The sequence below is a fragment of the Marmota marmota genome, unplaced genomic scaffold (assembly GCF_001458135.2).
Source record: "Marmota marmota marmota unplaced genomic scaffold, marMar, whole genome shotgun sequence".
NCBI classification, from domain to species: domain Eukaryota; kingdom Metazoa; phylum Chordata; class Mammalia; order Rodentia; family Sciuridae; genus Marmota; species Marmota marmota.
The window spans coordinates 12,154,237-12,225,010 of NW_026000206.1; the positions used below are offsets into that span (position 1 = coordinate 12,154,237).

General features: G+C 49.4%; 2 protein-coding genes across 3 annotated transcripts in view; one reads left to right on the plus strand and one right to left on the minus strand.

Moving 5' to 3' along the window:
* Positions 1–17,138: 17,138 nt before the first annotated feature.
* Ppp2r2d (protein phosphatase 2 regulatory subunit Bdelta) lies at positions 17,139–55,937 on the plus strand. The gene is made up of 9 exons (XM_048791455.1): positions 17,139–17,186; positions 20,540–20,693; positions 38,723–38,820; positions 42,279–42,444; positions 42,832–42,944; positions 45,556–45,733; positions 47,295–47,459; positions 49,204–49,465; positions 54,290–55,937. The coding sequence occupies exons 1-9, from the start codon at positions 17,139–17,141 to the stop codon at positions 54,567–54,569; spliced, it is 1,464 nt and encodes a 487-aa protein (XP_048647412.1). The 3' UTR covers positions 54,570–55,937.
* Positions 55,938–62,402: 6,465 nt separating this feature from the next.
* Bnip3 (BCL2 interacting protein 3) overlaps positions 62,403–70,774 on the minus strand; it is an 8,821-nt gene continuing 449 nt past the window's right edge. Inside the window, exons 1-6 of one of the 2 annotated variants that reach the window (XM_048791404.1) lie at positions 70,370–70,457; positions 67,637–67,784; positions 66,644–66,728; positions 65,207–65,313; positions 64,986–65,135; positions 62,403–63,203 (exon numbers count right to left, since the gene is read on the minus strand). In XM_048791404.1, coding sequence (XP_048647361.1) covers positions 63,158–63,203; positions 64,986–65,135; positions 65,207–65,313; positions 66,644–66,728; positions 67,637–67,784; positions 70,370–70,442 — 609 coding nt within the window. In that variant the 5' untranslated portion in view covers positions 70,443–70,457 and the 3' untranslated portion in view covers positions 62,403–63,157. Of the gene's footprint in view, positions 63,204–64,985; positions 65,136–65,206; positions 65,314–66,643; positions 66,729–67,636; positions 67,785–70,369; positions 70,458–70,774 lie in introns of those variants that run through there. The other variant, XM_048791405.1, reaches the window with a different exon arrangement.

Below are 70,774 nucleotides of genomic sequence, written 5' to 3' on the forward strand. Positions count from 1 at the left end.
GTGCCGGAGTACGGCTGCAGCAGAATAATCAGGGGGGGTGACGAATAACTTGTGTACGTTGATACAGCAGGAGTAGGAGCCGTTTATTGCAGGACAGGAGCAGTATTTATACATTCCACACAGCTTATCTAATTAGCATAAACTAGATACATCAGACAACCAATAAGGAATCTCCACACTTAATGGCTTGTTTTTGTTACTTCTCAAACCACTCCCTCTGGCATTTTGCCAGGCACCATCCAGACTTGTTTAGGAACTCTAACATTCCCCTGGCAAAATACCAGGTGTTATTTTGACTTGTTTAAAGACTCTAACACAGGAGGGCAACAAATTTACCGTGCTTTAGATTTCAAAACAGTGAAGCAATTAAAAGAAGCTATGACAACCTATGGTCCCCAAGCACCCTTCACTGTAAGCATGGTTGAATCCATTACCAACTTGGACATGACGCCAGCAGATTGGACTAGTATGTGCAAAGCTGTGCTAAATGGAGGACAATACCTGTTATGGAAGGTTGCCAATGAGGAATTTTGCACAGAAATGGCTAGGCGAAATGCAACAGCCGGTTATCCTCAGAGAAATCTAGATATGTTGTTAGGAAAAGGACCTTATGAGGGTCAGCAGCAACAAATTGCATATAATCCTGCCATATACTCACAAATTGCTGCAGATGTGGTTAGGGCATGGAAGACTTTACAAGGACATGGAGATTTACAAGGACAATTATCTAAGTTAATACAAGGAGCTAATGAACCTTATGCTGAATTTGTAGGTAGGCTTATTCAAACAGCTACCAGAGTTTTGGGGGATACAGAGCAAGCAATGCCATTAATTAAACAGCTAGCCTATGAGCAAGCAAACAAATGGTGCAAGGAGGTCATTAGACCATGGAAACATGAAGATTTAAACACATATATTAAATTATGTAGAGACATTAATGAACAAGGGCAAGTCTTGGCAGCTACAGTACAACAGGATTTAGATGCCAGGCCAAAAACATGCTACAATTGTGAACAAACAGGACATTTTAAAAGGAATTGCCCCATTGGAGGAGGGTTTAACAAAACTAGGTATCAAAGGAGTAGAATACCAGGTATTTGCCCACGATGCCGTAGAGGGAGACATTGGGCTAATGAATGCCGTTCTCAAACCACCATAGAGGGTACTCCATTATCAAAAAACGAACAAGGACCAGGTGTTTATCCACGATATCGTGGAGAAAGGCATCGGGCTCCATTGCCAAAAAATGGACAGGGGGGCCCAATGCTCCGGGGCCCAAAACCACAAATATACGGAGCACTGGAGGAACCCAGCAACCCCATCAGGGTAGTGCCCAGGACACATTGTCCATCAGATCCCTCATCAGACAAACCAGAGGGAGCGCAGGGTTGGACATCTGCGCCTCCGCCAGAGCAGTACTAACTCCAGAGATGGGAGTTCAAATCATTCCCACAGGGGTGAAAGGACCTCTTCCCAAAGGAACAGTAGGCTTATTATTGGGACGCAGCTCTTCTACTCTAAAAGGACTTATGATAAGTCCTGGGGTAATTGATCCCGATTATGAAGGTGAAATAAAAATTATAGCCAGTTCTCCAAAGGGTATATCAGTAATTTCACCAGGAGATAGAATAGCACAGTTACTAATAATACCCAGCCTACATGATAAATTTTCCAGTCGTACTGTAGAAAGAGGTTCCAAGGGATTAGGCTCCACAGGTGTAGATTGGGCTATGCTTTCTTTAAATTTAGATTCTCGCCCCATGCTAAAACTAAATATTCAAGGACATGAATTTAATGGGCTACTGGATACAGGTGCAGACCTTAGCATCATCTCTCGTCAAGAATGGCCAAAACATTGGCCATTACAACAAGCCACTCAAACGCTTCGAGGCCTAGGAGTGGCGACTAATCCCCATAGAAGTGCAATGGTATTAGATTGGAAGGATCCTGAAGGATGTGAAGGAACTATACAGCCATATGTATTGGATCATCTTCCCGTAAATTTATGGGGACGAGATGTCCTAGATCAATTAGGTTTGACATTAACAAATAACATCAACCAAAATGCACCCACTATTATGACTAGACAAGGTTTTAGGAAAGGAAAAAGATTAGAAAAACAAGAACAAGGTATAGCAGCACCAATACAAATAGATCAAGGAACAGACAGACATGGGTTGGATTTTCAGAAAGGGCCACTGAGACAATAAAAATTACTTGGAAATCAGAAAGACCAGTATGGGTTCCTCAGTGGCCCCTGACTAAAGAAAAGATACAAGCAGCCCATGACCTGGTCAAACAACAATTAGCAGAAGGACATATACAACCTTCTGTATCTCCCCATAATACTCCCATTTTTGTCATCAAAAAGAAATCTGGTAAATGGAGATTATTGCAAGATTTAAGAGCCATTAATAATGAGATGGTTATTATGGGACCTGCTCAATCAGGGATTCCTCAATTGTCTGCTTTGCCAAAAACCTGGTATGTTTTAGTTATAGATATTAAAGATTGTTTTTTTTCAATTCCAATTCATCCTGAGGATAGTCCACGTTTTGCATTTACTATCCCTGCACTGAATCATGAAGGTCCTGATCAGAGATATGAATGGAAAGTACTCCCTCAAGGGATGGCTAACAGCCCAACTATGTGTCAAATTTATGTTAACAAAGTAATCCAGCCACTTAGAAATCAAAATCCTGAACTACAAATATTTCACTATATGGATGATGTATTATTAGCACACAAAGATAAAAACACATTGCTAGAATGTTATGCCACACTTACAAACTTATTAAAAAATTATAATCTAGAGATAGCAATAGATAAAGTACAATTAAATTTTCCAATTAATTATTTAGGAGTTCTATTATCCTCAACCATGGTCCGTCCACCAAAAATTCAAATACGAGTAGATCAACTCAAATCACTTAATGACTTTCAAAAGTTATTAGGAGACATAAATTGGATAAGGCCTTATTTAGGTATACCAACAGGAGAGTTGGGACCTTTATTTGATATCCTAAAAGGTCCATCAGATCCAAATTCACCCCGAATGTTAACGCCTGAAGCAAGAAAGGCATTAAAAATCATTGAAACATATATGGAAAATATGCATTTGGATAGAATTGATATAAGTTTGCCTTTATTATTTATTGTAATACCAACAAAAAATATTCCTACAGGAGTATTTTGGCAAGAAGGTCCATTATTGTGGATACATTTATCTTATTGTCCTAACACTATTCTTACTAGGTATCCTGAGGCTATAGGACAATTAATACTCAAAGGAATAAAAGCAGCAAAGGGAGTGTTTAGAATTTCTCCCAATAAAATTATTACTCCATATACTATGGATCAAATTGATGAGTTAGCTAATGAGTTAAATACTTGGGCAATAATCATGTGTAAATCTAATGTTTCATTTGATAATCACTTACCATCTAATCCTTTGTTGTCTTTTTGGTCTTCGCATCCTGTAGTTTTTCCAAAAATGACAAGAAAATCACCTATCATGAATGCTCCAAATATATTCACTGATGGGTCAAATAATGGTACAGCAGCAGTAGTTACCCCTGATCAAACTTTTACATTTTTAGTACCCAAACAATCAGCTCAAAAGGTAGAGCTTAATGCAGTATTACAAGCTTTTGTGATGTTTAAAGATTCTGTATTTAATTTATTTTCTGATAGTCAGTATATAGTTAATGCTATAGTATCCCTTGAAGATGCTGGTAGGATTTCTCCTTCCTCTACTGTTTTCTCTTTGTTTTCCACTATACAAAGTCTAATCTGGGACAGAAAAGATCCATTCTTTATAGGACATTTCAGGGCACATATAGGATTGCCTGGAGCCCTTAGTTTGGGCAATTATTTAGCAGATAAAACTACACATGACATACATATTTTCTCTACACTAGAAGAAGCCACAAATTTTCATAAATCCTTCCATGTCAATGCAAATACTTTAAAAAAGTGTTTTAAAATAACAAAGGAACAAGCTAGACAAATAATAAAACAATGTCAAAATTGTGTGACCTTTTTACTTGATTACTCCAAGATTAACTTGGAGTCAATCCTAGAGGACTTATACCTAACCATATTTGGCAGATGGACATCACACACTTGCCAGAACTTGGAAAATTAAAATATTTCCATGTTACAATTGATACTTCTTCCGGATTTTTGATGGGCTCCCTTCATGCCGGAGAAAAAACTAAAGATATTATAGCTCATTGTTTACAAAATTTTGTCACTGTGGGCATTCCAAAACAGTTAAAAACAGATAATGGCCCTGGTTATACTTCTACCTCTTTTAAACAATTTTGCTCGTCATTTGGCATTACTCATATAACAGGAATCCCATACAATCCACAGGGACAAGGCATAGTTGAAAAAGCTCATCAAACTATTAAAATGTACTTATTAAAGCAAAAAGAGGGAATTGAGAAGGGGTATATATCCCCCAAAGATAAACTTAAAATAACCCTTTTTACTCTAAACTTTTTAAATTTGGATTCATCAGGGCTTAGTGCTGCGGAAAGGCACATGTGTCCAAAAAATGTACACAAGCCCAAGGTACTTTGGAAGGATATTCTAACAAGACAATGGAAAGGTCCTGACCCAGTGATTGTCTGGAGTCGGGGTTCTGTTTGTGTGTTTCCACAGGGAGAACAGCAGCCGATTTGGATTCCAGAGAGACTAACTAAAGCGATTTCTACAGACCAAAAAGAAGATGACTTGGCTCAAATCCATAACAGCTGATATCGTTACATCTGCAACAGTGGTTCTCCCACACCTGGAGGCTAATGAATAATGAACACCATTAAATCCTATTTCAAATGTAAAAAACCTTGGGGCTTGCTTGTGGGAATACCTTCAGACCCATTATGCAAGTTACAGGAAGAAGGGTGGAATATCAAAAGAAGAGTCAAACCCAGGTGGTAACCAGGATGCTTTTTTCAATATCTATTTTATTATTGCCCTTTCCCACATCATGAAGTTCTATTTTATTTTTTGAGCTCATAGAGACCTAGGTTAATGTTTTTCTGATCAGTTCTATTTTTTGACTGTGGAGTTTTTAAACATTGCAATGGAGATGTCACCTGTGAAAAGCTACAAGGCCTTTACTATTGTCTTCTGTGTTGTATGTTTGTTAGAGTCTGTAAACAAGTCTGGATGGCGCCTGGCAAAATGCCAGGGGAGTGGTTTGTGAAGTAACACCAGCGAGCCATTAAGTGTGGAGATTCCTTATTGGTTGACTGCTGTATCTAGTTTATGCTAATTAGATAAGCTGTGTGGAATGTATATATACCCCTCCTGTCCTACAATAAACGGCTCCTACTCCTGCTGTATCAATCTACGCAAGTTGTTCGTCACCCCCTGGTTATTTTGCTGCAGCCGGACTGCGGCAGATGGTGGCCCATATCGGGAGCCCAGGGACACTGGGGGGTAAGTGACAAAAAAAAAAGCTGCCCGTCCATAGATAGGATGGGAGCAAATCTGCTCGTCCCTAGGCAGATAGGGCGAGAGGAAAAATGGCCATTTTGAGAAAATGGAGAAGATTGATTCAGTATGTTTGTGTCTTGTTTTGTCTTGAAATGTTGTATTGTCTTTGTGAGGAAAATATGGAAGGGGTGAGAAGTAAATTACTAAGGGAAGGAGGCACCCCAGTTGAACCAAGAATAGTCAGGGCATGTATTGATAAGAGCCCAGGAACTCTAGTCAGAAAGAAAAAGAAAGTTCAGAAGAAGAAAGATTATCAGGAAAAAAGTTGCAGCAAAAGGCTACTACTAAATACTTTTCATTACCGGAGGGTGCATCAATGGGCGTGGCGGCGGCTGCCATGTGCGCGAGCTGGTCATGGCACAGCAAGGGCTTTCCAAGCAGCGGCAATGGGCTCTTCCCCGCCCCCCGCCCGGGGAGCGGGATGCCACTGCGAGAGCCCAAATCTAAACCTGTGCCCGGAAGCAGTTTGAGACTGGGACTCTCCCCAGGGCCATCTGGGGCTGCCCAGGACACTACAGCTGGCAGAAGACGCTACTGGAGTCCCTGATGTTTGGTCATTNTGTTAGAGTCTGTAAACAAGTCTGGATGGCGCCTGGCAAAATGCCAGAGGGAGTGGTTTGTGAAGTAACGCCATGGAGCCATTAAGTGTGGAGATTCCTTATTGGTTGACTGATGTATCTAGTTTATGCTAATTAAGATAAGCTGTGTGGAATGTATAAATACTGCTCCTGTCCTACAATAAACGGCTTCCACTCCTGCTGTATCAATCTACACAAGTTGCTCGTCACCCCCCGGTTATTTTGCTGCAGCCAGACTGCGGCATATGTTATGTGTGCACACTTGTGTTTTGTGTTGTATGTCTGTATGTGCGTGTGTCCATATATCATATATGAGGAGTGCTCATGAAAAAATGGATCCAAATATTTTTTTATTCACGTGATTTAAATGGTTTAATTTAAATTGGGTAAACAGCTGTTGAGGATTGTTTTAATATGTGAACAAAAAAGGAGGTTAACAGATCTGTTTGTTTACTTTCACCTTTCCTTTTCATTATATTTAATAATTCTGTTCAGGATAATGTAAACTGTTCAGAAAATTGCTTTCTTTTAGTGTCTGCTGGAATGTTACATATTTTTTTTTTTTTAGCCATCATTGCCAGAATTCCTATCTTCATCCCAGTGCCGGTGAAGACAAAGATAAAACCAAACTACAGCTTCTGCGATAGCTATCACAACAAACTGTATAAACTGATGCATCAATGAATAATGTAACTCAACAAGTGATACTCAGTCAAAGAGTCGATTTACTTTGGGAGGAAATGGACATATTAATAGATTCCTCTGCTTTGAACTGCTTGCAGAACTTGCCTGGACTATGTATCACTTGTATGCATTGTGAACTATCTGTTGGTGCAGCGAATTGTGGTAGTGCTGGGGTATCTTTGCTGATGGTGTCATCGGTGGTACAATTTTTCCAAAGGAGCTGTCAATTGGCTTGGTGTCGTGGCATTTTGTATACTCTTCCCTTCTGCTTGTGATGGTTGTTCAGCTAAAATTTGGGGGCCAACAGAGGTGAGGCAAAGAACCTCACCCCCCCACTGGTGCAAAGGCCTATCCACAGGTATGGCTGTATGCTGGACCAGTAGTCAATGACGGGTAAGATCCAATTGCAATGGTACCAACCTAAGACAGGAGGCTGACGCCTTGAGGTCAGCTCATCCGATGACAGGTAAGGACCATATGTAGTATTGGACAACCTAAGACAGGCACGGTCCCTAAGCCACATACTTGTTGTTTAATTAAACAGAAGGGGGAGATGTTGAGAGCCATAGCCGAGTTGGAATGGCCCCTGGCATTTTGCCAGAAGTAATGGTTGACAGGTGAGCCATTAAGATGATGCTGGATGGAAACAGGCTGTGTATTCAATTGTATATAGACCCCTGCTGTCCGCCTCAGGCACCCGCTACTTTGGAGTTCTTGCGGGGATACCTGGGGAGTTCGCATTGGTTGGTGAAGTTCCGGTGGGGGAGTTCCGGTTGGTGTGTGGTGTCGCTGGAAGGACCGCATGGGTGGCGTTGGGGGGAGTTCGGAAATAAAGTTTGTTCCTGCTTGAGTGGCTCGTGATTTGTGCCCAGCCAGACTGCGGCACACGTGCATACACATGCCCCTGCACACATGTGCACATATGGGTGTGGGTGTATGGGGTGGGGTGTGACCACACTTGCACTATTGGCTTTGGCCTGCAGGCTCTGTGGCTCTTCTAATGTGCTCCGGCATCTCCTAACATCATTGATGTCAACTGGCTTTTCCGCTTTCTCCAGCAGGCGAGCTGTGGGAGGCACCAGGTCCTCAGTGGTTCCTAGAGATGTCCGCGGGATTCAGGGGGTCAGCCCATACCTCTGGCTTCCTGGAGGGAGGCCCAGGGGTGGAGGCCTCCCATGGGTCCTGCCTGGGGCAAAGCACTGCCGACCTGGGCTTTGCCCCTGGTGCCAGGGCAACACACCCAAGGAGGCACTGCTGCCTGCCTGACAGGCCTTGCTGGGCTTGTGCTCAGGTCCTCAGGGGAGGGGAAGCTTCTGCCTTCTCTGGATCTAGACTTTGCAAATCAAAACAGAAGTGCAGCACAGGAGCCTACAGAATGTGTTTCCTCCAGGACGTGGATCAGGGTTACAGAGACTTGTTGGGAGTCCCACGGAGGCTGTGGTCAAAGAGCTTTGTCCTGTACCCTGCACGTGGCGCCCAAGGCACCCTGCAAGTCAGGCCCAGAGACTTCAGTAGCACCAGTCTCGAAGGAGAGGGACCTGCTCTGATTTTTGAGGATGACTAAGCGCTGGTCAGCTGTCAGAGGCACACAGAGTAGCTGTCCACCCCCAGGTTTTGCCCCGCCACCAGCAGGTAAGGACCAGGGTCAGGTGCCAGCTGGTGGTTCAGACGCTCCCCAGAAGCCTGGAGAAGGTTTCTGCACAGGTTCTTTTGGGTGCAGAGATGCAGCCAGCATGTGTTGGGAACGTCCTGCTTTGGGCTGCATGGGCTTTGTTTCCTAGATGCTCTTGTGGGCACAAAAGCAAGGACTATCCACCCCGTGGCCTGCTCCCTGGATGTTGGGAGTTGGGCACTGACTGCCTCCTCGAACTAGGCCAGCAGAGGGCAGTGGCGCCCTGACAGAGGCCGCCTCGCAGGCGGCAGACACAGCACCAGATCAGGCTCTGGCTTTAAGGAGGGTCCAGAAAATGACTTCCCACCTCTCAGAAACTCGGTAGTAAAAATAGTTCAGATTGGGACACATGTAACCATTTTCAGAGCACTTGCATTTATTTTCTCTTGACCTCATAACTCCATAAGGCAGAGAGAGCGAGAACAACCATTCTGCTTACCAAGGATAAAGAAGCAAACTCAGGGAAACTGGAAATGCACTAGAGGTCCTCAGATTTGGAGAAGCAGAGGCTGCCCTTGGGGACCTTGCACCTGAATCCCAGGCAGAGGGAGAGGCCCAGCACAGCTCTGCCAGTGGTGTTCACAGGGCTCTCCTCTGGGGCACCAGGCAGATGTGCCTTCTCAGAATAGGTCCGGGAGCCAGTGCCAGGCCTGTGCTCCCCAGCTCTCTGCAGCATGCTTGACTTGCTTTTGGGGCTTGGAAGATGTGACGCACCCCCTGGAGCCAGAAAGAGCTTCACTTAACAGGGGCAGCAGCGGGGTTCTCCTTCTGTTGGTGGCATGCCTCCCAAGACGGCTCCAGGGCAGACAGCAAGGGTTCCTCAGGACAGGGGAGCCCTGCAAAGGGCTCAGGAGCACCGTGCTCAGAGCCGCCCATCCCCTTAGAACAAGCCCAGCATTGGATTCATCTTGTCAATCACACTGACATCCTCCCATGAGAAAATAAGGCAACTGGCGTTTTTAAGGAGCTTTGATGTACAAAGAGCTTTTTCAATGTACAGAATTCCTGGGTTACCAAGATTAATGGGAGAAGATGTGACATTTATTGTGCATAATTTAAATTCAAATAGGCTCCCAGGGAAGGAGAATCACGGGTGCTGCACAGGCCTGTGCCTCCAGAGCCAAGCCCGTCACTGGTGTGCTGCTCTGTGCTGCTTTGGGTCTGTCTTAATTTTTATAATTTGGAGAGTGAAACTGTACTGTGGAATGTTGCAAAGCTTATTCTTATTTTTGAAATGAAGTTATCCCATTTGTGCATCATTTCTTTTTTTAAAAACCACTTAAAATGAACAAGTGTTTTTCTCACTTTAAAATATCTAATTTAAAAACAAGAAATATTGTACAGTTGACTGTATTCCCAAAATATAGAGAAATGCACAGGTGCAGGTATGTGTCAAGCTTAGAGAGGGAAGATTTCCCAGAGGATACATGCTCTAGGCTGGGTCAGCCCCAGTCACTTATGGTAGCAGAGATATGGACGCTGCCCCTGGGAGGCCAGCAGCCTCACTCTGCTCCACAATGCAGAACAGAGAAGCCCCAATATTCCTGTGCACAATCATACAGAGATCCCTTTTGCTGCCTGTGAGCTGGGGTATCCCTCTGTGCTTAGCCCAGGGGCATGGAAGGTCCACATGTCCCCTGGCGATCTCCAGTAGGACCAGGGTTATAGCCCTCTGCTTTTTCCCTCTGCCTTCAAGTCAGAAATGGGAGAGAGAACACTGTGGAGCCAGAGAGAAGGAGAGGGTTAGCACAGTCCTGCAAGGAAACAGGTGGGATTGAGGGGCACCCAGGCTGTCTCTCCTGAACCCATGCACGTCATGTCCTGGAAGAGTTGAGAACCAGCTGAAGCTCACGTGTAACCCTGACCCATGGGACGTGATGAGGTAGAGGGGTTGACAGCGACCTCAGCTCACAGCAGAGGATCACAAAACTCTTGCATCTCTCCAATGACCTGTGACCTGTGAATGACATGCATATCTATGAGGAGCATCTATTAGAGCCAAATGGTACATAACCTATAACACTCCTGCACTTGCTCCTGATGCCCTGACACTGCAGAAATTCCACAAGTATCATTACAGCCTGGCCCAAAAGGGGCTGCACCCCCACCTGCAGCCGTGGCCGTCCCAGGGCTCCACCCACACTCACCTGACCTACCTCGCCGTGCCTGGTTCCCTTCTATTCCCAGAGGTTCAACAGCCTAGGTGGACAGAGCCTGGGGCTTAGGACTGCCCTGGCCGCATAAGCGGTGCAGACACCTACAGAGAGGCCTAGAGCACAGCTGCAATTCACTGCACTGCGTCTCCCAGGAAGAAGCCCTGAAGTTCCCACCAGCTGACCATCAAGGAGCCTGGAGATAGAGCCCCTTGTGAATCGGGCCTCCTGCCTGTGACTCTCCCAGCCTCCCTGCCTGCACCACAGGACCACAGACACGTAGGGACTCGGGATCTGTGTGGGGACAGAGTTCGCTCACACCTGGCCTCCACCCACCCAGCAAGTTGGGGCCATAGCTCTGGCCACACGCAACCCTTGAGCATATGGCACAAAGGACAAGGTTTGTCTGCCCATTCAATGGGTGACGATCTTGTGGGTGTCCTGGGGAGGTCCCAGTCAGGCCTGGACACACTGGGCTTCCAACTGTGGGGAAGTGCCCCCAGGTCGGTTATTTCTCCTCCAGCATTGACTGCAGCACAGGAAGGTAGGGACAGTCACCAGGCCTCAGGAGGAAAGTGCCCTGTTCGGCAATAGGTGGGACAAGATGACCTGTGCTAATTTTGAGTCTCACCCCAATGGAAGTCCTATAGGAACAGCTGGACAACAGGGTCTGCTCTATCTTGGACTCAACCCCAGGTCCAACTGGAGGCTTTAAAGGGTCCCTACAGGTGGCCTTCCTACCCCACACTCCCCATGCATCTTAGTGCTGGAAGGTGCTCCCCACCAGACCCCTCTCCCCTTCAAAGCCACCTTGCTCCTCGTCTCTTGGCTACACACCTGCTTCCTCTCCAGCCCTCCCACACCTTCCCTCCACACCTTCCACAAGTCAGCAGTAGCTGTACTCTCCCCCAGTAGCCTCTGCACCCTCTTTCTGCATCTTTCCCAAGGGCACCTTTTGGGGGGAAGGGGGTGCACTGGGCAGCATTTCATCACTGAGGACCACATACATACTCACACCTGCACACACGCGTGCCTTCCGTTGCCTGCCAAGCCAGGCATGGTGTCCAGATGCAGCAAATGAGCCCTCCCAGAAGAGTCCTAAGTCACAAGAGGGAGAACCAGGCTGGAAAGAGCCCTGAGCTGAATGCAGAGCCCAAGCCTCAGGAGCAGGCAGACGGTGTGAACTCCTGGGGTCGGGAGCACTGGGGTCCAGAAAGCAGGTCCCAGAAACCGAGGCAACGGCAGAGAGAAGTTGTGGGGAATGGAGAGGAGAAGCCAGTCTCCAAGTAAACCAGGCGTGTCACAAGCATGTCACACTATGCAAGACACACAGGAGCACAGGAGGGTAACCAGAGCACAGGGGAAGCCCCAGTGGGGGGCTGGCAATGACATCATAAGGGAGATACAGTCTGCGGAGCTCTGTGACCTCCATAAAAATGGACAGGCAACCCGTGAACAGCATTTACCATAAAACTGGGCGATGGCATCCTGTTATCCCCGGAATAGCTTGAGACATCTATTCCCCCAGAGCCTCCCTGCAGAATCTATCAAAAACAGCGTCCCGCACCAGACCGCTGGAAGGACGTGACCGTGAACACTGAGGTGAGCCTGGAGCAGACAGCCTGACATCCAGGTGCTGCAGAAAGACACAGGGTGGAAGAGCACAGAGAGCAGATGTGTAGCTTCATGAGCAGACAGCGTGGCCATAGGCCACCTCTGAACCCAGGTGGAGCAGGCAGAGAGAGGCCAGTGTTCCTCAGCAGCCCTCACGATGGCAGAGGAGACGGCGGTGTTGGTGCTGCAGATTCCCAGGCACGCAGGTGCAGCAGGGTAAAGTAAACCAGCATAGAGGTCATGGTCTGGCTTGATTGTCCCTGGTCCCAAAGAACCAAGACTGGTGTGGATGAGGAGACCATGTGATCATCTTGTCTGCACTGGGGGTGCAGCGCAGCGGTAGAAGCTTGCCTAGCATGCACAAGACCCTGAGTTCCAATCCCAGCACTTCAGAAGGGCTGCAGGTGCAGGTCAGTGTTGGAGCACCTGCCCGTCATGGGCAAGGCCCAGGTTCCATCCCCAAAACCACAAGTAACCACAGTAAACAAAGCCTTCTTGACTGACACATAAAAATAAATGGCAGAACCTGGCTTTGCACCCCGGGGAAAGAGTGGACCTGGGCCTCCAGCTGCTCACTTCAGATCTAAGGAGCCTCCTGAGGGCTGGTCACCAGGCACCTGGAGTCCTGCTGAAGACAACAGCCACCTCTGATGGAACCTCTGCATGTCCGTCATTGGTTGAGGGGTACAGAGAACATCCCCTACCCCCAGAGTCTGCTTCTGGGGAGCCCACCACACTCTTGACCAGGGGTGATGCAACAAGAGTTTCTGCCCAAATAATCCAGGAAGTTACACATTTGTGCATGGCTGTCTGTGCCTGAATTTTATATAATAGTAACAGGTTAATTTCAAAAAAAAACACAAAACACTTCTGGTGTGTGGGAACACTGGAAGCTTCTGCGGTCCAGCCACCACAGCCCACTGCAGCCCACCACAGACAACCCGGAGCCTCACAGTGACTCTTGCTTCTAGACTCTGACTAAGGGCTGTGCCCCAGGAGGACAAGGGGCAGCCCCAAGGAGAAGTCCTCCACCATAGTGTCCAGGGCCACCCTCTGCACCCAGACCCATCTTCCTTCTCCAATGTCCAGTGGGATAAACACATTTCTATTCTCTGTATCTGATGACCTTGAGGGACAGCTTCCCCAGAGACGGCCAGCTCCAGAGATGCAGAGACTCACCAGTAAGTGGGACTTCCCTATGCAGACCAACCAATCCAATGCCTCTCAACCCGCCTAGGCCACTACTCACTGGCCTGGTCACCCCAAGGCCAGTACTGGATGACTAGGGCAGCCCCTAGGCCTCAGAATCCATCTGATCAGCCAGTCCCGAGCGCCCTGGCCCCGCCCCACCTGTCCCTTCCCATGGGAAGCCACAAGAAAGGCTCTGGCCTCCACTCCCCTCTTTCTCTCTGGCCCCTGTCCACCCTGGTGCTTCCTGTGGACCCTCCAGGGCTCTGCCTCCTGTCTCTGGGGACCTGTCTTCCTACAAGACAGTCCCTCCTGAGCCTGTCTTAAACACAAACCTGATGGAAACAGGTCAAACTCTCAGCAGCAGCCCACACCCAGCACCTGGGCCCTCTTATGGCTCCTGGCAGAGGTGATGGAAATGCTTTCCCATGAGCCTGGCTGAGTGGAACTCACAGGAATCTCCAGGACGCTGAAGTGCAAGCAGGAGGAAAGGACTGTGGAGCTGGCGGTGCTGTGGAGGTCACCTCCTCCTCCTCCCAGCAAGTCTCCTTCTGATCCCCAGACCTGGCCTCTGAGCCTGCCCACGATCACCCGGAAGCCTTTCTTGAGACAGAGACCCCGTCCCACTCTGCCTCCTGATCAGCTCTGAAGGAAGCAAAGCAGGCTGAGGACTGCTGCCCAGCAACTACAACAACCCCCAGCTAGGAACCCCTGCCTCCCTGGACCTCGGCAAGGCTTCCCATGTGGAAGAAGAAAACAAATTCTCTGTGAAAAGAGAAAAATAAAAAGTTAAATACAGGCTCTCAGGGGATAGCTGGCCCTGGTGCCACTGGGCACAGAAAACCCTGCCAGGCTCAGCCACAGCTCCTCTGGCTGCAGTCACCCAGAGCAACTCACCCTCACCAGTAGCTCTCTGAAAACACAGGACGCCTCCCATAGCCCAGAACATTTTTAACCCACCCCCAGATCCAGCCCTTAACGAGCCTGTCATCCCACCAGGAAGGGCTAAGAAGAGCATAGCCTGAGAGACCCTGGAGCCAGGGCCCTGGGGGCTCACCATGGGCTCTGTCCCGGGAGGCTGCCTACTACCTGGGGCCACCACTCAGCGAGGAACCAGTTCCAGGCTCCAAATCAAGGGGCTCCTCCCAGCCACCTAGTGGGATGTGAAGCCTGGATCTTTCCCCCTGTGAGACCCTTCCCAGAGCCTCAGCATTCTCTCTGTGGGCCTCAGGCCCCTGCCCACCCACCTGCTGTACCTCAGCACCTCTGGAAGAAGGGCCTTGCTTCCCTCGGAGGGGCCTTCTGTCAGGGTTTCCCAAGGTGAGTGCGGAACTGTTGGGAGAGAACAGCAAGCAAAAGATGGCCTCACAGCAGACAGCACTGGCCACACCCTCATGTGCCACTGCTGACAGCGTCCACTGGCTCACCTCCCTGGATAAGTCACAGCCACCCGCTAATGTTACACTGCCACGTGATAGGAAGTCACCTAAAAATTGGAGGAGCTTCTTTCCTTGCCCAGTTTTCAATTGTTCCAAATACTGGCTTAGAGTCTGCGTTTTTCGTAGCACACCAACGTGGTCTCTGCTCTAAGGACTGCAGGACATGCAAGACCATGGCTCTGCTCTGGGCTGCAGTGGGCTTGGCCTGCAGGTCTAAGGCCTCCCCTGACAGCAGAGGTGCACAGTGAGGCTCGCAGCTGCAGTGGGAGGACCATGTCAGAGGTGAAAACGCCGAGGTCTCTGAAGTGGTAGGACAGGATCCAGAGTGGCCCCTGCCCTGAGCCTGTGAGCAGGCACAGCACTGGTCCAGGACAGGGCTCGGCTGGGAGGGGATGTTCAGGCCAACAAGGCTCCTGCTTCCCAGGCACCTAGGGGCAGGGGTGCTGCGAGAGCCAAAGGTGGATGGAGCCCACATCTTGAGTTTGGCGGTGGTGGGAAGATTGACACTAGAGGGCGGCGAACACTAAAACCAGGGCTTTTACTTAATTTTATTTTTTGGATAGTTAGAGTTCCAGCACACACTTCTTATAATTATTAGGGGAAGCTATTTACAAAATCATATCCATTCAATTGTGTTTCAGATAAAAACATGTCACTGTGAACTGGACACAATGGTGCATGCCTGTCATCTCAGGAATGCAGGAGGCTGAGGCAGGAGGCTGAGGCTAGCCTCAGCAACTTAGCAAGACCATGTCTCAATATAAAACAAAAAGGGCTGGGGAGAAAGCTCAGTGGTAGAGCACCCTTCGATTTAAATCCCAGTACCCCCATTAAAAAAATTGTGTACACCAAACAGTGGGACGTTGTCTTATTCATAGCTCAATTCCTAAATACTTAAGATATACAGCTACTATTTGGCAGAAAGGAGTACTGAGCAGCCCTGATGTCAGTCAGGCCCCCAAGCTCCATAGAGGTCTGGTGGACCATGGCCAAAACCAGCTCTGTAATCAGTCTTGGTGCTCTCCTCCTATGGCTTCTGAGCCCCGGACCACCTGCTCATCTTCTCAGGGATCCCACAGGGCTCATCAAGGAGCTTTGAGGAATCACCAGCACATTTGCCACCCACTGCCACCTCCATCACCTGCTCATCCTCCTCCACAAGTTTCAATACTCACAGACCCTGAAGCTCATCTTCTCCCCAGAAACCATTTCCTCCTCTGGAAGCAAGCTGGTGTCTGCTGGTCCTCATCACAACAGCACTGCGCGCTTGCTCTTCTCACCTTACAGTCCACGCAACAGCAACCCACTGGTGGTGACCTTGGGATGGATGTGACCAAAGCTGATATGTTCATGAAATCTGATAGGCTCTGAAATTTTCCAAGTCACATTGCAGAGATTGGACAGCTACCCATTAATAGTTCTAGAAGAATCTCAGCCAAGGCCAGAGGACCATGATGCCCTGCAGGACCCTCAGTAGAGGTGGCTCATGGCCTCAGCCCTAACACAGGAGACAACCAGCTGCCTGCACCATGCTAAGCCAGGAACTAAAATCAAAAGCTTCTGACTAGTGACACACAAGCAGGAGAGTCAGCTGCAGGAAAGTGCTGACTCCATGTTCCCTGAAGGAAGGAGGCATGGGATTCCAGAGGGGCCAGAGAAGAGGGAAAAACTGCAAAGTCACTGCCCAAACTCATGCAGCAGACACTGCAAGTGCAGGGGTGGGAAGAGGGGCTTCCAGCTGCCCTGCTACGGGTGGCTGATAAGAATGGAGTCCACAGACCCCACAGGTTCTCGTCGTAGCTGAGTCTCTGATGCTGAAGCACATTCATTGCTCTTTTAAGATGACATTGTGAAATTATAATGACGACATAACTTTGAAGTCTGGGAGGGTTTCAGAGGCTGTATGGTGAGTTACAAAAACAGCCCACATTCCTACAAGGACTAAAACTGCTCTCATAGTCACTCCGTGGAGACCACCACATACACCGGCCAGGGTTTGGGGAACAGGGTCGGTCCCCAAGGCAGGCATTCACCCAGAAGCTCTCTGCCCAACACTAAACCCAGACATGGGTCTGAGGGGCACACATGCTTCTTTCTCTACACCTAGAAGAACAGCTCATGGTTTATTGAGCACAGGACGTTAGCAGAACATTATCAGGGCACAGGATAAATATAATGGACTTGAAGTTCCTGTTTTCCCCTTGTTCTGGGCCTTCAATTTCTGTTCTTGACACTCAACTGACTAAACACAAGGAGCAGGTCTAACGGTCAAGCAGAGGATTGGTGGAGGTCCTCAGGAAAGATGGCTGTTGGTGCCGAAGCCCATGCTCCTGAGAAGAAGAAACCCAGGGTAGGCAGAGCAGCTCGGCTGTGCAGGGCATCACAGTCCCTGGGGGCCAAGGGCGGCAACACAGAGCTGGGAAGACCACAGCTCCTGGGGAGATCTGTACTGATTCTCGTTGATCAGAATGGACAGGGCCCAGCCTGCCCTCAACTTACCCCCTGGTAGAAACAGCTGATAAAACCACGGGGTGAACAGGAACGCACCGGGGCAGAGGGAGCTGTGCAAGTGGTAGAAACAGTCTCCGGTGGCAGTGGGTCTAAAGTCCACCCTCCATCTCAGGGACTGAGGCAATCCACCGTGCGACCAGCACGCTGGTTTCATACAAGAGGTTCATAGCATAGAAGTTAACTAGTGAGATCAAAATAAACACACAAGACTCAGTTACCTTTTTCTTTGACCAGGTCCGAGACGGCCCTCCCTCTAGCTCTCACCTCGAACCACCCGGTGGGGCAGCAAGGCTTACTCAGGGCTAGCAGAAGAGAGAGAGAGAGCACGCCAGGGAATGGCCTTTTATTGGAGAACAAGAAATTCAGGGGAAAATTCCATCCAATGAAGGTCAAGGGGGGCAGCATTCCAAGGTCAGGGTCAGTGATTGGTCTCAGGGTCAATGGTCAGTCACACCCCCACACGGACAGGCTCTCGCACCAGGAGAGGGTGGGGATAAGCTCCGATACAGTTTGGCCAGAACGCCTCACACCCAATCAGGGAGGTGCCCAATCACATGTGAGAATGGCTCCCCACAAGGCAATACTTGACTTCCTTCTCCACCTGGTAAACAAGGACAAAGCAGTCGACTTGAACTCAGTCTGGCTCCCAGTGGCCACAGAACTACGTGGGGACCCTCCCTGGGCTGAGCCCAGACATCTGCCCAGTCATCTGCTCAGCCAAATCTTGACAGGTGAAAAAGTAACTAAGTCAAGGACAGTAGGGCTGGGGATGTGGCTCAAGTGGTAGCGCGCTCGCCTGGCATGCGTGCGGCCCGGGTTCGATCCTCAGCGCCACATACAAACAAAGATGTTGTGTCCGCCAAAAACTGAAAAATAAATATTAAAATTCTCTCTCTCCCTCTCTCTCTCTCCCTCTCTCTTTTAAAAAAAAAAGGATAGTAATTGCCTCAGACTTTCCTTTGTGAACCACACAAGCAAGCTGAGAACAGAGTGAGACATCTACAGTATTGAAAGAAGAAAACCATCCACCAAAGCCAGGTGCAGCAGCACACACATGCAATCCCAGTTGGGAGGCAGAGGCAGGAGGATCACAAGTTCAAGGCCAGCTTCAGCAACTTAGTGAGACTCTGTCTGAAAATTAAAAAAAAAAAAAATTAAAGGTCTGGTGATGTATCTCAGTGGTTAAACACCCCTGGATTCAACCCCTAGTAACAAGCGTGTGCATGCGTGTGCGCACGTGCGCACGCGCACACACACACACACACACACACACAAGAAAGAAAATCATCTACCAACCTAGAATTCTACATCCATCAATACTATGCTTCTGAGGTGGTGAAATAAAGGCTTTTTCAGGGACAGAAAAACAGAGAGAATTTGTTACCAGCACACTTGATTTGCAAAAAAATGATAAAAGGAATCCTTTAGGGAGAAAGAAAACGACATAAATCAGAAAAATCAGACCTACACAAAGAAAGAAATAGTATTAGAAATGGACCAAAAAAAAGTAAAGTAAAAAGGTTATATTTCTTATTTCTAAATGATCTAGAAAAACTACTTGTTCAAAGCACTAACAACAACAATACAGTAGGAGGTTATAATTCATGGGTAAGTGAAATGAAGGACAGGAACATTTCAGGGATGGGAGACAAGGACTGGAAACACTGTTGTAGACACCTGCACTGCTCAGGAGGTGCCAGGAGTGACGAGTTCTAGAGCTATAGCTCAGTGGGTAAAGTGCTTGCCTCACATGCAAGGCCTTGGGTTCAATCCCAGTGCCACACACACACAAAAAAAAAAAAAACTGGTGAGTTCTAAGTGCACATTGCAAATTCAAGGGAAACCACTCAAAAGTAAAAAAGAAGAATGTTTAGAAAGGAGAAAAAGTGGAATCACATAAACTGCCCAATTAAAACCAGAAAGAACAGAACAAGTGAGAGATTTACAATAAACAATGAATAACAGGGCAACAAATAGAAAACAGTAATAAATATGGTAAATATTAATCTATCTCAATAATCACTTTAAACATCAATGGCTCACCTCAATTACAAGGCAGAGACTGATTTGGGATTAATAATTTAAAAAAATAAGACTAACTAGTGTGCTGACATAGAAAAACGTATGTCCAAGTTTTCTTTGTGTGTGTGGTGCTGAGGGCCCTGTGCCTGCCAGTACTCCCAGTCTTCTGATCAGTGTTAACCTGGTGTACTTTTCTCCATCCCTTTACTGGTAATCTGTGTCCTTATAGGTAAAACAGGCTTCTTAGGCTGCGGATGTGGCTCAGTACAGCACTTGCCTAACATACTCAAGGCACCAGAAACAGAAAGGAAAAAGAAAGTGGGAAGAGCTATATTAATTTCAGACTGAGCAGACTTCAAATGAAGAAAAAAGATGAGAAATAAACTGAGCATTACCTAATGATAAAAGAGCCATTTTGCAGGAAGACATAGGATCCTAGAGCAAACACATGGGGCCTCGAGCGTGAAACCTCATGAGACAAGAGCTGACAGACTGCAAGGAGAAGCAGAGGGACCCACTGTTACAGATGAGGACCTCAGCATCCCAGCAGGAACCCACAGATCCACAGGCAGGAAATTAGGAAGCGCTCGGTTGAATTCAACAGTACCATCAAGCAACTGGCTCTAAGGGTCACATACTGAACAGTTCCTTTGTCTCGGGCCTGGAAACGCTTCCTTCCAGGTGTTCAGATCATGCAAGTGCAGTTATTGTGTGCCCCCAACCCCATCTCCTCTGCAAATCCATGGAGACCATGCTTCCAAGTACTCATCTCTGAAATGCATATTCACTGGGTATGCTTCACCATACCCAGTGAGATTCCACCCTGAACCCCTTGTCTGGACACCTGCCGGCCTCTTCACTGGTGTCCTAGCATCCTCCCTTGGATCCCCACTGGCTGTCTTCAGCAGACCAGCCCTGTTAAAGCTCGAGACCGTGGTGATGCTCCTCTCTGTCTTCCCTAGAGTCCTAGTCCTGGAAAGAGCCACCCTGCTTCCACTACTACCCCTTGTCTCCACTCGTTGTGCTTCGGCCAGTCACTTTCCCTACGGCTACTCTGGGACCTTAGAACCCCTGAAGTAACAATTTGGTAGGGTTCCTAGCGCTCTGGGTACCACCAAGGGCCGGGCATTCACAGGAGGGAAGAGTAAGTAAGCCCGACTTCGTGCTAAGGTAGGCCCGGCCCGGCCGCCCCGCCCACTGCCGCTGAGCGCCCTCCATTGGCNNNNGCTGGAGGGACCCGGGGCGCCCCGGACGCCGGCCTCCTGGTGTTGGTGGTCAGGGTCTTGGAGGATCGTGGAGCCTGGACTCGCTGTGTCCGTGGACGGTAAGTCGGGGTGCGGGTGAACACCGGCCCCCGAGTGTCCGCGGAGGGTATCTCGGGGTGTTAGTGGCAGGTCATGTAGCGGCCAGTTCCGAGGAGGGCTGGGACGCGCCCACCGGACCTTTGCCTGTCCCCGGGAGGCAGCTCCGGGCCTCCTCTGCGTAGCCTTCACCCCAGGTGGGCAGCTTGCCCTTAGGCTGTCTTCACTGCGGGTGTTTTCTCCTCCACTATTCGCTTTAAAGTCTCTTATCCAGAATTTAGTCTTGAACCTTGAGGCATCTCTGCTGCCTGATTCTTTCCCTTAATCACAGCTTCGGAGGGTCCAGGGCCTGAAGTTTAGGGTTGTGGACAGGTAGCCAGCAGAGCTCTAAAGGTGGGGTAATGATAATTACGAGACATTTCGTGTTTTTTTGTTGTTCTTGTTCAACCATCTTACTAAGCAGTGAATCTTTGACTTTGACTTAAAAATGATTTGTCTTTGCATCAAGTACCCTTCCCTGTCCCAGATTACTAAGCCTCTGTCTGGTCAGACGTCTGGGCCGAGTTCCTACACCTTGGCGCCTCATGACCTTTTGCTCCCTCCTCCTTCACCTTGTTCCCCTCCCTGGCAGTGTCTGGTTTGACCATGACCCTTGAGGACATCTGGAGATCCTAGCCCCATGGGTAGACTACCCTGGTCATGCAGCAAGGCAAACTGCTCTCAGACACTGCCAAAGAGGTATATGGTTTGGGATAGAAACTAGGTGACTCTTTTATGTAATCTAATACCCTATTGATTTTGTTTCTTTTGTATGGATTTGAAACATGTTAACTCTAGTTTTTTTGTTTCACTTGCCAAGTGGGTCACAGTTCGGCCTCACATGTGAGTCTTTTGAAAGAAGGCAAAGCTTGTTTGTGTAGGGTGGGACACTAAGTGCTGGTCTTAATTTCTGTTTTGTAGTTTATTGATAAGTTGAATGAATTAAAATTTAAATCTAAACTGATGTGTTTTTTATGCTTTTGAAAATAGCATTCTTTCCCTTAAAAGTCTTGGCAGAAATACTCTATTGTCTGAAGTAAACTGATTAGAACTTTTTGCATTGTGAGTGGTTTGCCCAACCTAGTCATGCTGGTGATCAAACCTGGAGCCTTAAGATACTGGGCAAGGGCTGTGTACCCCTGAGATACATCCCAGTTCGTTGGAAAGTTTGGTGTTCAAGTTGTCATTTTTTGGAGGGGGGAGTAACGTTATTTTATGATAGCTAGCTACCCTTTATTATTGTTGTTGTTGCTGTTGCTGTTGTTATTATTATTATTGTATGTATTCAAAGCCAACTATTTTAGTTCCTTTATGCCTTAAATGTAATCTATTGAGATTAACACAATTTATAATCTTATCATTTTTGTCAAATGGTTGTGATGTTGAATTGTGTTATTACTACAGAATGGATGTCAAAATATAATCATTAGCAACTGGGGATTGTTAAAGCAACAAGGCTCAAGAAACTAGTTCTGCCCAAACTCAGTTTTGAAGGAGAAATGTTGTTGAGGAATAGTTAGGAGGAGAAAGGGACTTCAAGGGGATGTTCTTGTACTCTGGTGCTTGGATTGCAGAACTGAAGGCATATGGCAAAGTGTCTTTGTAAACTTGTGATTTGTGAGACTTTTGAAGGTTCTGTTCTGATCTTAGTCCCACTCTGCAGAGTTCATATAACCCTGCACTTTGGACTATCTTTCTTCTGTCCCTGTGATGGGTTGTCAGAAGTACCTCAGAACGATTAAAGATGGGGTTCTCTCCTGACTTCAGTAGGGACGTGGCCCATTAAGCATAGGCTGGTGTACAGGTAGAAGTAGGCAGGCCTGACTTCAAAGGTCATGGAGCAAGTAGCATGGGAAAGGCTCTGGTTTTCATTGACTTTTTTTTTTTTTTTTTTTAACAAATAATTCCTCAGTCATAACCTCTGATGCCAGTATTGGACTGTGTACAATTTATTTGTTTTAAAGCATTGGATTTTGCTTTGGATCAGATCAGCTGTCCTGTTCAGAGCCATGGTTCCATTGTGCCATCAGTGATTCTCATCTCCCTGCAAGTTGGGGTGAGTGGACTCACAGGAGATTAGCAAGAGTTCCCACAGTGGTGACTGGCCTCTCCTGCTTGTGCAGAAAGGTGGACGAGGTGACCAAGGGTCAAAATAGAGAAGTCAGGATGACTTCTAGGGAGAAGAGATGCTGCTAGCTTCTGTCTCCACATGCTTAGGTGCTGAAGTTGGCTGCTCTGGGGGATAGTGAGTGTCTGTGCAGGTTTTCACTGTGCTGTCTGGTCACCCTCACCCAGCCCCTGAGCATGGTTCCTGCTTACGAACCTCACGCCCTTTTACTGTCCTTCATTTGTCTGTCTCAGGTAGACTGGAGTTCCTTCAGCTTGAGTGCCACTGTCCTCCCACCCCAGTGCCTGGTAGAGGACCTAGCTGAGTGGTGGTGATAGTTAACATGTGTTGAATGCTTGCTGTGTGCTAAATACTGTTCCAAGGTCTTTCTTTACCTGTGTCAGTTAATCTAATCTTCATACAACCCAATAGGCGGTTCTTCTCAGTTTCAGATGCAGAAATCAAGGCACAGAGAGCAGCTAACTTGGTCCCACAGCTACTGTGTGGCAGAACAAGGGTTTGAAGCCTTGCTGACTGGCTCGAGAGCCCACGTGTGCTGTACTATTCAGTGACTGTTGGGGGTTCTAGCTGTCCTGAAGCCCCGAAGAGATCACACCTCCAAAAATTGTACTAAAATGCCTTTGAAGGAAGTGTTAATTAAAACAATACAAGATTTGTAAGGGTTCCAAGATGGGGTCATTTTCTGAGAATTTTCAAGCCTTTTGAAGAGGCGGTATCTCAGAAGCAAGGAGTAACTGGAATCCTATGTGTTAAACGCGCGCTGCTTTTGGATGTACTACATTATGCTAGTTGCGGGAAAGATGTGGGTCTTGATCCCTTTATATATTTATTGCTGTTCCCAAGAAATTAGGGAGAGTTTGTCAGAGGTCTTGTCGGAACCTGGTTTTCTAGAGCTTGGCATAGCTTGACAACAGGTGGGTCCTTTCATCTCAGAACTTGTGTCTTGACTTTTTAATTTGGTGATTTCATTTTCTTAATACATGAGTTAATCTGTGGATTTTGCTTTGGATCAGATCAGCTGATCTGATTAAATTAGGAAATAATGGTATTCTAAAGAAATATGAAACAAAGTATGAAATAACCTGGTGCCTGTGTAACTGGGTAGGAAAAGCCTACCTAAGAGGGTTACATGGTGTTTCAAAAGTCAGAAACATTTTAAATTGAGGAAGGTAACAAAAATTAAGGGGACTTGGGCATCAGACAGGAAGATACATTGTTTTATTGACTATATGATACATCTAATTTTTTTTTCTTTTAACTATTTTTCTTTAGTTATAAATGGACACGATAACTTTATTTTTATTTATTTATTTAATTGTTTATTATTTTTTATGTGATGCTGAGGATCACACATGCTGGGCAAGCGTTTTATCACTCAGCTACAGCCCCAGCCCGATACATCTGATTTCGAAGGCATTAACCATGCTAATGGGTCCTTGAGACCTCGAGTTCTCTGTGGGCCTCTCTGCTCTCCACACCCCATTGATCCTTCTGAGTCCACCCAGCTGCCACCTCATCTGTGGCTCTCTGCTGCAGCCTCTCTCCACGTTGGGTGCTCTGTCTCGGACCCTGGACTTCCTCACCTACATAGCATGGCTTCCTGGTTGGTTGTGTCCTGCTTCGTGATCAGACATGTCTCTTCATCTTGATGTCAGTCAGTGCGGAAAGTCACAACAGGTAGAAAGGTTTGGTCCAAAAGGGTTTGGGTAGGCCCCATTTCTACCTGCCTGCAGCTTTGTGTCATTGTGGCCAGGTTCTCACCTTCTGTTTACTCATCCGGAAAATGGGTACTGTTATCCTGTGACCACGACGGAGTTACTGAGGAGATTCCACAGAAGGTTTGGAAAGCTCTGGCAAACAGGAATACAGGAACCGGTAACTGGGCTGTGCCAGGAAAACCTCTCACTCAGAAGAGCCGATGCTGTACCACTCCAGGAGCCCAGCCAACAAAAAGTGTGGTTGATATAGTGCTAGAGAAGGCATAGTGGACAGTAAGATCAGGAGTGTTGGGTGTAAGGAGCTGGGAAACCCAGTTTAGACAGAGACAGACAAGCTGATGGGTTATTGCACCAGAGCATGTGAGGGAACGTGATAGAAGTGCCCATTTCACAGACTTGGGTAGGGATGGAGAGGAAGAAGTCACAAAATAAGAAGAGGGAGGAAGGGAATGGGAGAAGAACGTTCCTGGTGGGGAGTCTTAGAGTGGAGCCTGGAGATGCGTGGTGCATTCTGGGAAGTGAGAGTGTTTGCCTGGCCTCTGTTGACAAGGGAGTCCCTCATGAGGCAAGAGGTGTCCCAGACTGATGGTGATGCATAAAGACCTTGAGTACCATGCTAGGGTTTTGCTTTGGGCTTTGAGTAATAGTGAACCTGGAAGGTCCCGAGGGGAGGAGTGACGTAAACATGATGACTTTAGGAAGGTCACTCTGGCCTTTGGAGAACGGTGACGGAGGTTCCCCTTAGGAAATCACTGTGGTCACAGGCTGGAAACACGGCTTGCTATAAATCAAAGGTCAGCAGGCTTTTTCTAAAGGACCAAGTATTAAGTAGTTCAGACTTCAAAGGCCTGTCCCTGCTGTGACTGTCAAACTCTGCCTTTGTGGCAGGAGGACAGCTACAGACTTAAGGAGAAACCTCAGGTTGTGGTTTGTTGATCTCTGCTCTGAATTACTGGTCTCTAAGCCTCTTAATTCTGGGATACTTTTATACACTAATTGTTGAGGACCCGGAGAGCTTTTCTTTTGTCTTTGTGGGTTATATCTATCCATATATCCTATATTTGAAATTAAAATATTTATTATTTCTCTTTAAAATAATAATAAATCTGCATGTTAACAATTTTAATGACAAACAACTTATTTAAAACTAAGAGATTTAGTGAGAAGGGTGCCATTGTTTATGACTTTGAGAAAGAACTCTTAAAAGCTTAGCAGTATGGACCTATAATGCCAGCGACTTGGGGCGCTGAAGCAGGAGGACGGCAAATCCAGTGCCAGCCTGGGCAACATAGCCAGACCACATCTGAAAGGTTTTTTTAATTAACATCTGAATAGAAGACTGTTGGATTCTCAGGTTTGCTTGCACATTCAGCCTCTTGCAGTTGCTTCATTGAACTGTATAAAGAAAATTTGATGCAATGTTCATGTGTACTATCATCAGATCAGGGAGGGTGGCTGGCAGTCTCTGACCCTACCACAGCTCTAGAGGTGGTGATTTAAGTTTACTTATACTTTAGAATCTGAAACTTAAGAGTGAACTTTTTGCCTTTACATTAGAATCCCTAGTTCTGAGGGCTGGGGATGTAGCCCAGTGGTAGAGTGCTTGGTGTATTATACCTGGAGTGACTCTTGCTCCTGTGCGTGATTGGCGGCACCGCCCTGGTTGTTAGGAAGTGTTGGCACTGAATTACTCTATGCTGAGTGCTGCATACTCATTATATTCGACCAAAGAAAATCTTGCTCGTTATTGTCTCCACAGATCTCATTAGAGAAAGCTGTCATGTTAGCAGTAAAAACAGATTTCCCCACATTCTGATTTGATCTTGAAAGCCTGGATTTTTATCATTGGCAGTGAGTACTGTCAATTATTTTCTGTGAAGTGAGAGCTTCTAATTTTCAAGGAAATTTCTATCTAATTCCAAAGTCTGAGTAAACAAAGCCATTCTGTGAAGAAAAGGAAGATTGAGAGCTCACGCTTGCCAGCGACAGCTCTGAGCAGCAGGCTGCACAGTGGGCTGTTCTGAACATGGCTTGGCCTTCGTGCTCTGAGAGGTTCTTAGGGACCCCAGGGTCCCACAGGCCACCTTGGGAGCTGCTCTAAAGCAAGGTATTGGCAGTGGGATGACAAGGACAGGGTAGATATCAGGATTAACCGCCCCCTTTTATCTTTACTAGGTTTTATTACTAGTAAAGATACATAACTAGTAAAAAAAAAACCTACAGATGCATGAGGAGTGACAGCCCCTTCTCCGCCCTCTTGTCTCTGCTGTCCTGGAGCCCTGAAGGAGGCTCCTCCTCTTAGCTGCAAGTGTTTAGACCATTCATCCCTTCTACTTTATAACTTGGTTTGAATAGAGAAGCAACAGGTTTTACACTCATGGAATCCTATTCTAAATATTATTTTGTGGCTTGTCACTAATAGTTGGGAAATTGAGATCTGGTGGCACACCTGGCTTTCCACTGGGCTATGCATTTAGGTCCTTGGAGCCTGGCCACACCCAATGAGATGCATGTGTTGAGACCTTGCCATCGTTTTATGGGTAGGAAAGTTGAATTCCAGAAAGCCTGAACCCCTGACTGTGCTTCAGCTAGCACATGCTGCAGTGAGGATTTCATTCCAGATGCTCTGCACCCAGGTTCAGCTAGGCTGTTTTCCTGGACAATCCTGTTCATCTTTGATGACAACCACATCATGTTTCAGTGCAGATGACCTCATTTCTACTGGCAATACAGCGGAATCTCGTAATCCATTTGCTTGTGTGCAGGCATCCACCCAGGAGTGGACACACAGAATCTTATCAGAGGCCATGCATGTGGATATTTGGGTGCTGCCAAACAGTCCTAGAACACGACGTCAACTTAAGCTTTAATTCTTGTGGAGAACATCAGCCCCTTTACTTGGAATGATTTTATTTAAATCTGCAGAGGTAATAAACTGCAACTAATACAGAAATGCAGTTGTGTGAAGGCATGGACCGTGTTTATATTCTGCCATGTTGTGCGCCATACCCAGTGCAGCACTGGCACAAAGGAAGTGTCTTAATGACTTGGGAATCTTCGCTGAGTCAGCATACCTGCCCCAAATGTAGCAAATTCCCTAGTAACTAAGAACATTTGGGTGACAAAAACCAGATGTAGTTTAACCAATCTATTCATTTAAAAAGGGAGGTGAGGAGCAAGGTGTGGTGGCACACACCTGTGATCCCAGCTATTTACAGACTGAGACAGGACAATCACAGGTATAAGGCCATCCTGGGCAACTCAGTAAGACCCTGTCTCTAAATAAAATTTTTCAACAATGGGAAGGAGAATAGCTGAATGGTAGAGTGCTTGTCTGACATGTTCAGAGCCTGGGTTTTAGTCCACAGTACTGCAAAAGGGCGGTGGAGACAAGCCAAAGAGTTAAAAACCCTGCAGGGATGGCATTAATAAGCAAAGCCAGGTTAATCAAAGCAATTTTAAAGGTTCAGTTTTTGTTTGACATTTCTTAAAAGAGTGTTTCATGTTTTGGAGGCAATTTGGTATTTCTCTGTCAAATTTTAGGTGAGAATCCACTTCCAGGAACCCTACAGGAGTGTGCCAGCCTTTCATAAAGAAGCACTGTGGCGTTGGCATTGCAGCATAAAATGAGGAAAGCCTAAATGCCTAAACAAAGTGAAGCAGTGAGCTTGTGAGAGCAAAGGTTAGCGGCCTGTGCCTGTTGGAAAGCCGTCTGGGACCCTTGGGTGACAGTGCTTGCGTAACAGGGATCCCTGTAGAGCTCAAGTAGCTGTGAATGCCTGGGCCGAGGAGGTGACCAGAGGTCAGCGTCTGGACACCGGTGGGTGTGAGAAGGGAGGTCTGTGGGGAGGCCTTTTGCTTTCTCCTGCACACCTCTCTGCCCTGATTCACACAAAGGTGCAGCATTTTTGTAGTAGTAGGGAGGAAACGGTCCCTTAGAGGAGGCAGAGTCTGGCTTGACCATAGCTCGGAAGAGGATGGTTTCCTTGCTCCTGCTGTGACCGCCTAGGGATGGTTCATTTGGTTGACCAGTCTACCTTCTGTTTGGTGGCTCTTTTAACTGCTTCAGGCTGCCATTCTTCATGTTCAAAAATACATTAAACTTTTTTTTTTTTCTCAGTTGTACTCGTTTTCCAGGTATCTAGGACGACAAAGTAGATATCCGTAAGTGTTCATTGCAGGTGCTCTAGTGCCACAGCTAGATTTAAAATAGACCCCAGCTGAAAATTGTTACTCAGATGGGGAGATGGATTCCTCTTGTGGGGGGTGCCGTTGTGGACATCCTGATAGGCCCTATAGAATGCCTTAAAATAAGTAAGACCATACACAAGTGTGCATACACACACACACATAATAGTAGCGGTAGAATAATATAAATAAAAATGGACACCCATGTTTTCAGTAGACTGCTGACAGGATGGTCAGGGTTCCTTTAAGTGAAATTACCACTGAAGTCCTCCATTTGCAGTTCCCCAGGCCCACTGTCTGTGCATCTTCCTCTTAGCAGTATCTGCTGTGATGTTCATACACAGCCTATCCCTGCTTTTGAATTGGTGCCCAGGTTACCTGTCATCCAGCAGAGGTGGCATGGGATCCCCTCCCTGAGCCTGCTGGTGTTTCCTCCTCCCTTCTCCCTCGGGGTCTGTTCAGAGGGCACATTATGTGGATGATGCCTCTGTGTGTGGCACCCAAAGGATTGTATCAGTTTTCAGAGGTAATCCTAAAAGTAGTACCAACCAAAATTATTGGTTTCTTCTGCCCTAGGATCCTGGCTAAGTTCGGCTGTGAAAATGGTGTCTTAATTTAAAACAGAGAACAGGAAAAGTTTTACTATTTTGGTTTAGTTCTTGTTCATGGAAGAATATGGACTTAAGTAGTGAAAGCAGTAATGGATTGGCATCTTGGGCTCATCTGTGTAGGGCTGCTCTGTGTTCTTTGTAAAGCACTGTCCCGGGTGAGCTGTGTCTAGGTATTGTTCAGGGTATAAACTGTCACTTTAGAAGGCCATTGAAATTACTGTTCAAATTACAAAAAATGTGCAGGTATAAATATATAGCTATATATAGTGGGTAGAGCCTGTGCCTCCAGCCATTTGCCCTGACCCCCTGTTCCTGGGGGCAGGTCAAGCTGGGAAGTGGGAGGGGAGCATACAGGCCCTACCAGTGGAGGACAGTTGGTCCCTGGGATCCAACATCTGCATCTCGTCCCCTTGACTTGTGATTGTGTGGCCTGCCCTCTTCCCTGACTTGCAAAGAGAAATCTTAACTGCTATACGTGTGTGTGTGTGTGTTTAGGTCTGTGAATTTTTTTAAGTTGTGATGAAATGTGCACAGCACATTTACCATGTGATGTGTTCAGAGTGTGCAGCTCCGTGGTGTTAGAGTATCCAGTGTTGTGTGGCCGTCACTGCTGCCTGTGTTCACAGCTTTTCACCATCCTCCTACAGCATCTACTCACTGAGTTATGACCCTCTTTCTTCTCTCTCCCTTCATCCCTGGCCCCAGTCTACCTTCTCTCTGGGTGAATTGGCTTTTTCCAGGGACTCCATAAGTGGAATTCTACAGTGATTGTCCCTCTTCTGACTTCACCACAATGTTTTCAAGGTCCACCCATGTTATAGCAGGTGTCAGAATTTCATTCCAGTTTTATTGTTTCATGGAAGAATTAGATGTGGATTTTTTAAAGCAAGAGATAATGTTTTCAGCCTACTTTTGTTGTTTATGTTGCTTTTACTCATTTATACTTGTTAAGTCTGTATTAAGTCTCAAACAGTAAGTGTATTCCTGAAAAACTGTTCGGAAATTACACTCACATGCATTGAGTACCTAGCTTATTACTTTTTCCCCCCCTAAACTAAGTGATAATAAGCTGCAAATTGATAATTGTTGCTTAAAGTTTGATAAAACCTTCTTGTTTTACTTTTTGCCTGATAATTTTGTCACATGATCAACTTACCTATTTTAGAGTTTTTGCGATTGAGAACCTTGAGTTCTTAGAGTGTACGTACTTATGCCTAAGTAGTTAGTGTAAGGAAGGATTCAGGGTTGTGTGTGTTCCTGATGAAAACTAAGCAAAGATGGAGTTTAAGAGTCATTATTAGCAGCCTTGGTTTGCTGGTATGATAGACTGGGTTTAAAGATCATTTCCCAGATTGTGAGATTCATTCTTCCCTTTTTGGTACCAGTTCTCAAAGTGATGATCCCCCCATGCATTGAAGAACTGCTGGTCCAGCCTTTCTGCTGGGGAATCCTTCTGCGGTGTCTGGGGGCGTGGCTTGTGTGTGGCTGGTCGGGGTGTGCCGCAGTGAGTGGGCTTGGCTGTCTAGAAGCAGCCAGCTGTGCATCCTCTTACTGCCCAGGTGCCAGCCAGCAAGCGCCAAGACAGAGGGCACTTCAGGGCTTCAGCAGTCCTCCCAGCGGGGCTCGAAGGAGTCCAGGTTGGCCCTGAACCTGTGCTCAGATGTGGGTGAGCATGGCCTGGCAGGGTTAATGGCAGGAGCAGCAGGAGAGATAGAGAATGTGGGAGGGGTTGAAACAGGGTGGAATCAAATGAGGCCTAGGTGCTGGGCCAGAGAAAATCTGGGGACAGGGAACTAAGGGCTTAGGCTTTGATGAGGACACTTGAGAGTTCTTACTCACATAATCAGACTTGTGCCGAAAAGTGAAAATCACTCTGATTGCAGTGTGCCATTGGGGGCTGGAATCACTAGAGGCAAGATGTGGTTCAGTTGGAAAATTGTGCTTTTGATTTCCAAAAAGCCTGAGGAATGCGTCAGTGGTGTTGCAGGGACACTGACCTGCTGTTGATGTGCATCACCCTCAGGTTCTTGTTTTCCAAAGAATCTCCAAGCATGAAATTAAGCATGAAATGATGACATACCCTCTCTGTGATTCAGATCACTTAATGTTTGATGCAGCCAGAAAGCCTTTTGAATCAAGACTTTCTCACTTTTCAGCATAGGATGGAGAGAAATAGTGTGCAGCATTTTGTATAAATCAGGTTTTCCTGGAAAACTGTGGTTAAACCTATGATGGGCTTTAATGGCAGAGGGTAAATCTGGTTTCCTGAATCTTGAAGTCTACTGCATTGGTTGGACGAGACTTCTCATTATGGAATGATGGGAACACTAATTTTCCAAATTAGTTCCCCCACTGCTGCCATCATTTCCTTATGAACACACTTGCACAGTGGCCAGAGGACAAAGCCTGTTTAGGTTTCAAGAGAAAAATAAATTTGAAGTAGTGTTTTGGTGAAAACAGATTTATAGCCAGGGATTTTGTTTAGGAGAAACAAAATAGTTTGGTCAACTTTTAGAATGTGTTTTGAGAAAGGTTATAAGTTCTCAGCCCTTTCAGAACTGATAGCAGCCTCACCAAAAAAATAAAATAAAATTTAGATTCTCTGCTTTGTCATAATATGGAGAAACTTCATTTGGGTGCCTTGAGATTACAGTGATCCTGTGTACAGTTATGCAGTTCCTCTTACCCAGCTGGTTGCTATGTGTGTTTGGTGCAGGCTTTAGAGCAGGTATGTCAGTGTTTGTGGTTTATGAACAAAGATGGTGCTCGTCTTGGGGTGATCTGCCTTAAAAGACATACTTAGATAAGATGCAGAGTTGCATGCCAGTTAACCCAGCAACTCAGGAGGCTGAGGCAGGAGGATCCCAAGTTTGAGGCCAGCCTCAGCAACTTATCGAAACCCTGTCTCAAAATTAAAAATAAAAAGGGCTGGGGGTGTAGCTCAGTGGTAGAGCACCCTGAGTTCAATTCCCTAGTACTGGGGGGAATAAAACATACTTAGAAACTGTTGGTCTGTCTGCTGATGGAACTTTCCCAATTTCCTTCACGTCACTGTATAATATCCAGAGCACTTCATGGTGGCACCCATTGAACACATGGAGGTTCGCCAAGCCTCATGTCTGCAAGCAGAGACACTCCTTGTTCTGGATATGTAGTAAGTTCCTCTTACAGAACTTGTGTGAGCAGGAATTTTCATTCTTTTTTGTTTGTGTGTTAGTTTTTTGGAATTTCGTGAGTCACCCTGTAAGACCCTTCAGTTTACGTACAGTCTGGTACATGCTACAGAGCATAGGTTGGTGGCCTCACCCTTGGTCCACAGAGAAGAGAGAAGGCAGAGTTGGAGTGGCTGAGCTTGCTGGGTGGGCTGGGAGGAGAGGACAGCCCAGGGACTGGGGAATGAGTCTGGAGGGGTTGTTTGATTACTTAAGGTGGGGTGTGGCATTTTCTCCTGGAGATGGGAATGACCTACAAGAGTAGGGGGAGGAGGTGTAGGGTGAGTGCCCTGGGATCATGTCCTTGAGGGGCAGATAGGACTCCCTTGCCACAGAGGTGCGGGACCATGCTGCTGCAGGCCTTGTGTGGTGGTGGAGGATATGGTGGTTCTTTTCTGTACACTTTGATGAAATAAGCAGGAAGTGAGTTGAGTGGCTAGGGTGTAGGGATTAGGGGAGGAAGAAGAAAAGGCTGAGATGCTCATTGGGAGGTGGGGGTGGAGCAGTGCTCCAGGGGCACCCAGAGGCCCCAGGAGAGTCTCAGGGTTGAGCAGGTTGGACAGTGCTTTGAGGAGCCACCGCCTGGACTTGCCAGGCCTCAGAGCAGGGAAGCGCAGGGAGTGTTAGAGGAGAGGAAAGGCTGGGAGCAGACTAGGGTCAGCAGATCCCAGTGGGCACAAGAGTCCAGGTGGAGTGACTAACATGGGAAGGACTAGGGGAGACCTGGCTGCTTATGGAAATATGATGATGTGCGAACGGACATGGTGCCCAGCATGCACCAGTGAGCTTCACGGAGTGCAGGAGCTTTGCCCGCAGAGTGTGAGCCCATTACTTGAAGTGCACCAAGGCCTTAGGCCCCTCCCTCCCAGCTCTTCCCTGTGGACCCCCTTTCCTGGTGCTGAAGGTGATGAAAGTAGAGCTGTTCTGTGCGCACCCTGAGCACTGTCTTCCTGATGGCAAGTGATTGCTGCTGTGTGGGGTTCCACTGTGAGAGTCTGCCACGGCTCTGCACGTCTTTTTACTCCCTGTGAACACCTTGCCTGGTTTCAGTGAGACACATATGCTGATCGGGTGGCTGTGTGTCTGGGTGGGTTTTCCAGGTTCTGGGATAAGCATGTTGGGTTTTAATGGATATTGCCAGAGAGCTTTCAAAAAGGCCGTGCCGATTCCCACTGCCAGGAGCAGTCCAAGGATTTGATGTGGTCTGGTTTCCACCCTTTCTGATGACTGCATGATGTTGTCTCAGCGTGGCTCTTACTTGCCTTTCCCTGGCAGCTGAAGGGGTCGCACACCATTTCACGTGCTTGTTGACCTAAAATGGCCTTGAGGACACCCTGCAGGGAAGTGAGTAGAGGCTGGTAGGAGTGAGGCGATGCAGGACTCAGCCCCCACAGTCCTGCCGAGGGCTGTTTGGGTCCTCAGAGTTGCCTTTGTGTCAGGAACTACTTGGGCACTTGCCAAGATGTGTGTGGAAATAACCACTCAAGCCAGCTAGAGAGGATAAGGAGGAGATGGAACTGACAGAGACTGGTACCTGTCATCTGTCATGGATTCATTTCGGGCTGACAATGACTTGGTGATTAGGTTATCAGCCCTGTACGGTGTCTTTACTGTTTTTGGTAAATAGACTGATGGTGGTAGCAGAATGATGATGTTGCCTTTGTGTTTTTAAACTAAGTCTTCATCTGCTGTGGAGACTGGACTTGAGGGGAGCCCAGAGGCTGCTGCAGTAAAGCAGCCAGATGGGAAGTTGGACTTGGAGTGGTGGCAGGAGAGTCTGAGCCAAGTAGAGAAAAAGAAATATTCACACTTATATTTCATTTTGAAAAACCTAATAGTTTGAAAAACTATGGACTAATAAAACACCTGTATACTTACCCTAAAGTTCACCACTAGCATGCTCTAATCCTTCTCCTCTTGGCTTCAGGATCTGGGGATGACCCACAACTCCGTGAGGCTCTGACAGTTCCCTGCTTTCATTCTGCTATACCCCCATGCCGTCTTCCAATGTGCCCCCTTTCCCTGCCACCACACCTCCTTATTTTTCCACTCTTAGAACTTGGACCCAGGGTTCAACTCAGTGCCTTGAAGTGTCCCCTAAAACTTGGGGGTGGGAACCTGAATTGACAGTGCTCAGCATGGGAAGTGTCTGCAACAGGGGCTCCCTCCCTGTTAACCCTGGGGCTAGCAGGGGGCACACATCATCTCTCTCATGCCTCATGGAGCAGATGCAGTCTGCTGAGCTGTAGTGTTGCACCCATGTTCATAGCCTGCTGCTTCTGCCATGTGCAGCCCCTGCTCTGCCCAGGTGCTGCCCTTGCCCAGCTCTCCTGCTCTGCATCTCCATGCACTCTTCCCTTCCCCTTGCTTGCCACAGATGTGACTTGGTATTATTTCTTTTATATTTTTATAAACAGAGTCTTGCTAACTTGCCCAGGCTGGCCTTGAACTTGTGATTCTCCTGCTCAACCTCCAGAGTAGAGTAGTGAGGATGTTAGGTGTGACCACTATGCCTGCCTCTCCTCCTTTAAAAGTCCCAGAGGTTTTATTTCCCTGCTGAGTCCTTCCTGCTCCCTGTGCACATTCCTTTCCACCTGCTCCTCCTCGCCTGCCCCACTGCAGGCCGTGAAGCATTCTCAGCAGCTCTTACTTCAAGTAATAGGCTCACACACTGGTCTCCTGGTTTTGACATTAAGGATGGCTTCCTGTGGGGTGGCTGGTGAGCTAGGTTCTTACTAGCATCACCTTCAACCCAAATGTACCCCCAAAATCAGGAGCCAAGAGAATGCTGTTACCGAGAGTTTTACGTCTATACGTGGCTGTATAAGTACAGTCCACTAGTGAGCCACTGCATGTCTCTTTTTTCATATGAGCTTTTGTTTTCCTAGAGCTATGATTGCCCTGTTTTTTCCCAGGATTAGTTCTGTGTGCCTGTAGTGCCTTTTGCAAAGGACAGCTCATCTGCCGGATGATCTTGCAGCTCTTCCTCCCCCAGAGAGAGGCGAGTCCCTCCAGCCAGTCTCCTCCCCCTAGCCACTGCTCCCTGGCAGAGTCCATGCCACACTGCCCATATCCTGGGACTTTCTTCACTGTTTTTTTTTTTTTTTGGAAGACCATTCCTTGATCTTCCTCTCTGTTAATTTTCTCTTATTTTGACAAATTGTGGCTTCCTGCAGTTTTCTGAGAAAGGGTTTTGTTTTGATTCTGCTTTTTGGAAACATGTTTACTCCTTCCTCAACCTTGATTGAAAATTCAGCTAGTATGGAATATATGCTGAAATTATTTTTCTTGGGCTCCTAGGAGAGGCTGATGCTTGGTCTCCCGTGTGATGCCATTGGGTGTTTCCCTTTTGTACATGACATCTATGTCCTCTGAGGTTGGTACGTAGGTGTTCTGGGCTGCCTGTTCCTCAGCAGAGCTGGTGGTCATCCAAGTCAGCTGGAGACCTTGTGCTCAGCCCAGGAGGCTCTGGTTTAACCTCTGGCTACTTTTCCTTCCTTTTCTTTGTTGTCTTCTAGAGCTCGTCACCTGAGTGATGGGCCCCTGAACCCCATCCTGGTTCTTTTACTTCCTGCCAGCCATCTCTTATACTCCACCCTGGAGAAGAGTGTTGTGGTTTTTATTTTTGTTGCTCCTGTTTGGATTTTAGCTGATGCTTCCTGCCATTTCCTTTCTCGTAGCAGGCTGCTCAGCCTTAGGGAACCCCATTGGTTGTTGTGGCTGAGTTAGGCCCAGTAGCAGCTGGTGCTGTGCCAGACTCCACCTCTTCTGTCTGGCAGAGGTGAGAGTAGCCCTGCCTCACGGTCTGCTGTGAGGCTCACCGGGGTAGTGTGCCACAGCTCCCTAAAACATCCACAGTGTGTGTGCTCTTGGACAGTGCCCGTCTCCTGCATGTTTGTGATGCTGGTGCTTCTGGTCTGTGTCTGAGAGTGGAGTTACTGTGAGGTGGGCATTCGGCCAGGATCCCAAACAGATTGCAGTTTAAGGCCTTCTCTTTTGGGCTTTGCATTTCAGAGAAGTCTCAGGGTGGTGGGGATGCTGAACTCCTGGCAGCCAGCATCTGAGCAGCAGGAAATGGCAAGAGCACTGTTCCCACCTAGCAGGGTAGGGTGGAGTCGGGTGTACCCTGCAGTTCTGCACACCTCCTGCAGCTCCACACCCACTCCTCCCTGCTGTCCTCCACAGTCCTTGAAGCAGCCTCACAAGAATGCCTTCAGCTTTCTTTCGACCCCTGGATTGGGGCAGGGAAGGGACAGGAATTCACCCACAGTCGTGTTCTCCTGGAAGTGTGGGCTGGCCCACAGGGTGCTGGGGATGGCCACGGTTCTGAGGGGAGCTGAACATTTAGCAGGACTTTTGGCATCAGCCAGATGACCATCTTACAGCCATGCCGCAGAGCTTTGGGCTGCCGCAGTGGAGCAGCTCTCTGAGTAGACCCGATGCCACCCTGGCATGGCCAGGGGGTACCGGGGGTGCTGCGGGTGGACTCCAGTAGAAAAAGGAGGCAGAATTGACTCCCACCAAAGTATGTGGTGGTTTTGGGTTTTCAATTCCAGCCGGGTGCCCTGCACAGTACCACAGTTATACTTTTAGCCTGTTGCATTTATAAAATAATATCCATCAGATCAAACTGATGACTGATAATTTACATTTTACTGGTTTTGTAATTTGTTGCCATTTAGTTTGTATGTTTATTTTGGTTTTAGACCTTGTAAAAAGAGAGTATTTCTAAGTTTAGGCCCATGCATATTTACGCAGCTTAATGAAAATCATTTCTCAACACTGACAGCCGTGGGATTTCTCTTTTTAAAAGATTCAGTTCTTTATAATTAAATTTGAAAATCACTGACAGAACACCATTAATTATATAATATTGTATATCTTCTGGGTATAAATGACATAGATTTAGTCTCTTTTAATCCAGTACAGAAAATTTTAGTTTTATTTAAGCAAATTAGATTATTTAGAGTAATTTTAAGAGTGATGGGCTAGGAGTGCAGCTTATAGAGTGCCTGCCTAGCATATGTGAGACCCTGGGTTCAGTTCCTAGCACTGCCTTCCCAAAAAGGAGGCAAATGCCTCTAATAAGAAGTAGCTAATCCTTTCCAGTCTAACCGAAGATTTCTCTAAGAAAAGAAAACAATCCCAGCAATGAAATTCAAGCCTTGAGGAGAGAAAGGTGCTGATGCCATCGGGCTGGCTCTGCAGTAAATGACCCACTTTAGTGTTGGTGCTGACCTTTAAGAATGATTTCCTAGTAAGGCCACCTGGTGGGGATTCTTCAGGTAGTCTCAACCTTTGGGTCTGAGTCACAGTTATTCGTAGACGGACTGTTTCCAACAGCCATGTATGAGTGTTTGTCTTTAAGAACATGCAGCTTTTGTGCCCCTGTGCACCATGGTGTGCTTAGCAGCTGCTCTGCACGACTGTGCATTGGTGCCTGGCAGACCCTGAGACTGCAGCTCTACTGGGTCAGATTTAGGGTCCAGTGGTGGCCACAGCACATGACACAGCCGAGCCACAGGGAGGCTGATTCCCCAGGAACCACTGTGCCGAGGCAGGGACCCATGGTGTTTTTCTTGATTAGAGAGCGAACTGAGGGCCCTCCAGTGTGTTGCCACGGTTCTCGCCTCCCGGGAGCTCATGTGTTGTGACGTCAGAAACTCGGGGATCTTATTGTGGTCGTGTTGTCATTATCGAGGAGACTGGGGCTTTATTTAGTGAAGTGGAACTTATTCTGTCTACAATGCTATCTTGTGCACAAGCCAACAAAATGGACTGCGTATGATGTTAAAACACTCCTGTTGCTGCTGTGTGAGAATCCAGTTTACATTAAAAAGTCAACATTGGGCATGTATTGTAAAGTTAGGCAGCATTCTTCTAGGACCAATCAGAGTTTTTCTCTTATTTTGTTTTCCTTTTAGAAAGTAATGTTCTAAATTTCTGCCCTATCTCCTTAAGTCAAGATAACCCAGTCTAGACAAATTCTGGTGTACCAGAGGACCAGGCATCATCGGGCCACTTGGTATTTAAAACTTTGCCATGATATTTTTGTTTCATCTGGGGAGAACGTTTTACACGTTTACCTTTCTTTTTATTTCCTTGTGACTCCTCCCAAAAAGACAATCTGTAATTTCTCCTGTATTTTATTGGCAGCTGACATCATTTCAACTGTTGAATTTAATTACTCTGGAGATCTTCTTGCAACAGGAGACAAGGGCGGCAGAGTTGTTATTTTTCAGCGGGAACAAGAGGTCAGTAATATACAACCCTCAAACCAAATAAAATAATTCACACCTTCTTATCACTTACAAGAAAAGAAACACAAGCTGGGGTTGTGGCCTAGCACGTGTGAGGCACTAGATTTGATCCTCAACACCACATAAAGTTAATTAAATAAAATAAAGTCATTATGTCCATCTACAACTAAAGAAAAATATTTAAATATTTGTTTAAAAATATTTAAGCAAACGAACAAACCTTCCCTCTGCTGCTTTTTAAAAAAAAGAAAAAGAAAAGAAGCAATCATTTTGTCAGTATCCAGTTCCTTTACCCTCAGTTCCCTCACATTGGCTCGTGCACACAAACCTTGCCTAGGGACCAGCGGAGAGATCTGCCTCCCACGGCAAGCCCCCGAGTCCCTGCTGCCTTCAGCTGGAGTAGGGAGAATCCAAAGCAAGGACCAGAGGAGGGAGATAGAGGGCCATGGTGTTTGGAACATGCGACTTCCTGCCGTCCTCGGGTGCTGACCAGCTCCCACAGCACTTCCTACAGAGGACCCGGTGGAGTGTAGATACTCTCGGTAGAGGTGAAGGGCACTGCCTAAAGCCCCTGGAGGCTTCCCTGGCCTTCAGGGAGGAGCGCACAGGTGGACCCACTCTCAAGAGCTAGTTTCTGGGTCACTTCTGTGAGGAATCCTTCTTCACACATGAGAGCATGGGAAATAGGCCCAGGCCCTGCCTGCCACCCATCCCGCCCCGCCCTGGCATTTCCGGTGGCCTCAGTAGGGTTCTTGTGACCAGCAAGGCAGCAGGGCTGTTGTGTGCTGCACAGCCACCATTTGCCAGCCGCACGCTGTCTGTAAGTGTAGGTCTTGTGTTTTCCCAGCAGGTTATGAGATATCCTTTACCTCCCTGTCATCTCTAAATTCTAGTCTCTTACGCTTCAGCCAGAGGCTGGGCCCTGCAGATCGCTAGTGCACAGGACACAACTGGCTCTGGACCTCCCCAGGGAGCAGAGCTTTTTTTGGAATTTGACATAAAAATCAGACATCTTGTTCTAAAATGGATTGCATTTTAAGCTCTTGGCTGAGGTATGTTGAGTCACCCAGGAGCGTCTCTACAGATGTTGCCCTGTGGTGCCCTGGTCCAGTACAGCTGGGTAAACCCTGGCAACTTGTTTTCCTCTGTCTTCATGCTGTGGATTCCGGAGGAAGGGCTGTTTGGTTCTATCCACTGTTTGCTCTCTCCCTGGCTTTGGTAGGGTAGGGATGGATTACACGCCCATCCCTGGCAGACCTGCCATCCTGGTGTTACAGCACTGAGCTGAGAAGCTGGAGCGGCCAGTAGCTAAACCGCCACACCTCAGCTCAGAGGTGTCCAGATGTACGTCCTGGTTTAGAGCAGGAGTCGGGCTGCTCGAGACACTGTTGAGACACTCTGGCCTCCAGGAAGGTGGACGGTAAGGGAGCAATCTGGCAGTGCGAAAAGGACGAGCCCTCCTATAGGTTGTCTCTTAGGGAGCCCCCATGTGAGAGGAAGGCGGCTCTGTTTAATGGTGTGTGTCTGCAGTCTGCCCAGCATGCAGCTCCACCCTGCAGAAGCAGATCTGCGCACTGCATGCAGTTAAGTCAGAACCCTGCTTTCCACCCAGCACCCCTTCCTGTTTGCCCCAGCCCCCTGAAGCCTTCCCTCAGAACCCTTCTCCCTGGGTAAGGGAGGAGGTCTCTCTATAGGGCCTTGGGACTGCTGGGCCATCTTGGGCTTTGGCAGTTTGTGAGGGTCGAGGGTGGTTGTGGTGGGGGCACAATGCTGTTCTGGGTCCTGGTCGGAGTGGCTCAGGCAGCAGACACTGCTGATTTTTCTTGGTGGAGGAATGCCTCAGGCATGGGACTGACTTGTTGGTGCAGATCTTTCTTTTGAAATAATAGTTTTGCTGTTTTCTTTTGTAAGTCGGAACCGTCTGTTGGTGGACTGTGCTTTCTTCTAGAGGAGTGAGGCCTGGCCAGGAGGGAGAGCTGAGTGGATTAGCCTAACACAGCACACTGGGGAAAGCCACCTGGTGGGGGGCTTCCAGCTCCTGCCAGCGAGCCCTGGATTCAGGGCTGTGCAGGACGTGGCGCTCAGCAAGGGACAGGTTCAGGTGGTTTGGGAGATGCCTTCTCATAATATTTGATCATAATTCAGAAATATAAAGAAGTGCCCATCTTGACATAAAGATTTGTTGAGTTCCTGTACCTTGAGATACAGACTAAAGTGCCAAAATGTAGAATTTTTAGGTATGGATTATAGAGCAAGAATTAAACAAAAGATAGGGTATAGCTCAGAGGCTTGCCTGACATGTGAGGTCCTGGATTCCGTCCCCAGTACTGGAAAAAGGGGAAAATACAGGAAATACTCAGGCTGCAAATGACACTTCATGGTACCCACTTCAGCGCCCCTGGCCCCCATCTCCCTGAATGGCCCTGCCCTCCCACAGTTACCAGGTCTTGGAAGGTGGCATGTGTCTTCTCAAGCACGTTTTCTCTCTACTGTGACCTGTAGAACTGCTCTGTGTGTTTCAGTTCTCGCAAGCAGCACCTCACCAGGGACATTTTTGTGTAGAGTCTGTCTGCGGGTCTCTGTGCTTTCCTGCTGTGTGGTTTGCCTGGATGGCTCTGCCGCTGCCACGGGGTGTGTGCTGTGTCTGAGTCACTGCCACAGAGCTGGCGTAGCCCCTGGCTCTGTTGGGCTCCTCTCCCACTGACTTGGGCCACTAGCACTGATCCTCTGTGGGCCTAGATGTCCACCTGGCAGGACAGAGGCAGGCAGGCAGCAGCTCACACTTAGGTATCCATCTAGGCGGGGTCTGCCAAATGGAGCCTGCTGCATATGCAGCCTGAACATGGGAATAGAAGGGCTGGGAAATGCCTGTTTCTTTTCTCTGAGTACGTTAATTCTGAATTTAATCTGTGTGAGATTTTTTTGACCCAGGATTGCCCCTTCTGCTCCATACTGAGGCTAGAACCCAGGGGCACTCTCCCACTAGGCTGCATCCCCAGCCCTTTTTAAAATTTTGAGATAGGGACTTGCAAAGTTGCCAAAGCTGGCTTTGAACACATGATCCTCTAGCTGCAGGCGCCCGAGTTGCTGGGATTATAGGCATATGCTGTTGTACCCAGTAACCCAGAGTTTTTGTTTTTGTTTTTGTTTTTGTTTTAACTTTTAAAAATGTTGCTGGGCACAGTAGCCATGCCTGTAATCCCAGCAGCTTGTGAGGCTGAGGCAGGAGGATTACAGGTTCAAAGCCTGCCAAGCCAGCTTCAGCCACTTAGCGAGACCCTGTCTCAAAAAATAAAAAGGATTGGGGATGTGGTTCAGTAGTTAAGCAGCCCTGGGATTCAATACCCAGTACCAAAAAAGTGGGTGTGGTCACATGGTGCTCACATTTGTATTGCCATGTTCTCGCCTGACTGGGCTTCACTCAGTAAAGTAGCTGTCATGTTTTCTTGCAGAATAAAATCCGCCCTCATTCCAGGGGAGAATATAATGTTTACAGTACCTTTCAAAGTCATGAACCAGAGTTCGACTATTTGAAAAGTCTAGAAATTGAGGAAAAGATTAATAAAATTAGGTGGCTGCCACAGCAGAATGCTGCTCATTTTCTACTGTCTACAAATGGTAAGAGTTTTTTATTGAGTGACTGTTTGATTTAGAATTTTGTTTTTAACCTTCTGTATATGTGGATTTCTTTTTTTCTAGAAATTGTTTCTGGCTTAAACTTTTGGAAGAGTAAACAAATTATCAGCCACAGTGGCAAGTGATAAGTTAAAGATTCAAAATGTGCCCTCCAACAACCAATACTGCATCCACTACTCTGCACATGTGTCTGCATTTTTATTTTACCAAGAAAAACGTTCATCTATAATTGGAAATGTTCATATTTAAAGACCCCTCCCAGCCTAGACACCAACAGAACCTCAGTTTTTAGTATGATACCTAAGTAATAATAGTGGTGCATGTTAATGGTTTTTCTTTTAACATGAAGAATGAGGTTTTTATTTGCAGATAAAACTATTAAATTATGGAAAATAAGTGAACGGGATAAAAGAGCAGAAGGTTATAACTTGAAAGATGAAGATGGACGACTCCGAGACCCATTTAGAATCACAGCACTGCGGGTAGGTGCGCCCTCCGCTTTCTTTAAACTTCCCAGCCTCGTTACCTCAGCTGTCTGGCGGTGCTGTGGATGACAGGGAGCCCTGCCTTCTTGACCCAGGAGGTGCTCCTCACGAAGCAGTCGCCTTCGTGTGTGTGTTCAAGGGGGGACTCTGCAGGTTTCCACCAGGCAGAAGTGACGTGCTGCTCAGAGGTACAGCTGAGGTGCCAGGGAGAGTTCACACCCAGCCCCGTGGCAGAGCGCTTCCCTGGGGGCAGCTCAGGCTGCAGCCTGGAAGTCGGACTGTGGGCAGAGGGTGCTCTGTGGTGGTGTTCCTGGAGTCCTGCTCAGGAGCTAAGGCACACTCTGCTGTTGCTGACTTTTTTGCATCAGGGTGTCCGTGAGCATCATTACTTCTAATCGTTAGATTCTCCCCTTACGTTTTGGTGCCCCCATGTGTAGTATGGAGTGACCATAATTCATCAATTCCTGTACTAGACTTTTTTCATGTTTTGACATCTGTATAGTTGCATAAACCTTACAAATCTCAGTGTCTTGTCATCGTTCTGGTTGAAGGGTGTCTTAAGACACAAGGCTTAAGCTGACTAGACTTGTGCCCAGATAAAACAGGGAAAGTGCTGCCGGGGGTGGAGCCCAGCCTCGGTCCCAGGGGCTGCGGCTACTATTTAGAAAACCGTTGGCTGCTGATTTCTCAATGAGGTTTAAGCCCTGGTTATATATACTCTTGCTCGTCAAAGAAAGACTAGTTAGTGAGCACATTCCAAATCAGTGGTCAAGGGAGATCCCAGAAAGGGTGCTATCCACAGATCCCCACCCCAACACACTCCAGGCCCCAGTGGGCATGCTTGCAGCCCAGAGTGGGCATGGCCTGTTCTGGTGCCATTCTTGAACTGCACCAGGAGGGTGGTGACAGAGCAGCAAGGCCATCTCCACCTGCAGTAGAGAGTAGGTGCAGCTGGGGTGAGAGCATCCCAAGCACAGTCCTCGAACTCCCTGCCTGTGTTGCTACTCCCTCATTTCCAGGGTCTTTGTTGAGGCTGGGGAAGGTGGTGTCATTTGCTCAGATCAGTTTATGGGAACTCAGATGTTCTGTTGAAAACGCCGGCGGTTTCTGATATGCCACGCTGCTGCAGGTGTATCCACCAATCTACAGGAGTCGTGTGGTGGCAGTCTCACTAGTGTTGAGGACCCATCACAGCCATCGTCAATGCTCTCAGTCTTGTGAAGTAGGAGTTTGGGTGACACGGGTCATCCTAAGTCCTGTGCCATCTGTCCCTCTCCCACCAGCTGTGTGTACAGCCCTCTCAGGAATCCATGTTGCTCCCAGTCAGACCCTGCACCACCCCAGAAGCTCACCTGCTTGTTTTGGAGAAACTGCAGGTCCTATGTGGCCCCTTTAATAGCATCATCCTAAATAAAACCATACGTGAGGGGCCACAGGAAACTGATGAGCACAGTTGGCCACCATGTGAGGATGCGGGGTCAGGGCCAGGGGGCTGTGTTTGTGAACCGAGGTCTGTCTAATAGACTCACAGAGGACTATTACCTTGACTGAGCCTACCTGGGCAGGAACCCGAATGTCACTGTTTTAATTTTTTTCTTTTAGTGCCAGAAAAGGGATTTGATTACAAGAAGGACTCAGCATTATTAGTTGCCCTGTGTTCTGATCAGAGACTTGTCAGAGGGTCCTGGCACATGTGCTTTATTCCTGTGCACGGGAGAGCCGACACTCCTGTTCCTGGGAAATGAACCCAGGGCACTCTACCACTGAGGCACATCCCCAGACCTTTTTATTTTTTTATTTTGAGACAGAGTCTCACTAAGTTGCCTTGGGCCTAAGTTGCTGAGGCTGATCTCAAATTTGTGATCCTCGTGCCTGAGCCTCCTGAGTAACTGAAATCATAAGTGTGCATTAGCACCCAGCTCCCCAGCTTATTTTTACAGAATTTGGGGAAGACTCAGATGAGAGATTTCTTCCTGCCTTCAAGGCTCCCTTCTGATGTCTGGTTACCAAAAAAACAGACAACACTATTCCTCGACTTTCCTTTTGCTTGGTGAGGGTCAGGCCTGCAGTCTTGCTTCTGTTCTTGGCGCAGTGCGCTCTGGCCAGGCACCCTCCTCCTCCTCGTTTCTTTGGCACAGCAGCCTGTTTTTTGGAGCCCCTCAGGCACAACACTCAGCACAGGTATGGGGAGGGTGCCTTTGTGGCTTTTCTTCTTAACCTTCAAGTGAAGGGTGTGTACGTGCCCAGAAATGCAGCTGCTGTGGAAGTACTAGCCCTGGGGTGCTCAGACTGGACATGCCACATACTAGCCCCGGATCAAGAAGGGGAGCAGCCTCAGCTCCTCTGAGGGGCCCACATGCGAGCACTGAGTGCAGCGGGAGAGGCTGTGCTCCAGCTGCAGGCGCTGGCACCGCAAGGATCTCCTTGCCTTCCGGGGTGGGCCACAGGGACACAGGTGTCCTCGAGACGTGGGGTGCCTCTGGCTGCAGTCCTGCTAGCTGGTCAGTTGTGGGTGTTGCTGGCCCTACCTTAGATCTGTCCCATACCTGCTTTACTCTTACGCTACCATGACCCTTGTTTTGAATTCCTATTTCCTTCCATTTTTTAGGTTCCAATATTGAAGCCCATGGACCTCATGGTAGAAGCAAGCCCACGACGAATTTTTGCAAATGCTCATACGTATCATATAAATTCCATTTCAGTAAATAGTGATCATGAAACGTATCTTTCTGCAGATGACCTGAGAATTAACCTGTGGCATTTAGAAATCACAGATAGAAGTTTTAGTATCCTTCACTAGACGGTGGTCTCTGCGTTTCCCTAGGGGGTGGTTCAGTCGTTTTCATGTGCACTTGTCTTCATGTAGCTCAGCATTGATCTTTGAAGACAGTTTCCTCCCTAATAGCCTATGAAGAAGTTCTCAGAAATATAAACTTCCCCCTATCTTGGGGAAGTGCTTTGTAGGGCATTGACCTGAAGCCCATGGCCCACCTGATTCAGTCAGAGGCAGTTTTAAACAGAGTGTATTTGAAAAATCAATGTTGTGGTTTTTCTTTAAAATTTACAAATGGTAATAGAGTAGAAAATAAAACTCTGATTAGAATTCTCACATTCAGCCCCATGTGAGAATTTTGAGCCCTTAGTGGCGTGGCCACTCTCCTGCCTTGGCCTCCTGGTATGGCCATCCCCTATATGTACCTCATGCCTCCTGCCCTCTGAAGAACTTCCGAGAGCCTGCCTGTGACTGGCAGGAGCTCAGGGCACTGTTTGCTGGCTGGTCACTGTCGAGGGCTGCCCAGCGTTGCCCCACCATCACATGAGTCTCCCTGCGAGGTCTCTGGGGTCCTTGCTCCCCAGTTTGCCCTGGGAATCGCAGCTGCAGCTCTCCCAGACTTCCAGCTCTGTCTCCTAGCTCCGCCTAGGTCCTCTCCTTTGCTGCTGCCAGCGCAACTATGGGTTGGTTGTGCCTCCAGCCTCTCTGGATGTGCCTTTCCCTCTCTGGCATCCCGTGATTCAAGTTGTGGACTCAAGTTTGTGCGTGTATTCTTAGTTGTCTCAGCTGGAAGGTGAATCTGGTCCTCCCCATTCCAGACTGGCACAGGGTATTCTGCCTACCCTGGGTTTTTCTGTTTTTTTATATATATATATATATATATATATGGAGGCNTTTGAGAGAGAGAGAGAATTTTAATATGTATTTTTTAGTTTTCGGCAGACACAATACTTTGTATGTGGTGCTGAGGATCGAACCCGGGCCGCACGCATGACAGGCGAGTGCACTACCGCTTGAGCCACATCCCCAGCCCAGTTTTAATATTTTTTTAGTTGTCAATTGATCTTTATTTACTTATATGCAGTACTGAGAGTAGAACCTGTGCCTCACACGCTAGGCAAGCATTCTACCACTCAGCCCCAGCCCCAGCCCTAGCCCTGTTTTTTTGATGAACCGATTTCTGCATGTGACAGCCACCTCTGTTGGCATTGTTCTGACAATTCCACAAGTGCTTACTTGGCTCCAGGTAATCGGCAAGGGAACCCTTTAGACCTGGCGGAGTTGTGTTCTATCGCGGGGACAGAGTGTGGGGCTCTGCAGAGGAGCCCTCCAGCGCAGGCGCCCATGGTGGAGGTTGGTAGGGTGGCAGTGCAGGAGCAGGGCGAAAGCAGAGCTTGTCTCCACACCCACCCGTGGCCAGGTGCCACGGGTGACATTTGAAGCTGCTTCCTGGTGTGCCTCGGGAATGTGATGTGCACAGTCAGCCTCCTGGGCCTCTGCCCCGCCGCCCTGGGGCCCCCCTGTGTGTCCACAGCACGCCCATCAGCAGCATGCGCCTTAACGCCTCCCTCCAGACATCGTGGACATCAAACCTGCCAACATGGAGGAGCTGACAGAGGTGATCACCGCCGCAGAGTTCCACCCACACCAGTGCAACGTGTTCGTGTACAGCAGCAGCAAAGGGACCATCCGGCTGTGTGACATGCGCTCCTCCGCCCTGTGCGACCGGCACTCTAAGTGTAAGTACCTTGTTTTAGTCCTCCTTCCAGCTGGGCTTCACCCAGGCCTGGTTCTGTTCCCACAAGCCACCGTCCTGGGCTGGCGTCATGAGGCCAGTGGTTCAGTGCCAGCACTTACCCTCCCTAGCCTCAGTGCCTCAGCTGAGTTCATCCCCGACCGGGTCCACCGAGCCACTGTGGCCTCCCCCCTAATGCATGGAGCCTGGACTGAGGCTCCAGAAGGCATTGGGCCTGATGACTTGCATTCTGCTCCCCCTGAAGCCAGTTCCCCGGGGGCACTGTCTGCAAGTACTGAGCCTTGAAGTCTTCTGGGGGAGGAAAGCATTGCATTTGTTTCATCTTTAGCCAGGAAGAACAGGCCTGTTGGGTGTGGTGGGACAGGCCTATAGTCTCAGGGTCACCGTCGGCGGAGGTGGGAGGGTTGCATGAGACCTCCAGGGCCTGTGCCATTGCACTCTGGGATATGGAGACCTTGCTGCCCTTCCTGGCCCCTGCCCACAGGGCTCTGCGGGTTTCTGCGTCCTGTGGCGCTTTCCCTGACAGTGAAGTCCCTGACCTGCCCTTCAGCAGGTGTCCCTGCTGGCGCGCAGCACCAGTCAGCCCAGGGCACTCCCTGGCTCCTCCCCAGCTGCCGTCTGCTGCCTGCTGTCTCCTGTGGTCAGAGCACCGTGCTCCTGTTACACTGCCTGCCATGAAGAAGTGTTCTCAGCGTTCAGCAGGTGCAACGTCCAGGGGTGGCTCGCCTATGAGCAGAGTGACTTAGTGGTGGCAGTGCTGGTTGCTGGCACAAGCTGGCCTCAGGTTCACTTCATGCAGAGACACAAACGTCACAGGTTCCTTGTGGAAAGAAGCAAGGGGAAGCCAAAGCAGATGATGGCAGCACACCTCCCTGGCCTGAGCCTGCTGAGCCAGAGCCATGCGCAGGGCATCTGGTGGCCCAGAGGCTCAGGGGCACCTCCTCCTGACCGACCAGGTGAAGGGAGCTCTGTCCAGTTTCTGTAATAGAGAAAGCAGGTTCTGAGAAGGCACAAGGACCTCTCACAGTTAGAACGTGATTTCAGCATTGAAGACAAAACTCCTGCTGACTGACTTTGGCCAGCAGAACCATTGTAACAGTTAAAATCTGGACCACCAGCCAGGGGTGGAAGGGCACACCTGTAATCCCAACCACTTGGGAACCCGAGGGAGGAGAATGGCAAGTTCAAGGCCAGCCTCAGCAACTTAGCAAGATCCCATCTCAATGAAAAGGGCTGGAGTGTGGCTCAGTGGTAGAGCACCGCTGGGTTCAGTCCCCAGTACAGAACAACACCACACCCGGACCATGGTGGTGGTCGAAGTGGTGGTCAGTCCAGCAGAGCAACCAGGTGTTGACCCTACAGAGAGCAGGCTCACTCTAAGAGGTCCCAAGCACCACACCTGTGAAAAGCATGTGTCTTCTAATTATGGACATGGACAGGACTGATCGTGGCATGCGCTGGCCCAGTGTCATGAGGATACAGGCTTCCCTGTGGTGACGGTCTCGAGCTGGGCCATGCCGGTGAGATTCTGGCTCGGCGTTGACTTGCAATCTGAGTGTGCTTCCAAGCAGCTGTCCTGGCTGGCACTGGGGCAGTGTCCTAGAGGATGCAGTTTTGAGGTTGAACCCTGCGGAGTCTCACTGGGGGGACTGAGACCTGCTAAACTGTAAAACAGCTTGTTTTCTGATTTGAAACAGAAGCTGAAAATATTTTATTTTGTTTTTCAGTTTTTGAAGAGCCTGAAGATCCCAGTAGTAGGTCCTTCTTCTCAGAAATAATCTCATCCATATCCGACGTCAAATTCAGCCATAGTGGTCGGTACATGATGACCCGAGACTACCTGTCAGTGAAGGTGTGGGACCTCAACATGGAGAGCAGGCCAGTGGAGACCCACCAGGTGCATGAGTACCTGCGGAGCAAGCTCTGCTCCCTCTACGAGAACGACTGCATCTTCGACAAGTTTGAGTGCTGCTGGAACGGGTCCGACAGGTGAGCCCGCGGGGCAGGAGCCGCCGTCCTGGAGTCTCAGCAGGCCCTTGGGAGGGGTGCTGCGGCGCAGAGCTGCAGAGGAGCACGCAGGGGCTTGTGTGCACGGGGCCTGGGGGCAGGGTCTGGAGGGGAGGGCACTGAGAAGTTGCTCCCCATGCTCACAGCACAGCACCAAGTGCTTTGGTGTCAGTTCCTGCTGTTCGTCATTACGTGTGTCCCCCCCCGCCCCCGTCCCCCCACAGTGAGCAAACAAGAAGGAAGTAGGGATCTGCTCGGCCTTCAGGTGGCCACCCTGAGCTTTGGGACGCTTGCCTTCTGTGTTCAGCTCCCTTTTGGTTTCCTGTGTCCAGCCTCATGCTGGCTGAGGAGCTCAGTTCCGCCACATAGGCAGCCTGCTCTCAGTCTGTGCACAGACTGACATGCCAGCCTAGAGCATGCGCAGAGAGGCCAAAGAGATTATTTTTCAGGTCACAGGAAGCAGTGTGATCTTTGTGCTGCGTAAGTTCCCAGAGTGACGTGGGGCCAGGCAGAGGCCGTGTAGGCCATGGGGTTGTGTAACAGCCAAGACACGCTGGTCTTGGAACAGCCTCTGCTTGTGAGGAACGCAGTGGACAAGCCTGTACTTAACCCGGCTCCTGAGGGTAGGGGAGGCCAGTGCGCTCGCACCTTTGGTGCCCCTGCTGGGCCCTAGGACTCCCCAGACTAAAATCACCTGTGCGACTCTTGAGGAAAATTACCACCCATACTTAGAAAATATCCACCATGGGCAGCCACAACAGCAGCAGAACTCCTGAGAATTGAGGTGTTGAAGTCGTGCATTACAGAATATAAAATAAGGATGCTTGAAACAGTTCTGCGTTAAAGGAAAGAACCAAACACCTGAAAAAGAACCACAGACTATTAAAAATGACCTAGGAAACCTGAAAGCAAATCAGACAGAAATCTTAAAACGCAAGATACGGCAGGAGAGAGTCCACTGTGGGTTTAGCAGCAGATCCAGTTCAGAGAGAGTTGGAATCATGATGGAAGGGTGAGCCACAGAAGCAGAAAGCCCGAAGGTTCAGTGTGGAGGAGAGGGTAGGGTGTGGCCTACGTCCATGTGCAGAGGAGCATGTTAAAGTAGCATAGCCAGCAGTACGTTCAGCTTAGGGAAGACCATGTGCACATCATAGTGCAGAGCAGGTCTCAAGAGGAACCTGGGAAGGACGCACATCCCACACAGACTGGCCCTTGGGGCTGAGAGCAGACTCCTGCAGCCACTATGGAGGTCTGTCTTAGTCCTGTGTGTGTTGCCATAACAGGATACTAGAAGCTGGGCATTTTTGATAGAGAGGCTTGCTTATCCTTCTGTCTAGCTCACAGGTTGAAGGTTGAAAGGTAAGATCAAGCGACTCCATCTTTTTAGCTTCTGGTGATGGCTTCATGGTGGATGGCATCACTTGGTGAGAGTACATGAGTCAAAGAGCAGGAGAGGCAGCCACTGGAGCCAGACTCCCTTCACAACAGCCTCCTGTCCTGGTAGCTAGCCCAGTGTCTTAACAAAACCTCAGTCCCTTTAAGAAGGCAGGCCTCTCGAGGCCCCCTCACCTCAGTTTCTGTGCACAGGGTTGAGTCTCACCTAAGTCTGGCTGGGACAGCCACAGGGGGCCTGCAGGTGTAGTGGTGTCTGTTGTAAGCGCCCAGCTGCCTGAGTGCTGGAGAGCACCGTCACCTGCCTAGGGTCATGCATTCAGGCAAGTGGCCCTGTGAGAGAGCCTGTGGGGTGAAGGCATTTTCAGGGGGAGGCAGAAGCAACTGTAACAGGAAACCAAAGAGAGAGCCAGACCCCGATGAGCTCGCTGCAGGCTGTTTCCAGCAGGGGGGACCCTGGAGAGAGGGTCTGGGGTCCAGTCGGACCAGCAGAGCAGCAGCAAAGCCATGAGTGAGTGTCTCAGGGCCACACAGATCTGTTGACCTGTGCCAGCTGGCTGGCTGTGCTGCAGGGACAGAGACCAGCCCTCCCCACAGCGTGGAGTGAACAAGCGCTGAGAGTTCAGGGCTCAGAAGCAGATGTAACTAACAGAGAAGAGTCCAGAATAAGGGCAGAGTCACAAATCAGGCAGAAGGCAGCCAAGAGCAAAACTGCAGCAGTGGCCTAGGCATGGAACTGGGGACGAGGAAAAGCGGACCTGGGATTTGGAAGATGAAACACAACTTGGTGATTACAGTGAGCTCCAGTCCACCCCTGGGGCTAGCCCAGCCAAGAAGAGGGGAGCCACTGCCACCTCCAAGAAACAACCTTGAGGCCCCAGCCCCACCTGCACCCCACAGGCAGCACTTCCAGGAAGAGGATCCTGCCCCCAGCTCCAGGTGACACAGACTTAGTGGGGGCCTGTGCCCTGAGCAGGTGGTGGAAAGAGCCATAGCAGGCAGGGCTCGACTCCCAGGCACCAAGAAAGGGGGTGTGCTCAGCTGCCCCATCCCTTCCCCAGGTCCTGTCTCTTTACCAGAACAATAAATCTGGCTTTGCTCGTAAAAAAAAAAAAAAAAAGAAAAAGAAAAATTCCAAGTCACTGAGACCCCCTCACAGCACAGCTGTGGGAATTCACAGGGCTCATCCTCATCCGCAGCCAGAGGTGGAGACCTGACCCTGCCCTGCCTTGCGTGGGATTCTGGTGACAGGGGGACTGGGAGGCAGAACCCCTAGCCCAGGTATTGAGGTGGGGGTCCCACCAGCTGTCCGTTCTGCAGCGTAGTGCTGAACAGCTGAGAGGTGGGGAACTGCATGTGTCACAAGTGGCTTCACGAGGAAGCCAACAGGACACAACGTGCCAGCCACACAGACGGCTCCTTTGGGTTTACTCGTGCTTGTGCCAGGGTGCAGTTAGTCTGCTAAGCACTCACTTAGCAAATGTCAGACCCTGGGTTTGACCTTGAGCACCCCCAAAACGAATCTGTGACGGGAAGTGCACAGCTGCTCTGGTGAAGGACTGCCCACTGCCCCACTGTGGGGAGCCGAGCCGAGGGCTGGCCTGGCTTTCTGGAGAGGTGCACGATGGGATTCGGCCTTCTTGGTGATGGATATGTGGATACTGGCCGCACTGTTCCTGATACCTTGTAGTTTATTTGAAATATTACAAAATACATTTCAGTAAAACATCCCCACGAGTATCCAAGACCTCTCCTGGTGATACATGCTGCATCCATTTACTCCTGAGGACCCTCCCATCATCTGGTCTGGTAGCACTATAGGGGCAAGATGGTGCAAGGCGAGGCTGAGGGCTGCTGTTGCCTGGCCCCTTGCCACACCAGGTGGTCGTGGCCTCTTGCTCATGTGTCCACATAGGTCTGCACTGGGCTGTTCCCTGCCTGGGGGGTGGCACTTCAGGGCAGGGGCCTAACAGTTCTCTGGCAATTGATTGCCAGGTGGGCTGGGGGATGCCCGCCTCTGGTGCGGGCATTGGCTATCAGGAATTTATAGGTATGCACTGTGCCTCAGATCTTAGCACCAGGTTCCTTGCAGGAGGTTATTTGAAGAACTCCCAGTGAGAGTCGCCCTCCTGTGCAGTCCTGGGTCATGTGTGGTCATCTTGAGACTCGGGCTCTGGCACTCGCTGGACTGGGCTCGAACACAGTTGCCTCTCCAGCCCCTCTGGTACCAGAACTCTGGCGATGAGCTGCAGGTCCCGCATGCACTGGACAGCTGTGTGTAGCTCTTCTTCTCTGAGTTCATCTTTTTTTCTGGTGAACCGTTGTAGACGAGGTGCAAGGGACATTGAAGTGTTTGCACATAGCGGGGGAAAGCCCCACGCCCTGTAAGGAGGCCGCCCTCGTTGAAGGTGGGCACCTAGATATGGCACCTCCCCTGAGCACCAGGCGGGGTGAGCGTGTTGAGATGCGAGCAGAGACTGGCCTGGCCTGGCCAGGAAGGTGGGTGAGTGCCATGGACCTCACCTCCACACCAGGAACTTCACTCACTTCGAAGCCCTGGGCACTTCCCACAGGCAGCATTGGATGTGAGTGTGGAGGTGAGCTTTAGGCAGCCATCTCTCCCACTTTTGTAGAAAAAGCCGAAGTTTTGCAGTGTGGTCAGGCCGTGTAGTGAGGATGTGTAGGTGCTTTAGTGGGTTCCTGGTCTCAGTTGAAAGTTATGATTGACACTGAGATAAAAGCAGGAAAGGTGTAGCAAATTCTGGATTTATGTAAAATGGGATTCTCCGCTTCTGCCACATTTTGTATTCAAGAGTTTCACTGTATGATATATATTGCTTCATGTAAAAGAAACTTTTTTGAAGATAAATTTAAAACTTGTTTGATTGAGCTGGATCCAGTTGTGCACACCTGTAATCCAGGCAACTGGTGAGGGCGAGGCAAGAGGATTGCAAGTTTGAGGCCGGCCTGCACAACTTGGTAAGCACCTTAGTGAGACCCTGTCTCAAAATCAGAAGAGTTGTGGATGTGGCTCAGTGGTTAAGCACTCCTGAGCTGAGTGTCCAATACCAAAAAAAAAAAAAAACAGATCAAATGCCAGTGAAGACGCATTGGCAGAGGTGGCCATGCATGCCGAGCAAGAGTGTGTGGAGGTGAGCTTTGGTGGGCAGTGGCAGTGCAGAAGGCGGAGCTGGGAGAGGAGCCCCACCTGTCCGGACAGGGACGAGCAGGTGGGCTTTCCCGTACTACTTAAGAGGTTATATGGAAGCTTCAGGGAGAGGCTGCGTCTCCTTTCTGACCCCAGCATCTCAGTCCTGGTTTCTGAACATGCCCAGGTGCTGCGGAGGGAGGGGTGGGGAGTACAGGCAGTGCGCAGCCGCCCAGCACTCAGTGCTCCTCTCTTGTCTCGAGCAGTGCTGTCATGACGGGCTCCTACAACAACTTCTTCAGGATGTTCGACAGAAGCACGCGCAGGGATGTCACCCTGGAAGCCTCAAGAGAGAGCAGCAAACCCCGAGCCAGCTTAAAGCCCCGGAAGGTTTGTGCAGGTGGGAAGAGGAAGAAGGACGAGATCAGTGTGGACAGCCTGGACTTCAATAAGAAGATCCTCCACACAGCCTGGCACCCCGTGGACAACATCATTGCCGTGGCCGCCACCAACAACCTGTACATATTCCAGGACAAAGCCAACTGAGGGAGCCGGCGAGGCCCGTGCCGCAGCCCAGACGGCGTCAAGGAGCTCTGCGTTCAGAGCCTCATGCCCTCCCATAGAGCAAGAGCTGGCCTCCGTGCATCCTGGCCTGGCCCTGCCTTCAGCCCGGGAGAGAAGGGTGCTGCTGCTCCAGAGCGGAGCCCACTGGGAGCAGAACTGCTGGACATTGCTCAATAAAGGCCATTACTCAAATAAATATATTTATTTAAGTCTGAGCTTCCTTTCCAGTTTATAGACCAAATACCTAACACCCAGGAGAAGAGGTGTCGTCAGGCCCTCTCCCCATCCCACCCTCCGCTCTTCCCTCTCCCTGCTGTCCCTGGTCCTGTGCCTAGATGTGGGGTGGCCCGAGCCCGGGCAGGTGTTCCCAGTCACTGCATCTGCCATCACACCTCCGGGTGTGGCTACTCAGTGCAAGCAGCACAGTACAGAGTGCTTTTGAAAACAGAAGTTGTTGTCTTGTATTTGCTTCAGGTCTATGTGATGAAATCATGCAGGGTCATTCTTGGGAACAATCTCAGAAACGCTGGTCCTCTTTGGCAGAATGGTGGCATGTGTGCAGTTGTTAGTTCTAACCCAGCTCCCCCACACTGTCACGCTGCCCTGTTTCTGTAGAAGTAGTCCATCTCCCCACCAGGCCGGGCTGGGCGGGGAGACCACAGGAAGAGACACTGCTGTCCTAAAACCACCCGGCTCCCAGCAGGCCTGAGTCACTACAACTGAAAACATGCTTTCTTTTAAAGTCTTTTTTAAAAGTACTTTGGGGAAAATATACTTTTTAAATATTGCTACAGTTACATGCATGCTTTCACACTGCATTTCAAGCCAGCAGAATTAAACCACTTTAACTGCTTGTGATGCCACCAGTACCTCGTGGTTCATTTCAAAAGATCTTTGATGTCAAAATCAAGGTTTTCCAGCAAAAGTTCAGAGGCGTACCAACATCAAGTAACAGAGATTGCTTCCATGGGATTGGACCCATGAGCCCAGTCACAGCGCCCCTTGCCCTGGGGCTGGAGAGCCAGGTCTCAGTGCTATCACTGAAATGAAGGTGTATTTTGATTACTAATGATATAGATATGCAAGGAAAAAAGTGTCATCATCCTGAGTTGATGTTAACAGAATGCCAGTTTAGTTCACATTAAGTTAGAAATTGAGAACATAAAAATACTTTTATTTTATTTAAAAGTAAGTCATTCTGTATCTTGGTTGTAATGCCATTACAACATCTGAGATGTGGAACAGTCGTGCAGGCATTAGTCAGCCCTGGTCCTTCAAAATCAGGATTGTATATATTTGTTTCAACTATTTTGACCAAAAAGTTTAATAAATTTTAAATGATTAACTGGATTTTCACAGTGTTTGGACAACTTTTTCCATTTTTAAAACATATTTCCCACTAAATAGGAAACCAGCCTTTGACGCCTGGGGACAGGCCCAGGTGAGTGCAAGTCCATGCTGCGTAGCTGCGTGCTCCTCGCAGGGTCACGGGTCCCCCAGGCTGAGTGCCCTGGCTGGCAGCCCTGCCCGTTTCCACAGGTTGCCTTCACTGCCGTGCCAGCATCAGAGGTCCCCTTTGTGGCAGTTACAAATACTGGCCAAAGGGGTTCACTTCTGAGAGTGAGTGCTTTGTAGAGGCAGGTAGAAAATCTTACCTTCTCCTCTCCCTCTTGCACATCGGATTCCACTAGACCCTTTCTCCATTCCAGTGACTGAGAATCCTAAGGCTTAAATTGATGTTTTGTTTATGTTCAAACTTATGAAGTCTGTCGTTTTTCTTATTCTAAACCTTTCTGTTTTGTTTAAAGTTAGATATCTGTTCCTGCAAGTGAATTCTGTGTATCTCTTATACATGAGATTCGATGCTGAGTCTCTGGCCTGAGACTCTGGATTAGGTGAATAAAAAGTTAAAAATTCAAAAAGGGCTGGAGAAGTAGCTCAGTGATAAAATGGGTGTTCTACCATGCAGGTACACTTCAAAACCTAAACGTACTCTTTTTTCTTTTGGTACCGGGGATTGAACTTGGAGGCACTCAACCACTGAGCCACATCCCCAGCCCTATTGTACTTTATTTAGAGACAGGGTTTCACTGAGTTGCTTAGGGCTTAAGTTGCTGAGGCTGGCTTTGAATTCGAGATCCTCCTGCCTCAGCTTCCCAAGCCACTGGGATTACAGGCGTGCACCTCTGTGCCCAGCTAAAGAGAAAAACAGAGCTTCTGTAAACCGGTAGTGCTGTTAGGAACCTGTGGGTATTTGTGAGCTGAGGGGTAGTGCGGATGCTATCCAGGGACTCCCTGATCTTCCTGTGAGGCGCTTTAAATCGCAGCCTGCCAACACCAGGAGCTCTCTAGAGGGGAGCCCGTCAGTGCCTGCCAGCCCAGGGCTGTCCCACTGCCTCTCCCAGGGGGGTCTGTGTAAAGGGGATGAGACGGGCATAGGGATGGGCCCTTAACTCTCTCCTTTTAAACAGGCTGTGTCTCCCTGGACCAGTGCCCTTGGCATCAGCAGGGGAGTGACGGAGAATGCCAGCTAGTAGGAGTCCACACTGCAAGGCCCTGGGACGGTGTCCTGTGCTATAGGTGGGGGAATACTAAGTGCCTGTTGTCTGCAGGTGATACTCTGTGCTCAGCCCTGGTCCGAGACCAGGCTTTACCCAGGACTGGACTGTTGAGTAGGGATGGGTCACATTTCCAGTGTTGTCTATCCCACAGGCACCATGCCCAGAAAGCTGGGGAATCAGAAGTTCTCTGTGAGTTGTTGACCAGTCCCTGAACACTGCAGATGGAGAATGCTGCCCAGGAGCCACATGCCAGCCTGGCGCCTGCCTGCCCTGCACAGAGCTCCTGCACAGGGCGCACGTGTCTCACCCGCAGCTGCCTGGTGCAGCTGAGCTAAGCAGCAGGCCAGTGGCTTTCATTGTTTAGGGGTGTGCCAGGTGTTGACCTCCACCCCTCTACAGGGCATCGTGGGCTGGGCCAGAGGGTTCATGGCTATGGACGACAGCCCCTTCTGGGCACAGGCTCAGGACGAGTGCTTTGATCCTGGCTGTGGGTTACAGAACAAGCCGCCTGCACATGTGCCCCTGCTGCAGGGCTCAGGTTGAACTCCATGCACTCGTGCCCACATGCTGCTCTGTAGAGTGCCGGTGGTTGTGTGGGCCTGCAGGCCATGGAACTTGACCTTGACCTTTTAGGAACCATGATACCCCTGGAACTGGGCAGGGAAAAAGCCAGCTGAAGGGTGGGCAGAGGTTGGTGCCATCTGCCTTCATGTATAGCCAAGTACACTGCTGGGGCCCCGTCTGTCCAAGGCGCCCAGTGGTGCTGTCACACTAGGCAGGGCACACACAGGACAAGAACCTGCACTTAGACTTCCTCTTTGGTTTTGAGTTACCATAATGCTGATGACTAAAGTGCTCTGCCTCGAACCCCACAGGCATGTCCTCAGAGGACCAGTGGGAGGATCTGGGAGCAGCAGCAAGATGGCCAGAGGCCTGGCACCGCCATCCAGTGTCCTGTACAATGATCTTGTGCAAGTCCCTTCAGTTAGAACATTTTAATGATTTTTAAAAATACAATGGAAACCAGTCCCTCGAAACAGGACTAGGAGTGTGGCTGTCGGATGGTCCACACTGCATCAGACAGGGCTCCCAGCAAGTGGGAAGCAGACCCCCGCCTGGAGTGTGGTGGACAAGCCCCTGGAGAGGAAGAGTCTTGGCACACAGGAGTGGTAGGAAAGCTTCACACTTTCCAACTCCACGCTGTTTGACGGCACCAAGTCAGAGACCTGCGATTTCATTGCTAATGACAATCTACAGTGGGTGAGTGAGGGGCACCCTTTATTTTCATTTCTCATCTGGCTGTTAGAAAACTCTTGTGATCAAGTTTTGATTTTGCAGATGCCACAGCATGAAGCTTTGTAGCATCCTTGAGATGTGTCACTGAGTCTCTAGAATAGAGACTGGCCCTTGCACATCTGACTGGCACCCTGAGTCATGAAGGGACTTGTAACTGATCATAATGCTGACGTAGCATGAAGTGCCTCCTGGCACCTGTGGCTGCAGGGCTGGTAGCCAAGACCCAGAGGTTCCAATTGGATGCCATTTACTGCCTTAAGCAATTCACTTGTTTGCCTCTGAGTTAACTGTTAGCAGGTTACTTGGGAGAGCTGGAGGTGTAGGTCAAGGATAGAGCACTTGTCCACCTTCCACTTGCATGGCAGTACCAGAAAGAAGAAAATTTGGAAAGAGTGGGACACCTTTTTTAAATGAGTCTGTGCTATAAGAATAGGAAACAATTAATTCCTAGGAACATTAAGTGGAAACTTTGTTCTACAAAATCTAAATATCCAACACAGTGTAACTCTGTGGTTTTTAGGAATATACTTTCTTAAAACCAAACAAGGGGCCCACATGTCATTCCAGCAGCTCAGGAGACAGAGGTTGCAAGTCCAAAACCACAGCTTAACAAGACCCTGTCTCAAAAAACAAAGGGCTGAGTTGTAGCTCAGTGATAGGGAGCCCCTGAGTTCAATCCCCAGTATCAAAAAGAAAAATAATTTTTTCTTAAGTTTTGAGCTGGTAACTTGTAGATATCAAAACCTCTAAAAAGATGATGGCAATGTCTTGCTTGTGCCTCTGACCCTCGTGGGTGGACTGTCCCTTGCTTCTCTGGTGTCCTTTCAGTTTCTAGACACAGACCTGATGTGTTCCCATCCTATTCTTGCACGGGAAGCAGCCAGCAGTGTCCAGGCCTGCTGGTGCTCCTTGGTGCGAGCCATCTCCCACAAGCCTTATGCACAGCTCTGATAAAGATGTGCACCAGCAGTCTGCATGTCCAGAGGCCCCCAGCGATGCTAATGTCACCAGCTCAGTAAGAAGGTATCACTCAATTTTTACTTCATTGTTTTACTTTGAAACATTTTGAACGGGTAAGCACTAGCAGCTCTGCTCATGGGTCCTGCACATTCCTGGATTTCACTGGCTCTCACACGTTCAGGGTCCTTGTTACCTACCTTAGAGACTCCCCAGCTGTCCTGACCCAGCCACTCTCTACTTTGTAGCACATCCTTCAACCCAGGCTTGCCTGGTGTCTTCTTATGACTAAAGTGCAACTACGCATCTTTGCAAAATCATGCAGAAGGTATGGTATGGCCTCTGGAGGCAGGCACCCACCAGGCTTCTGCAGCACTGATTAGATCCCATGGGGAGACAGTGACAGGGCTTCACAGTAACTTCAGTTCCCACTGATGTGCCTACTGGGACTTTGCTGTTTGCACCAGTCCTGTCTCCCATGCTGATTCTATTAGGAAGACCCCCACCTCACATGTACCTGGCTGCCTATGTCCATCACTGTAGACTGAATACCTGCCTTATTCAGTGGCTATCTTGCTACTCAGACTGTCCCCACTTGGCATTCCTCAGGTTACACACACTAGCACCTGTCCTACCACTGTGGCCCCACTCCTTGAGCACTTCTTGCCCACACACCCAGGTCAGCCCTCTCAGGAGCCCTGCCTTCAGAAGGGCACTGGGAACTGCAGGCCTCACTGCTACTGGAGCAGTCTTGCTGCTGGCCGTCACTGGCAGCTGAAGCTCATGCACATGTGCTCCTCAAACCAGGAGTTCCTGCTAATGCCTCCAGCTCAGCCCATACAGCTGCCCACCATCACCAGTGAGTCTGCCTGCTCAGCGTTAGTGTGCACATAACTCACTTCAAACTGCCAGCCCATGCTCCCCTGCAAAACACACTCACCCGGTAAGACAATAGCGTGGTTGCTTCCCCTGACCTCAGGGCACCAGTCCAGTGTTCTCCAGTGTGCGTGAGCACAGTGCTCCCCACCTGCTCTCCGCTTCACGCCCAGCTGTATGCAATTTTGAATTCCATTCCCCAAAGTGGCTGATTTTAATTACTTGCTGATAGCATTACTGCTGGGCTAGTGGTCTATCAATCATCCCTTCTCATTGTCCCACTGCCCCTCATCTACGGACCTAGAAAAGTTCATTTAGTTCTGGATGACTCAGCCCACAGCTTTTGCACAAATAAGGAAATGCTATGTTTTCCTTATCTCTTTTTGCATAAACAATAAATATGCATGTGCGCTTGTGCGGCGGCATTCCTGAGGCTGGAGGGTCAGCCAGGTGACTGGCCAGCAGACAAGCTGGCTGTTGATTTCTCCAAAGTCTCCCCGATGTGCAGTCTGGCTTCCTCTCAGCATGGAGGCTGGAGGAACTGGCCCCATACGACTTCCTCCTTTCACTACTGACAAGAAGTCCAGAGGCCAGGAGGAGGAACTATAGACCCCATCTGTTATGGTTTGGATATGAGCTATCACCCAAAATCTCCTGGCAGGGCAGGAAATTAAATGTTGTGATGGGTGGGTTCACCCATCTGAAGGGCTCCTGTACTAGGTAGGTGGTGGCTGCAGCCAGGTAGGGACTGGGTAGAGGGAGCAGGCACTGGAGGCATGCCCTTGAGGACCTGGTCCCTGCTCTTCCTTAGCTTCCCGGCTGCTGTGAGCGGACATCTTGCTTCCTCCTGTGTAGACACTGCATTTGTTTCAGTGTTTTGATATATTAGTATAGATATGGCCCTTTGCGCACATACACCTCAAAATTCAGGTCTCCCTTCAGGCTATCTTCCAACAAGTGGTCTATAGGGAAAAAGGACAGCCTGTCGGTTTGTCCCATCCAGAGGCGGGCTCCCCCACCTGTGCTGCCCCTCCCTCCCTGGAGCTGCAGCCCTCTCCACTCCTTGGGGGTCACACTGGAGTCTGTAAGCTCAGGTCCTAGGATTGGTGCAAAGTCTACATCAGGAAACTTGCATTTGGCCAAAGGCTTTTTCTTAAAATTATTTGGATTATGTTAAACATTTTATAAATTTGCTGTTCCCCAAATGAGTAATAGTGCAGGCAATTACCTGTATAGATGGCTAGTTGCCAAAGATCTTCAGAAAGGCCTGATTCCTCTACTGCCGTCATTCTGAGAACTGAGCATCTGAGCTGGCCTCCTGTCGCAGTGGGCTGGAAAGTTCTGGGAGAAACACTGCCCCTGCATGGAGCACGGACAAGGACACGCTCCCCTCTCCCTGAACATGCCTTCGGCTGCCTGCACGGCACTCATGTCCTGGGGGCTGTGGCGACCCAACACAGGGAGGAGGTGCAGAAGCTCTGCAAACCTGAGGCGGGTTACAAGGGACATGAGTGCCTGCAGGCGCTGGCATCCCTGGGGATGGGGTGTATATGTGAAGCGCCTACTGTAAGGCAGTCTGGTGAAGACGCCCTGACAACTCAAGCCTCAGTCCCATCTCTTATGTCCACAGCGTTTCCAGCCAGTTTCACTGAATTCGGGCCACTGGTGACAGGGTTTGTCAATTGAGTGGCTGTGCCAAGTCCGGGGACACTTGAAAGCCTGTTTTATCACAACATTCAGAACAAGAAGCTCTCGATGTAAGACAAGCATGTCGTTCTACACAAAAGGGAAGTATCTCATCAGGGTGAGCTAGTGTGAACTCATGGACGATCTTTCTTTGAGGTTCGACTCTGAGGACTTCTGGTGCCACCCCACTAGCCGCCTCCAGTTGAGCGGGCATCAGCTAGCATTTCCAAGGCAACAACTTAAAAGATTTTTTTTTAAGTTAAAATTTTAATTTATTTTAACACACCTCAATGAAGTAGGGAAAAGGCAAAATACAAGGCATATACAGCATATCAAAGAGGCAGCCTTTTAGAAATCATGCTGTAGAAAAGATAAAGCAGGACATGTGGTGAACTAGTTCAATCAAGCTTTTATGATACCATATGTAAATACGACAATCTGAAGAATTTGGCAAAGATTTATTTTTGTCTATCTCCAGTTTAAGTAGATACGTCTGCTTACAGTAAAGCTGTGTAAGAGCACACAAAAGCTGAACACAAACAGTAAGATCAGACCCAGCAATCCAGAGCTGCAGAGTAAGACCAAGTAGGTGCCTTCAACAGCAGTTCAACCGTCCAGGAGATGATGGACAGTCGGGGGCTGGGGTCCGCACCCGGCAGAAGGCCCTCAGGGTGCGGGCTGCACAGTGGAGCCTGCAGCTATACCTGGGTTCCATGGCTCCGGATGGAGACAGCCCACGTCCACTATATCTAACATGCCATTGAAAACAGGGATTATAAGGCCACAGTATTTCTTTTGGACGAATCCCTTACTGTAGTAATTTTTTTCCTATTAATGTAGTTCAGTCTTTTGAAATATAAATTATATTTTAACAATTAAGGTTACAGTTAATTTTTTAATTACTACATAATAACTATTAAATTATTTATACTATTTATACCTAATATCCAAAGGAAATTTACTACCAAATCTTACAGTAACTATCAGTCTGACATGCTTAGTAATTGATCCCATAGGTATAATTACAGGCCAGCATGATTTTAGTGTCTGCTGTTTCATTTTACTAAGTTATGAGCGCAGCATTTATGGAACAAATAAACTCAAGTGGTGTGGCCACCCAAGGATCACCGTAGCGCCAGCCGTCAGCTCAGGAGGTAATCCCAGCACGCCGACAACGCCAGGTCCACATCTCCCTCAAAAGGTGCTGGTGGAGGTTGTCAGACGCCTCCCAATGTAGATCCTGTCAAAAGAGTGACTGAAGTCAGTGGGGCCTCCAGCTCTCAGGTGGCTCTGCTCAGCTAGATAGGCAGCTCATGGTGGCTACAGCTTTGGAGGGACTGGCTATTTTATACCCATTTAAAATGTTTGTGATGACATCTGTAATCCTTCATCAAGGGGTTTACTCAAAACGCCCAGTTATGTCCTCACAGTGCGCTGTGCTAAACGAGCACAACACAGGTGACCAGCTGGGGTTGCAGATGGGGGCAGAGCACCTGATTGGCATGCACAAGGCTCTGGGCTCGTCCCCAGCACCAGAAAAACAAAGGGTCAAAGTAGGATACCAATCAAGTAGAAGTGCTGTTGCTACCCAGAACAGCCTTTTCACTGTTTATAAAGTGATCCAACGCAGTGTTGGAAGACACCCCCAGGGCAGGTGGCACCACTATCAGTCCATCATCCCCAACCTCAAATACCAATCACTGAATCAGGAAGCCCTGCCCACAGCAGCCCAAGCCTGGTCCCAGTGGATACCTGAAAAGCAGGGGATATCGCTTAAGAGGGCACGGGGCTGGCCAGGAATGGAGGAAGAGACAGCAGACCATGAGCTTTCTGGGACCAACTATAGAGGGTGGTTTCCATGCTGCTCATGATGGGAAGCTGCTGAGAAGCTTGGGGTGGGTTTGGAACCATCAGTCTCCAAAAGACTGAGCAGGATGAAGGACAGGGACTGTAGCCAGAAACTGGCTGCAGAAAACCATCCTGAAAGGCACAGCTAATCTAGGCATTTAGAATAGGTATTACCAGGCCCTTCTTGCTAGTTCTGAGAAAAGCTCAAAAAATCAGTACCTAACCACATCATTGGTGAGACTGATGCACACCAAGTCTGAGCCCAAAGCCAAAATGAAGATGATGGATTGGAGCCTTCCTTGAGACAAAGAACCAGCACACAGGCAGCCAGAGAAAGGTGCCATCCCAGCAAGAAGAGGTATGAGGTTCATTGTGGATTGCGGTCACTCTTTAAGGAGCCTCTGGCTCACCCAGGAAGCCATTTCCACAGCAGGTGGAACCATGGGCCAAGGAGGGGGCTGGATGTGACCCAAGGACCACAGCTCTCACAAACCACAGCAGGTAAGCGACCAGATGTGATCCGCCACAAGGGAGATTCTGGGGAAAAAGGGTGACCATGCCACAGAACCTTTCATCCTGTGCCCTGTTGTCCCCCCACACAAACACAAGCCCTCCAGCTAACCTAAGCCAGAAGCCAATGCCAGCAGCCGGCTCTCCAGGAACCCACAGCCACCAGAACACTGCCCATCTCGGGAGATGGCCACATGCCTGGCAGCTAAGGAAGGGAAGAACAGCTCTACCCTTCAGCACCGTCCAGCTGGAGGTTTTAGAACCACAGCAGCACCTGCCTGGACTCCCAATGCCTCCTGCAGTTACTTAGCACATGAAGCCAGAAATCTAGAGACCTTGTTTTTTCTGTTGCTGCTGAGAATGGAAGAGAACAATCCCATGCCACCCACAGTGAAGGGGACAGGTCAGTGCAATGCCACACAGGAGTGCACTAATCCAGACCACACAAAGCAGTCCAGGAACAGAAGGTGGACGCAGTCCTATGCAAGGAGAAGGGCTAAAGGACTGCTGGAGGGCCTTCCAGAGTTGCCCGTGTTTCCCTTTCCTGACCAGTGACAATGTGGTTGTCTGTGAAGCCGCGCCCAGCTGTCACTTATGTGCAGATTTAGGAGACTCTGGACCCTCCCAAGGCCCACTGTCAGGGTTGCATGGTAACATCACCTACCCCAATCCAATGGCCAGGAGATGGGACAGCAGCAGAGACGGAAGAAAGACCTTGAGGAACTCTGCAGAGAAGATGCCCCCCTTCTTCATGACACTGGTGTTTCTCATGCTGAGCGTGGCCGTGCGCTTGGGGTGTCGAAAGAGGAACTCCCTGGGCGGGGAGAAACATGGCGGTCAGTGTACCCATCACCACAGAGCCCCTGGTGCTGAACGCAGACTTACTTGGGGGGGATGTTTTCTGGCCGACTTGACCAATCCCATATCCAGTCTGAGTTTTTCTTTAAGATGCTTTCGACCTCTTTCCTTCTCTCAAGATAATCTTCCTCGGACTAAGATAAAGCAAATATTTAAAGCAGATTAATTAGCCTACCACAGTCACACCAGGAAGCACGAGATCAGTCAGCCAAACACAGCCTAAAGACACAGGTCCACTCCTCCGGCCACAATCCGGGGGCTGGTGAACAGGGTCACCCAAGGGCAGACCCCCCCCAGCTGGGAAGTGACCCCCAGCCCATCAGGACCCCGGTGCGACTGCGAGCTTCTGTCAGCACTGAGAGCTGCAAACATGGCTTAGGACACCACGAAGGGAGGACAAAGGTGGTGACCGCAGCCATGTGACCCAGCGACCTGAAGGAAGCAAGCTCTGTGCAGCCAGGGTGTCCCAGGAGAGGCAGGAGCACTCACCATCACAGCTGAGCTGCACTAAAGACCTACTAACTTCAAGGAACTTGACAATACGGGACTACAGTGCTTCTTGACTCTGCTGCTTTGCATTTTCAAGATTCTGTGCCTGGGCATGCAATTCCTTTCTGGGGGGCGGGGTATGTAAAACAGTGGAAACCCTCTAGAATGCAGTGCCAAACCTATCAGGTGTATGGATGCGAAGCTGGACAGGGACCTCAAACATCTGGAAAGAGGTCACACCTGGGGCACAGCCAGATTCTTACTCGCTACCAGGTTCCTGCTGAGCTCTGGCAGCCTTAGAACCCTGTCTGGGGCAGGGAGACGTCCCAGAGAAAGCAGGGATAGCAGGGAGCCCGAGAGGAACTGAACAGGAGGAAGAAGGACTAGTGCAACCCGAGACCCTGCGTCAGGCTAAGGCAACTCTTGAGCCAATTACACCACTGTTCCATCCTCACTGTTATTGACTGTCCCAGAGGGTGTCCCCTGCACATACATGGTGTGCACAAGGCACAGCTCTGCGACCTTAGCAGCGCATCACCATCACTGCCTCAAAGTCCACGCAGGAGAAGGGGGGCTACAGGTCACTAAGGCACACACTCAACTGTCTCTTTGCCTCCCAGGCTGATACCTTTAGAAGGCTTTGTGGCCTGTCCATGTTGGAAGTTACCAGTTCCTGAGCTACTAACACAAACCGCCCTCGAGCACCAGTTAGCATCAGGTGCGGAACAGACAACAGTGCCTAGGGAGACGCCCAGAAGCCACAGCCACCTGGGGGCACCAGAACCAGCTCTCACCACCCTCCCAGGGGCCAGGAGGCCCCAAGTGCAGCCCCATCCATGCCTCCCCTGGCCAGCCCACCATGAAGGCCATGTGCTGTGGGTGTCCCCACAAGATTTCTTTTCCCAAAGGCATGAGACGCCCCAAGGGCCAGCCGTGCTCAGACACCCTAGGAAGCCCACACGCCCTCCAGCTTACCTGAGAGCTGTTCTTCTCACCGATGCTGTGGGCATCTGTTTCTGAAGCTCTCGTGTTTTCTTGTGGCGTCTGTGAGCGCGGTGGGCTTGGTAACAATGTAAACAGAGTAGGAAAAAAACAGCGTCACATTAACGTTCTGTGTTCAGAAGCAAACACCCCCGGCTGCAAGCAGTGCAGATGCCTGTAACCCTAGCTACTCGGGAGGCTGAGGCAGAGGATGCGAATTCGAGGCCAGCCTGGGCAACTCAGCGAGGCCCTGTTGCCTAACAACAAGGGCTGGGAAGCAGCTCTGCCGTCAAGGGAGCCCATCCTGTGCAAGGCCACGCTTCAGTCCCCAGTACCAAAAAACAACAGGCAGCAAAACCCAAGACAGGGGCCATCTGCTCAGCTAAGCACAGAATGCAGGGCAGCTGCCAGCCACAGGCAGGGCCAGATGCTCCCAGTCTTCCTAGGTGGGCACCTCTTATTCCCCGGCAGTCGGCTATAGCTGGCTCTGGTCGGTGGCTCCCAGCCATGCCACCTTGGGCTCACTGCCAAGCCAGGGGAGGGCATGAGTGCTTCTCAGAGGCAGTCAGCTAAACACAGAGCCTAGAGACACAGTTCCACTCCTCTGGCCACAGTCCGGGAACTGGTGAACAGGGTCACCCCCAAGGGCAGACCCCAGCCGGGAAGTTCCCCCCAGCCCATCAGGACTATGGTGCCGAGGTTCATGCCAAGTGACCTCAGGAGTGCCTTCACCATGCTGGCTGGCGTGAGGGGCAGAAGGGACCCTTTTGTTGAGTGTTCTGGCCTCAACACTGTGCCTCCAGAGAAACCCCAGGTCTCCTACCCCAGACAGCAGGCTCCTGCTGTGCCAGGACTCCCAAGAGCACCCCTTGTTTGGCCTCAGCCAAAAGGGCCCCGGGTCCTTGAAGGTCACAGGGGCATGTGCACCTGTGCCTGCCCATCTCTTAGGGAAGTCAACACTGGGGTACATACACGTACTGACCCTACCTGTCACAGTGAGAGCTCTTGGAACTACTCCGTCCAGATTCGTGCTGGGCGTCCAGCAGTATTTTTTCCATGTCACCATTATAAATAGATACTGAGGCTGGAACACCGCTCCCATTCCCGTTGCTGAAGTGCAGCTCCACCCAGGAGCCTAGGGACCAAAAAGAGGCATGGCTGGAACTCTCCACCCACTCTGGAATCTGGTCCTAACATAACCTGTCACCCCCCACTTCCAAGAGAACGAGTCACCCTGTGAGCCATCGTGCCTACTCTGACCCACATCCCTGGTCTGCTGCCTCATTGGCTGGTTTGCCATTTCTTTAAACCAAGCAGATGTCAGATAAACCTGTTGTGTCCTCAGAGTCCAGCTTGATCACTGTCTTGCAGTCAGCTTTTAGAAGAAAAGACTGTCAAAAAAGTTTAAAGATTCAAACATTTCCTTTAGAAGATTCACCCTTAGCCTACTTCCACACCCCAGAATCACACACTGACCCGAAGCCCTTAAGATCCACATTGCCGCCTTTCATTTCAGTCTGACCAGAACAAGCTACCCTTTCAAGTAGGGCTTGGACGAATCTTGACACTGACACTCCACGTTAAAATGCTGGGGATGTAGTTCAGTGGTGGAGTGTCCTGGATTCACGACCCAGTAACAGGAAAAAAAAAAAAAAAACGGGGAGGCGGGGGACGTCAAGGCCAGCCTGGGCAGCTTAGCAAAATCCCATCTCAAAGTCAACAGCAACAGGAAGGTCTGGGGCAGCGCTCAGCGGAGGAGCACTGCCTGGCACGCTGGCAGTCCTGGGTTCAGTGCCCAGGCCCAGCACCACAGGGACGCCCACTGGCATCTTCACACTTAGGTGTGTGGTTCTCTCCCAGTTGGGCTGACAGTGCACCTACACGCTACACGCACTCTTGTCACCTTTTCTGGGCACACACTCACTTGTTGGTGAGACTGTGAGTTCAAAGGTGTGTAGTGTGTAGCTGCTAGGACACCCTCCTTCCCAACCCACCACACATTGCTGCTGCCGACAGGCCACGGGTCCCACCCTGGCCATCCTGGGTTACGTTTCAGACCTCTGCTCCCCTCTGCCATGGTGCCTCCTCTGTTAGGAATCAAGCATGTGGGCTGGGCTGCAGCTCAGAGGCATAGCGCCTGCCTAGCACACGGGCGGCACTGGGTTCCATCCTCAGCACGTTAAAATAGACAAGTAAACTGGAGGCATTCTGTCCAGCTACAAAAAAAAAGAAATCAAGCACACGTACCTATGCATGGTCAGGATGACCTGATTTGTTTATTTATAGAAAAGCCTTTGTTTACAAACACCCAGTGTTAGGAGACAGGAGGGAACATGACACAGGAGACTCACGGACAAACCGGCACTGTTCATGGCCGCTGCAGTTCTCCCCAGTACAGTGAGATCCACGCTCTGTCCTTAACCAACAGAGCAGCACCCTGGTCGTCTGGGAGGAGTGCAGCCGACTAGTGACCTACTCAGCGCCCTCCGGAGGCAGGTGTAGGCCGGGGTCCCCTGAAATGGCCTGGCCTCAGTGGGACACTGGATGGGGAGTGCGTCACATCAATCAGAAGAAAGCACATCGGAGGCACGGGAATTAAGCTTGCCTGGACCGCCTGGGCGAGCGCTCCAAGGGCCACGTGAAACCCTAGAGCCGCCACAAGGTTCCCCCTGCCCTGCCCACAGGAGGCAGGCACCCTCCTCGCAGGCCAGACTGGGAGCCCATGGGGACCTCGACTAACTCCAGGCATGCTGACACTGGGCACCAGCACTAACTCTACCAACACTCTTTGGCAGCTGCCCCCTCGCTGGGCCTTAGGACACAGGCTGTCCAGCAGCCTCCGGGTCATTCCCTTTTCTAGGCTCACCGAGGAGGCTGCAATGCTGCCTGGGTCTCCCTGGTGTGTGACACCAGCAGGGTTTGAGGCATGGTGCGTGGAGCCTTTCCCCACCAACAACCAGCTCTCCAGCACCAAACGGCCTCCAACAGCTCAATTCTGACACTATCACCCAGTCCGTGACATGGCACAAACTAAGGTACCCAGGCTACCCACACTACTACCTGGACACTGGCTGCAAATTTAGAGGTTCCCACACCCCACCCCACTGGCTCAGTACAGTGCTGTGACTCAGAGAACTCGGGAAAGACTACTTGTGTTCTGGACACCATTTGGAAAAGGCCAGAAGGACACAGCACACAGAAGCAGGGATGAGAGAAAGAAAGCTCCCACCTTCCCAACTCCCCTCCTGTCCCCCAGGGCCCCAAGTTTCCACCCTCTGATGGCTTACTCGTTCCTTCTGGGGACCAACCCTTTGTCTGAGCTACAGAGGCCAGGGTCCCACTAAGGCAGCTCATCAGCGTCTACCTGAGTGTATCCCAGGACTCGAGCAAGACATGCCCATCACTCGGGAGATCCTAGCTTAAGGGGGTCTGTCCCAGAGGCAGGGACAAGGACCAAATACGCATTTCTTACACAGGGGCACCCCGAACCTTGAAGGAAACAGTCTGTGGTGGTGACTCAGAACACCACAGACTCAAAGGTGGTTGGTTCATAAAGAAGTTTGTTTCTCAAGTCTGAGGCTGGGAAGGCCAAGAGGAGGCCCTAGCCTGTGGGGTCTGCTTTTGGCAGGAGGCACGATGGCACAGCCCCTCCCTCCACCCTCCTCCACCAGCACCAGGTCCTGCCTCACCGACAACCCCTGGGACAGGAGGAGCACATACCGCCCCAGCAGGGCCGAGTCCCCGGGATCCTGAGAGAAAGGAGCACCCCATCCTGGCTCAGCAGCAGCACCATCTTTGGGTCTGAAAGCTCTACACAAGGAACGATTGGCTCAGGGACAGAAGTCACTACTGCCCCACAACGACTGGCCAGGAAACACCCTGCAAGACACTGTCCACCCACTGAGGTCTTGCAGCTGGCCAGAAGAGCTGTTTAAGAAAGGCAGCTCTCAGGTTTCTCAACAAGCTCAGAAAACCACCTTGGGTTCCGAGTGAACCATTACGACAACTGATACCTTGGGCCTTAGCAGGGTAGGCCCTCACTCCAGTTCCACTTTACATCCCTCTCCTACCCTCACTTCCACCGCCACCATCAAGGCACAGCAAGGTGACCGTAGCTCCCCTGTG